The 72,089-nt window shown below is 38.7% G+C and overlaps 2 protein-coding genes and 1 long non-coding RNA gene across 3 annotated transcripts; 2 read left to right on the top strand and 1 right to left on the bottom strand.

Moving 5' to 3' along the window:
* Positions 1 to 19,241: 19,241 nt before the first annotated feature.
* Positions 19,242 to 32,322, bottom strand: LOC110617999 (probable E3 ubiquitin-protein ligase XBOS32). The gene is made up of 10 exons (XM_021760989.2): positions 31,238 to 32,322; positions 31,079 to 31,138; positions 30,816 to 30,887; positions 30,554 to 30,729; positions 30,297 to 30,457; positions 29,579 to 29,637; positions 29,430 to 29,476; positions 23,259 to 23,399; positions 21,395 to 21,486; positions 19,242 to 20,031 (listed from the first exon to the last, which is right to left on the bottom strand). The coding sequence occupies exons 1-10, from the start codon at positions 31,430 to 31,432 to the stop codon at positions 19,571 to 19,573; spliced, it is 1,464 nt and encodes a 487-aa protein (XP_021616681.1). The 5' UTR covers positions 31,433 to 32,322; the 3' UTR covers positions 19,242 to 19,570.
* Positions 32,323 to 42,758: 10,436 nt separating this feature from the next.
* LOC110617205 lies at positions 42,759 to 45,454 on the top strand. The gene is made up of 2 exons (XR_002488327.2): positions 42,759 to 43,214; positions 45,101 to 45,454. It is a non-coding gene; the product is annotated as an uncharacterized LOC110617205 (long non-coding RNA).
* Positions 45,455 to 55,462: 10,008 nt separating this feature from the next.
* LOC122723819 lies at positions 55,463 to 56,356 on the top strand. Its single transcript, XM_043957477.1, has 2 exons — positions 55,463 to 55,919; positions 56,016 to 56,356. The coding sequence occupies exons 1-2, from the start codon at positions 55,463 to 55,465 to the stop codon at positions 56,354 to 56,356; spliced, it is 798 nt and encodes a 265-aa protein (XP_043813412.1).
* The last annotated feature ends 15,733 nt before the right edge of the window (positions 56,357 to 72,089 follow it).

Genomic DNA, 72,089 nt, shown 5'->3' with positions numbered 1-72,089 from the left:
AAATTATTTTTTTTTTTTGAAATATGGGTTGGGGGAGTCGAACCTTAGACCTCTCCGGTCTATCAGGATGCACTTTCCACCAGACTAAGTTTCGGAGTGCAAAATTATTAAAATTATTAAAATTATTAAAAAATATATACATAAAATTAATTTTTGACTATAATTTTAATTTAATTATAGTACCATTTTGATAAACAATTAAAACTAAATAGCTAAAATGTTTAAGAAAAGATACTCAACTCAAATTTAAAAAGTCTTATAATATAAATTGAAGTTACATTAAACACAGTAATACAATAAGTTTAGAATAAATTAGGGAAGGGTAGCTCGACTAGTAAGATATCTCAAAAATCGAAACTCGAAACCAAATCTGGAGCATGTCCCCTTTCTCTGAGGCTCCTTGCCCCGAACCTGTTTTTCTATGAACTGTATCTTCTACCCCTTCTTAATCCTTTTATTCTTCTTTTTTCTACTTCCACTCTCCATATCTATTTTTTCAACATATTCTTAATCATCACCATGTCTGAAATTGAACCCTTTGTCTATGACCTTATCAACAAAACCCAAAATTGACGATGCACTGAGTTTATATTGGAGCTGGAATCAACTCCTTCGCAAGGACAGAAATGCAAACTGTCTCTTAGTGGGAAGACTCATCTCAACCAAATCCTTTACTCCAAATACAATTAAAGCAGTGCTTGTTAAATCATAGAGAACACAAGAAAGCTTCTTAGTTTCTGTGGAACGGCACAATACTTATCTTTTCACTTTCAGCAATGCCCAAAATATGGATTATGTTATGCAACATAGACCATGGTCTATTCATAACCAACTTGTGATAGTGCGAGAATGGCCTTCTGTTTTGGCTTTTGATGAACTAACTTTTAACATTAGCCGTTTTTGGACGCAAGTGCATGGGCTACCTCCCGATAGATAGACCGCAAAGAATGATACAACTATTGGTAACTTTCTTGGAGGCTTTCTTCAAGTTGATGATATTCCTAATGACCAAACAAGTTTCTTCTCTTTCCTTCATTCAAGAGCGAAAATCAATATCATCAAACCTTTGTAATGTTACTGAAATCAAATTGATGAGGTGGCAGGAATGGAGCAGTGCTGTGATTGACTAATCCTGCAAGACAGAGAAAGTGAGGTGGTGGGTGCCCATGGTAGCCATCCCGACACTCAAGTTAGTAAACTGGAGAAAATTGTGACTGAAAAACTTGAGAGTATTTGTGTGGGAGAATAGCGTACATTTGCCTCAGTGATCGTTTCCCATTTATACTGTAAGAAAGTAGGAATAAATATAGTATTTCCTGATAATAAGGCAATGATGTGGCTGGTTTATTAGTAAGGGATCCCCACCGACTTATTGGTAAGGGATCTTCATCGGCTAATTGGTTGGGAATTCCGCGATTGTAGGCATAAAGGGAATCTGCTGGATTGTAGCTGTTAAGGGTAACTTCCTTATGGAGCATCATCCTAAAGTTGAAAGGGCGAGTCTATCCAACCTGAGGCCGACTTGAAGCGTCTGAGTCTTCGTTTTTATGGGTGGGACCATTTATTGATTTATCAGATCCTTGCCACGTGGCCTTGTCTTATGGTGATAGCTCACTGCCTACTTTGTACAAGTCCCATGTAGCATCAGAGGTCCCCTAGCTAGTTTTTGATTCTTTAGATACGAAGGTGACAACTGTCTTCATGATCTAGGTCATATGGCTTGTTTGTCCGGACTAAGCGCACGATGTCCTTGCTTTCTTCTTACTTGCCCTATCGACCAGTCAAGTCCAAGATCTTGCCTGGCAAAAATTGATCCGAGTGATATAGTAATGCATTGACGAGTTTCTGAGCTCTCTCTAGCACCAACCAGCCCTAGGGATCATCTAGGCATCTTTTAGCCCTTACGAGCTGGTCGGCCTGACGTATGCCCGCCTTGCGGCCTGACATTAAATTTCTTAGAAACTTCTTGTGAAATGGGACTGACACCCAGTTGGTCAGCCTGGCGTATACCTGCCCTACAGCCTAGCATTAAATGCCTTGGATATTTCTCGTGAAATGAGACTGACATCCGGTTGGTCGGTCTAGCGTATTCCTACCTTGAGGCCTATTATGAAATGCTTTAAAAATACTTTGTGAAGCGGGGCTAACACCCGATCTTCTGGTCTGACGGGTTCCCGACTTATGGCCTTTGTTTTAGTGGGACTAACACTCAGTCTTTTGGCCTAACAAATTATGGGCTCTCTCTAGCACCAACCAGCCCTAAGGATCATCTGGGCATCTTTTAGCCCTTACGAGCTGATTGGCTTGATGTATATCCGCCTTGTGGCCTAGCATTAAATGTCTTAGAAATTTCTCGTGAAACAGGACTAACACTAGGTTGGTCGGCCTGACATATATCTGCCATGTAGCCTAGCATTAAATGCCTTAGAAATTTCTCGTGAAATGGGACTGATACCCGGTCGGTCAGTTTGGCATATTCTCACCTTGAGGCCTATCATGAAATGCTTTAGAAACACCTTGTGAAGCGAGGCTAGCACTCGATCTTTTGGCTTAACGGGCCCTCGACTTATGGCCTTTGTTTTAGTGGGACTAATACTCAATTTTCTGGCCTGACGGATTCTCGACTTATGGCCTTATTTTAGTGGGACTAACATTCGGTCTTTTAGCTTGACGGATTCCCAACTTATGGCCTTATTTTAGTGGGACTAACACCCTATCTTTTGGTCTGATAGATCTTCGACTTATGACCTTATTTTAGTGGGACTAAAATCTAGTCTTCTAACCTGACGGATTTCTGACTTATGGCCTGGCATGAGATGTCTCGTTATGTGGCCCGGATGGCCTGGCGAATTCTCGCCTTGTGGCCTTTGTTCTTGTCTCCACATTTTCATCCATCCAACGTTTCTGACTTTCCTATAAAAAAAGAAGTTTGAAGAATGCATCCTAGTTTTATAACATTTTCATAAATCACAAATTTTTTTCTAAGGATAAAATAAAAGACTCGATCGTCTAACTTGACTATTTTCAAAACTCGGAGTCCAATCCAGGAGCTGAACATCTGTAGCATTCTCCTTATTGCCATCCCTATTAACACTCAGTCCTCCTGCACTGCTATGAATAATCCCCACAGGTTTACTGTCAGTGGTAGTTTCTGAAATTGTTACCTCGAGCTCAGGCCTCTTATCTTTTCTACTCTTTCTGATTAACTTCCAAAGTGTGTCATTTCTTATTAACCTCTTGATCTCGTCTTTTAGCTGCCGGCACTCCTCCGTTGTATGTTTGTGATCTTCATGAAAATAACAGTACTTGGTCTTATCTCGCCTCCCAGCTTTCTTAGGGTTGAGTTTAGGAGGCCATCTAACTTCCTTGTCATTTTTCCTTATCCACACTAAAATATGTATATGAGAGTCATTCAGGGGAGTATAATTCTTATACTTACCTTGGTCATTCCTTCTTCGAGAGACTAGGTAACTTTTGGGTTCTCCCTCTTCTCCTTGCTTCTCTAGCTTCTGGTCTTGCTTTTGGCTCATCCTTTTGCCATCTTCCTAGTACCTTTGGGCAGTCCGTATTGGCTTACAGTCGACGTTTTTTGGAGCATCGTCTGAGGATTCTCCTTCCTTGAACTTGTCTTTTCCTATGGACTCCATTTGGATTGCCCCTGTCTAGGGCCTTGAGGTATCAACAGAGGCTTCCTCCCTTCCCCTAAGAGCCATGAGCGACGCCTCCTCCTGAGCTTTATTAACCTGTGACCTTCTGATGTACTAGAGCATTTGCTCAATGCTCAGATTATTGAAATCTACTTTATTGACCATCGAGAGTGTGTTTTGTCCACTACTAGAGATGGAAGAAATAATAGCATCCTCATTGGTAACAACCTTAGCAGCAACCTGAGAATTTCCAGCCATGTCGATAGAGAAATGTGAGATTTCTTTTTAAGAGAAATGGAATAAGAGACCGATCTTAATCCAAATGAATGGAGAGAATTCAATGAATTTCTTGGCTACAAAATGAAATGATATTGCTGAAATCAAAGTGATGAGGTGGTCGAGATGAAGCAGTGCTGTGATTAGCTAATCCTACAAGATAGAGAAAGTGAGGTGGTGGGTGCCCACAACAGCCACTCCAACGCTCAAGTCAATAAACTGAAAAAAATAGTAAATGAAGAACTCGAGAGTATTTGAGAGGTAGAATAGCATACCTTTGCCTTTATGATCGTTCCCCATTTATACTATAAGAAGGTGAGAATAAATATAGCATTTCCTGATAATCCGGCAATGATGTGGCCGGCTTATTGGTAAGGGACCTTCACCGACTTGTTGGTAAGGGATCTTCACCGGCTAATTGGTTAGGAATTTCGTGATTACAGGCGTAAAGAAAATCTATTGGATTGTAGCTGTTAATGGTAACTTCCTTATGGAATCTCGCCCTAAAGTTGAGAGGGCGAGTCTGTCTGACCTAACGCCGATCTGAAGTGCCAGGATCTTCTTTTTTATGAGTGAGACCGCGTATTGATTTATCAGATTCTTTCCATGTGGCCTTGTCTTATGGTGACACCTCACTGTCTACTTTGGGCGAGTCTCATATAGCATCACTTTGATTACCGGTTTCCATAAGAAGTGGATGGATAGCAACATTACATGGATTAATATCAAATATGAAAAACTTCCTGATCTTTGCTTTAACTGTGGCGTTATTGGCCATTTGAATAGAGATTGCCTTTCCCCTTTGAAGAAAGTGGAACATCACAAGAAAGGTTATGGCCCTTGGCTCAAGGTCTCTTCCCCAAAACACCAAAAACCTCTCTTGCAATCTGTTTCTGATTCCTCCATTTTGAATCTTAAAATGCTCTTGAAAAGTCTCAACATCTTGTGTGTGTCTCTCAAAATTGCCTAAACCTTTGTTGATCCATGATAATACTTTCCCTCCTCCTATTCACCCAATTCTTGCTACTAAGACCACCACAAACACATTCTTAATTCCAACATCAACTTTTTAGAAACCAAAACCAACCCCTAGAAACCACTTCTCTAGATCCAGAACCACTTTTCTATCTACAAAAACCACTTACCAGTTTGGTGAAACCTCGAACGTTGTACCTAACAAACATCCATCATCACCTGCCAACCTTTTTCCCTTAGAGACCATCACTTAGCTTTTTATCCAATATCTCTGGAATTCAGGCCTAAAAGACTGCAATGCTGAAAATTTCTTCCATACCTTTCCCTATATGATCAATCTTTTCCAAACGGCTGCATTTAATGCACTCATTTACCCTAATCATTTTGGTGTTGATAGCATGGACAGCGATCCCCCCTCTTACTCTTTATATTAGAAAAAAAAAAAAAGAATACCAGCAATTTGGGGCCCCTTTTTCATCCAGCCTAACCCATTTTGAATGAGGACCCATTCCTCTTCTCTCCAAGCCCATGAACATCCCTTCAGAGGCCCTTAAAACTTATAACCTGTTCAACCAGACCGAAGAGCCCACCCCCCCTCTCAGTCAAAAGGTTGTTTCTTGTGAACCTTCTTCTTATCTACAAGGAAAAGCATCCCCATGGCTCTCTCTGAAAAAATTCTTTCAAGAAAAATGCCAACCTCTTCAAATCCCTGAAAAGAATACAAACATTTAGTATTCACTTCCTTTTGATGATTTGGTACATATGGCAGTTACTCTCTTTTCTTCCTCAGCAAACAAACCAAAACTATCTCTTTATCAGCCTTTGATACCCAAGGAACAACAAATGACAACTAGACACTAGAAAAGACTTGCTCATTCTATGGGAAATGTTAACTCTGGTATTGTCATACGGGAGGTGTCAAATGACCTATCTATTGGAGAAGAACTTCAGACAGCTCTAGCTCAGAGAAAAAGAAAAACTTCAAATAAGAAGGTAAGAGATGGAAACCTGGAACTGAGTAAGAAGTCATGCTTTGATGGTTCTCATACTTCTCTTAGTGGAAATACTACTACTACCCAACAAGACTTTATTCTCTCTTCAAAGGAGGAGAAAGCCAGCCTTAATTGGCCCCACCAAGAATCATGAGACTCCTCAGTTGGAACTGTCAGGGTGTGGAACTCCCTGACAGTTCATCATCTTAAAGGACTCTACCAATTTCAATCCCTAGACCTTTTGTTCATGATGGAAACAAAGAATATGAATGTTAAAATTAGAAGGGTGCTTAACAAATGTGGTTTGTTGATTTTGTTTCTATTGATCCTAGAGGTTCTTCAGAGGGCCTTGCTCTTGCTTAGAAAACATATTGTACTATAAATATTATCAAAATGGCACCCTTCTTTATTCATGTAAATGGCTTTTATAACATCTTGCAATTATCCTAGAATCTTTTGTTCATATATACAAGCTGTGATGATATAATCAGACTTGATCAATTCAATTTTCTTTTGGGTTATAGGCAATCTGTCAATGCTAATTTTATTTTTATTGGTGATTTCAGTGTCATCCTAAACTCTAGTGAGAAAAGAGGTGGAGACATTTCTTTGGACAGTAAATCACTTTCTTTCAGAAACTTCATTAACTCCATGAATACTCTTAATATTGGCTTTTTTGGAGACTTAATGACATGTAATAATAGAAGATCTGGTTCTTTTTGCATTCAAGAGTGACTTGATCACTGCCTTTTTTCAATGGGTTGGTTCCTGAATTATCCTGGTACTAATCTTATTCATGTAGAAGATATGGATTCGAATCACCGCCCTCTACTCTTGCAAACAACCACTTATTATGAGAAATTGAAGAGACATTTCTATTTTGGTTGGCAGTGGAATGGAAATCTACAGGCTCTACAGATTATTCCAAAGGCATGGGCCACCAATCATAGTGGTTCTTCTTGTAACGACCCAAAAATCGGACCGCTACCGGCGCTAGGATCCAGATCGGCTTAAGGCCACCGGCACCCGTAGCAAGCCTGACATATAACCTGTAAACCTGTTTAATCCCATACATGATCAACAACATTCATAAAAATTAAAACTTTTCTTTCATACATTCTATCATACACCAAACTCAACCTGTGCAGGCACTGAACATAGTCATAATCGTAAACTTGACCCCTCTGTGGGATCTCATCAATGCTCCCAATGGGTGGCATAACATGTGTTGAGTTGGTTTACATCTACATCATAAAACATCTAAGATCATGTAATAAAATGGATCACAATATCCATAGGGTCAAGCACAACTTCTAATCCTTAATATCATTATACATAACATGACTATTCAAACTTTACATCATCTTACAATTTATCATGTCCACTTTCTATCCATTACAAACACATGACTTTACTCTTCTTGACTTCTCTGTCTAGCCCGTACCTGCAATCCTGGGGGATTAGGGAAAAGGGGTGAGCTACTAGAGCCCAGTGAGCAGAATAATAGAAAACAACATTTAAAAATCTCATGCCATCATGTAATGCAACACATCACAACAAATCACATCTCGGATGGTATTGTCACCAATAGTCCTCTACATTTCCAAAGTGCCGGGACGTAGAATGGGTACAACCGGTCTTTCTCTTAACATAACATATCATAACATTCCAATGTGCCAGGGACGTAGAATGGGTACAACCTGGACTTTCTCTTACATAGTGTCAGGGACGTAGAATGGGTACAACCTGGACTTCCATACCATATCATGCCGTAACATCATCATACCATATGAGGACTAAGGGATCATCCAATAACCAATCCACATAAACATCATAAATTCAATGCAACATATTCGTGAATTCTAATCCAAACAACCTAATTCATCACATGGCATTCATGATGCATGAACATGCTCAAAACTTTATAATTTATTTGCTTTAAATCGTAAAGGTTTATTCTACTCACCTCTTGGCTAGCTCCGACAAAGACTGATGCAGCTAACTCACTGCTGGGGTCCTCGGTTCCTCGGGTCCGAACCTACACAGGTGGACTCAAATGAGGGACCAATTAACTAGAATATAATTCTAAAAACATCCTTCAAAAACCCTCTAAAACACCTCAAAACAATCATGCAAAAACATGCAAAGGAAGGCTAAACAGGGCAGGTTCGGCGGCACCTTCGGCGGCCGAAAGTCCCAAACAGAGACGAAAGTCTCTTTTCGGGGGCAGGCTTCGGCAGCCGAAAGGCTTGCCTCCCCAGCCATGTTCGGAGGCCGAAAGTCCTTCGGCTGCCGAACCTGGTTTCTGCCAAAGGGCAGAAACTTGGCTTCTCTTGCCTCCAATGCCTCCCAAACCTTATAAACATGCATAATCCTATTCTACAACACACATACTCAAGCATACAAGTTCCTAGGGGCTTCAAACCAACTAAAACCCCATCTACAACACATCAAACAACACAAATCTAACATACAGTTCCCATAATCCAACAAAAACCCAAAAACTCATAAAACCCTACACATGCATTTCTACTTCAAGAATCAACTTAAAACTTGTTAAAAACATATAGTGAGCTCAAGATCGGCCCTTACCTCTTGAAGATCGAGAGGAAAACGACCCTAGCTCGAAGATGGAAGAGATTTGAGTTCTTGAACCTCAAAGCTCCAAAACTTGCTTTAAACTCGAAAATCTTCAAAACAAGGTGAAAACTCATAAGAAAAACATGAAAACTCAAAGGGAGAAGCTCAAAACAGAGGAGGGGCGGTGGAGAACTCACCTTGGCCGAAAACGGGAAGAAAAGCTTGCCCGTTTCGGCCATGGGGTCCTTTTATAGGGCTGTCCTTACCACCTTTCGGCGGCCTAACGTGCCCCCACAGCGCATGCAAGTTCGGCAGCCGAACATGAGGTTCGGCGGCCAAACCTTGGCTGATTCAAACAAGGCTTTCGGAGGCCTAAAGCGCTCCCAAAACCTCCTCACGTTCGGCGGCCGAACATGACTTTCGGCGGCTGAACCTGGCAAAGTCTCCAAGGCCCTCTCCACTCAAAACTTGGATTTATTTTCATTAAAAACCATAAATTACATCAAAAAATTTTAATAAAACATGGTTTTACCCTTCTAGAGGTCTCCGACATCCGAGATTCCACCGGACGGTAGAAATTCCGATACTGGAGTCTAGCCGGGTATTACATTCTCCCCCCTTAAGAACATTCATCCTCGAATGTTCCTCAACTAGCACATAGCATGGCATACACATATCATACATACAAAGCACATAAAACTCACAAGGAAAAAACCTCAGAAAAGATAAGGGTATTGCTGGAGCATGGACTCCCGTGTCTCCCAAGTGCATTCTTCCATATTGTGGTGGTTCCACAGGACTTTCACCATCGGGATTTCCTTGTTTCTCAGCTTTCTGATCTGGATGTCTATGATCCGCACTGGCTACTCAACATAGGTGAGATCTTCTTGGATCTCCACATCAGGCTCACTAAGAACCTTGCCCGGATCTGACACGAACTTCCTCAACATGGAAACATGGAAAACCGAATGGATTCTTTCCATTGAAGCAGGCAAATCTAGCTTGTACGACACATTCCCAATCTTCTGCAAGATTTCAAAGGGTCCAGTGTATCGTGGGGCTAGTTTACCTTTCTCCCCAAAGCGAACCACTCCTTTCATAGGAGACACTTTGAGCAATACCAGATCCCCCTCCTGAAACTCTACTTGTCGTCTGCGGATGTCTGCATAACTCTTCTGTCTGCTTACAGCAGTCTTGATCCCTTCTCTGATTATGGGTACCACCCTGCTGGTAATCTCTACTAGCTCAGGCCCTGCCAAGGCCTTTTCTCCAACTTCTTCCCAGCAAACAGGTGACCTGCACTTCCTTCCATATAAAGCTTCATATGGAGCCATCCCGATGCTAGCATGATGGCTGTTATTGTAGGCAAACTCCACCAAAGGTAGATTCTGCCTCCAAGAACCGCCAAAGTCCAGCACACACATTCTGAGCATATCCTCGATAGTCTGGATGGTCCTTTCGGACTGTCCGTCCGTCTGGGGGTGGAAGGCAGTACTGAAATCCAACCTGGTACCCATGGCATTCTGCAGACTCCGCCAAAACCTGGAGGTGAACTGGGGCCCTCTATCAGACACTATTGAAACAGGAACCCCATGCAGCCTGACGATCTCATCTACATACACCTGCGCCAACTTGTCCACAGAATAGCCACTCCTGACAGGGATGAAGTGAGCAGATTTGGTGAGTCTGTCCACAACCACCCATATGGAGTCCAATCTGTTGGACGTCGCCGGTAACCCCACTACGAAGTCCATAGTTATATTCTCCCATTTCCATTCTGGAATAGGTAGCGGGTTAAGCATTCCAGCCGGCTTCTGATGTTCCAGCTTCACCCTCTGACACACTTCGCAGGCTGACACAAATTGTGCCGCTTCTTTCTTCATTGCTGGCCACCAATAAACTTTCCTCAGATCTTGATACATCTTGGTGGCTCCGGGGTGAACGCTGTATCTTGCATTATGAGCCTCCCTCATAATGTCTCCTTTTAGCCCTATGTCATCTGGTACACACAATCGACTCCCATAGCGGAGGATCCCCTTACTGTCAAATCTGAACTCACTGTCCTTGCCTGACTGAATAGTCCTGGCAATCTTCACTAACTCTGGGTCCTCATGCTGTTTCTGAGCCACTTGCTCCAGAAACACAGGTGTCACTCTCATCTGGGCCACTAAAGCACCTGTACCAGACAACTCCAACTGTAGACCTTCATCAATGAGCTTGTAAAACTCCTTCACCACTGGTCTCCTCTCTGCCGTAATGTGGGATAGACTGCCTAGTGACTTCCAGCTTAGGGCGTCTGCCACGACATTCGCCTTACCCGGATGATACTGAATCTTGCAATTATAGTCACTCAGCAGCTCTACCCACCTTCTTTGTCTCAAGTTCAAATCTCTTTGACTCAGGATTTACTGCAGGCTCTTATGATCTGTAAAGATCTCACATTTTACCCCATAGAGGTAGTGCCTCCACATCTTGAGTGCAAAGATTACTGCTGCCATCTCAAGGTCATGTGTGGGGTAATTCAACTCATGCTTCTTCAGCTGCCTAGAAGTATAAGCAATCACCCTCTCATTCTGCATCAGTACACAACCCAGTCCCATACGGGACGCATCACAAAAGACTGTAAAGTCCTCATCACTAGATGGCAGAGTTAACACTAGTGCTGAAGTCAACCTCTGCTTAAGCTCTTCAAAACTCTCTTCGCATTGGTCGGTCCACACAAACTTCTGATTCTTCCTGGTTAGTCTGGTTAGAGGGGCTGCAATTTTCGAGAAGTCCTGAACGAACCTCCTGTAGTAATCTGCCAAACCCAAGAAACTCCTGATCTCTGTCACTGAAGTGGGTCTAGGCCAGTTAGCCACAGCTTCTACCTTCTTGGGGTCCACCTCAATCCCATTCTCTGACACTACATGCCCCAAGAATGAGATGCTCCTCAGCCAGAACTCACACTTAGAGAACTTGGCATACAAGCCATGTTCCCTCAAGGTCTGCAGAACTAACCTCAGATGATGGGCATGCTCCTCTGCATTCCTGGAATACACTAAGATATCATCTATGAAGACAATAACAAAGTGATCCAAGTATTGGCTAAACACTCTGTTCATGAGATCCATGAATGCTGCAGGGGCGTTGGTTAACCCGAACGGCATTACAAGGAACTCAAAATGCTCATATCTGGTCCTGAAAGCTGTCTTTGGCACATATTCTTCTCTGATCCTCAGCTGATGATACCCAGATCTCAGATCTATTTTGGAGAAACAACCCGCTCCTGCTAGCTGGTAGAATAGATCGTCGATCATTGGCAATGGGTATTTATTCTTGGTAGTGACTTTGTTCAACTGCCTGTAGTCGATACAAAGCCTAAGGGATCCATCCTTCTTTTTCACAAACAAAACTGGTGCACCCCAAGGTGAGGTGCTCGGTCGGATGAAACCCTTTTCTACCAGCTCTTGCAACTATTCTTTCAATTCTTTCAACTCGGCTGGAGCCATCCTGTAGGGAGGGATAGAGATCGGTCGGGTTCCAGGCATCAATTCTATCTCGAACTCTATCTCCCTAGCAGGTGGTAAACCTGGCAGCTCGTCTGGGAAGACGTCTAGAAACTCTCTAACCACTGGCACCGAGGCGGGCTCTCTAACCTGACTGCTAAGCTCTCTCACATGAGCCAAATACCCCTGACATCCCTTCCTAAGCAACCTACGAGCCTGAAGAGCTGATATCAGACCTCTAGGTGTACCCCTCCTGTCTCCCCTGAAGACAACCTCTGACCCATCCTGACCTCTAAGCCTGACTACCTTGTCCCTGCAGTCCAAGGTAGCACCATGGGTAGATAACCAGTCCATCCCTAGAATGACGTCAAAATCTGTCAAGTCTAGAACCACAAGGTCGGCGGAAAGGCATCTTCCCTCAACAAAGACTGGACTGCACTGGCAGACTGACTCTGCCACTGATGGATCACACTTGGGTCCACTGACCCAGAGAGGACACTCTAACTCAGAGATCATCAACCCCAACCTCTGGACGGCTCTCGGAGCAATAAAAGAATGAGATGCACCAGGGTCCATCAAGGCATACACATTTGAACAACCAATGACTAAGTTACCTGCCACCACGGTGTTAGATGCATCTGCCTCCTGTTGAGTCATTGTGAAGATCCGTGCTGGAGCTGATGGACCTTCACCTCTGAAACCCGCTGAAGAAGAGGCTGCCCCTCTCCCTCTGCCTCTGCCACTGGCCTGAGTCACGGCTGGAGCTGCTGGCTGAGCCACACTACCAGAAGCTGTCTGCTGAGACTGTGCTCCAAAAGCTGCCCTAGGACACTCCCGAGCCATGTGTCCCTCTTGCCCGCATCTGAAACAGGCTGCTGTCCCAGCCCGGCAAACTCCCCTGTGTGGCCTACTACACTTTGCACAAACTGCATTATCCGCACCAGAGCTCGAGCCACTCCCTAGTCCCAGACTGGACTTGACCTTGTTCCAAAACTTGTTCTTCTTGGGCTTCCTAGTGGTGTTACTCCACTTTTTGCTACCTGAAGCTGCTGCACTCAGAGAAGAAGAGCCTGGGGTCTTGAAACCAGAAGGCTGTGCCACAGACTGTCTGACTGTTCCCTGAACGATGGCACTGGCCTCCATTTTCCGGGCCATATCCACTATGGCATGGAAGCTCTCCCTAACTGCTGACTGGATCAAAGAGGAATATCTGGAGTGGAGTTTCATGATATACCTCCTTGACCTTTTCTGGTCTGAGTCAAGGTTTTGCCCTGCAAATGGCAACAGCTCCAAGAATCTATCTGTGAATTCCTCTACACCCATCCTGCAAACTCGTTTGCAAACTCCTCCCAAGACATGCTATCCACTTTCGGGTTGACATAATTCTTGAACCACTCTCGTGCCTTCTTGCACTTAAGAGTGAACCCAGCCATCTGAATGGCTCTACTGTCATCAGCCCCAATCTCATCTGTGATCACCTTAACCCTTTCAAGATACACAAATGGGTCATCCCCTTTTTCATACTGAGGAGCACCCAATTTCATGTAGTCGGTCATCTTGACCTTATTCCCACTGGCTGAGCTAGGTCTAGAAGGTTGAGTAACTGGGGCTGCTGGTTCTGTAGGTGGTGGAGGTGGTGCAACATTTTCTGAGGTAGGGTTTGCTGGATTTGGATAGTAAGGTGGGGGTGGATACATTGGGTATTGTGAATATGGTGGGTAGTAGGGTGGATATGGCATCTGTGTGGGATAAGGGGTGAAGCTAGGGTAATCCGATGTACCTCCCATCGAATACCCGGGATTTTGTAAGAAGTGTGGGTAGTAGGGTGGCTGAACAAATCCCGAGGCCTGAGTGTCCCATTCCCTCTTCTGACATGCTAACTCCCAGACTGCCATCCCTTCTCTGCTCTACATCCATATCATCCCCCATGTCTTCTGACATTCCTCCCTGAACTGTTCCCCTCACTAATCTGCTCCTACCCAGATCCAGAGACCTTCTAGGGTCTCTTGCTGCTCTTTCTCTGTTAGACCTACTAGACATTGCCCTACGCAATGTAGGAGGACGGGCGCTCATGCCCTCATCCTCAGGTGGCACTCCAGTCAATCGTGCAGATCGACGAGTTCCTCTCATCCTGTTTTCTGAAAGGCAGCACATAACAAGCAAACATTAGCATCATATGGTTCATGTGGGCACACATGAACCCTCATCACATACATCACATATCATTAATGCACATGCATATAATCATGGCATTTCACAACATCATGCAAGACAGGACTCTACATCCTATCCTAGTGGACATGATCTTCCTATTGTGCTTGACCTTCTATAACATCTATGAGCCCGTCACTCTAGGTCCGACCATATGAACCTAGGCCTCTGATACCATTCTGTAACGACCCGAAAATCGGACCGCTACCGGCGCTAGGATCCAGATCGGCTTAAGGCCGCCGGGACCCGTAGCAAGCCTAACATATAACCTGTAAACCTGTTTAATCCCATACATGATCAACAACATTCATAAAAATTAAAACTTTTCTTTCATACATTCTATCATACACTAAACTCAACCTGTGCATGCACTGAACATAGTCATAATCGTAAACTTAACCCCTCTGTGGGATCTCATCAATGCCCCCAATGGGTGGCATAACATGTGTTGAGTTGGTTTACATCTACATCATAAAACATCTAAGATCATGTAATAAAAGGGATCACAATATCCATAGGGTCAAGCACAACTTCTAATCCTTAATATCATTATACATAACATGACTATTCAAACTTTACATCATCTTACAATTTATCATGTCCACTTTCTATCTATTACAAACACATAATTTTACTCTTCTTGACTTCTCTGTCTAGCCCGTACCTGCAATCCTGGGGGATTAGGGAAAAGGGGTGAGCTACTAGAGCCCAGTGAGCAGAATAATAGAAAACAACATTTAAAAATCTCATGCCATCATGTAATGCAACACATCACAACAAATCACATCTCGGATGGTATTGTCACCAATAGTCCTCTACATTTCCAAAGTGCCGGAACGTAGAATGGGTACAACCGGTCTTTCTCTTAACATAACACATCATAACATTCCAATGTGCCAGGGACGTAGAATGGGTACAACCTGGACTTTCTCTTACATAGTGCCAGGGACGTAGAATGGGTACAACCTGGACTTCCATACCATATCATGCCGTAACATCATCATACCATATGAGGACTAAGGGATCATCCAATAACCAATCCACATCAACATCATAAATGCAATGCAACATATTCGTGAATTCTAATGCAAACAACCTAATTCATCACATGGCATTCATGATGCATGAACATGCTCAAAACTTTATAATTTATTTGCTTTAAATCGTAAAGGTTTATTGTACTCACCTCTTGGCTAGCTCCGACAAAGACTGATGCAGCTAACTCACTGCTGGGGTCATCGGTTCCTCGGGTCCGAACCTACACAGGTGGACTCAAATGAGGGACCAACCAACTAGAACATAATTCTAAAAACATCCCCCAAAAACCCTCTAAAACACCTCAAAACAATCATGCAAAAACATGCAAAGGAAGGCTGAACAGGGCAGGTTCGGCGGCACCTTCGGCGGCCGAAAGTCCCTCCAGAGCCGAAACCCAGGCAGGTTCGGCGGCACCTTCGGCGGCCGAAAGTCCCTCCAGAGCCGAAACCCAGGCAGGTTCGGCGGCACCTTCGGCGGCCGAAAGTCTCAGACAGAGACGAAAGTCTCTTTTCGGGGGCAGGCTTCAGCAGCCGAAAGGCTTGCCTCCCCAGCCATGTTTGGCGGCCGAAAGTCCTTCGGCTGCCGAACCTGGTTTCTGCCAAAGGGCAGAAACTTGGCTCCTCTTGCCTCCAATGCCTCCCAAACCTTATAAATATGCATAATCCTATTCTACAACACACATACTCAAGCATACAAGTTCCTAGGGGCTTCAAACCAACTAAAACCCCATCTACAACACATCAAACAACACAAATCCAACATACATTTCCCATAATCCAATAAAAACCCAAAAACTTATAAAACCCTACACATGCATTTCTACTTCAAGAATCAACTTAAAACTTGTTAAAAACATATAGTGAGCTCAAGATCGGCCCTTACCTCTTGAAGATCGAGAGGAAAACGACCCTAGCTCGAAGATGGGAGAGATTTGAGTTCTTGAACCTCAAAGCTCCAAAACTTACTTTAAACTTGAAAATCTTCAAAACAAGGTGAAAACTCATAAGAAAAACATGAAAACTCGAAGGGAGAAGCTCAAAACAGAGGAGGGGCGGTGGAGAACTCACATTGGCCGAAAACGGGAAGAAAAGCTTGCCCGTTTCGGCCATGGGGTCCTTTTATAGGGCTGTCCTTACCACCTTTCGGCGGCCTAACGTGCCCCCACAGCGCATGCAAGTTCGGCGGCCGAACATGAGGTTCGGCGGCCGAACCTTGGCTGATTCAAACAAGGCTTTCGGAGGCCTAAAGCGCTCCCAAAACCTCCTCATGTTCGGCGGCCGAACATGACTTTCGGCGGCCGAACCTGGCAAAGTCTCCAAGGCCCTCTCCACTCAAAACTTGGATTTATTTTCATTAAAAACCATAAATTACATCAAAACATTTTAAGAAAACATGGTTTTACCCTTCTAGAGGTCTTCGACATCCGAGGTTCCACCGGACGGTAGAAATTCCGATACCAGAGTCTAGCCGAGTATTACACTTCTCTCTATAATGTTTTCCATAAGATGAAAGCCTATTGTCATGCGCTGATGCAATGGAACAGAAAAGCTAATAGCAACTCAGCTAAGCGTATTGCTCATCTCCAAAATGTTCTTCATGAAAAAAAAGAAAACATATGAGTAATTGAGATACTGAGAAAATTAGGAACATTAAAAGGGACCTAACCTGTGAAATTTTAAAACAAGAATCTTTCTGGGCACAAAAATCATGGGTTTAATGGTTAAAATTGGGCGATCGAAATACCTCCTTTTTTCATGCCAAAACAATCCAATGGAGGAGAAGGAATAGAATCCAGGGCCTTTTTAACAATTCTGGCAGATGGCATTCATCCTTACCTGCAATTCAAAGTATTGCCTCAGACTATTTTCATGGTATTTATGCTTCTATGACTCCTACTAATTTCCACAATGTCACTGCACAATTACTTCCTCGTGTTACAAGGGAGATGAATGTCTCTCTAATAAATAATATTTCTAACCAAGAAATTAGGAGTGTAGTTTTTGCAATTAACCCCAGTAAAGCACCCGAGGAAGATAGCATGACCAGTCACTTCTTTCAGAAGTAGTAGAGTATAACTGAAATTGATGTTTGTGCAGCAATTACAAATTTCTTCACCACAGGAAGAATGCTCAGAAATATAAACCACACAGTCATCACTCTGATTCCCAAAGTTAAAAAAGTACAGTACATGAAGGACCTACGTCTTATTGGCTTATGCAACATTGTGTATAAGATCATTGTAAAGATTATGATGAATAGGTTGCAGCCCTTCATGAACTCTATTTTTGGAATTGAACAAAGTGCCTTCATTAAGGGTCGTCTCATTTCGGACAATATTCTCATTAATCATGAGCTTATGCATCATCTGAAGAATAGAAAGAAAGGAAAACATATTGATGTGGTAATAAAACTCAACATCAGCAAGGCCTATGATTGTGTTGAATGGCCTTTTCTCTATCATATGCTCTAAAAGCTAGGTTTTCATTCAAAATGGATAGATTGGGTTATACAATGTGTATGTACAATCTTGTACTCTATCCAAATTAATGGGCATATAAATGGTTTTATCCAGCCATCACAGAGCCTCCGCCAAGGTGATCCACTATCACCCTATCTTTTCTTGATGTGCATAGAGGGTTTTTCACATGCCATCAAACACTCTAAGTTACATGGTATATCAATCTCTAGAGTTGGCCCTTCAATATCTCACTTTTTGGTGATGATGCCATCGTTTTTTCTCATGCTTTCTTGGCAAATGTTAATTTCTGTAAATCAGCTATATACTTTAGCCCCAACACTCCTCATGACTTAAAGACATGAATTGCCACACATCTCCAAATAAATAATATCGATGTGAATGATAAGTTCTTAAGCTTACCAAAGGAAATTCCCATATTAAAACAACAAGTGTTCACTTTTATTAAAGACAAGCTTAGTAATCGCACTGCAGGGTGGAAGGAAAGTCTTTTATCAAAGGGAGGTCGTGAAGTTCTTATCAAAGCGGTCCTATCTTCCCTCATTGTACTCAACTAAAAGAAAATCATGATGAGAATATTATTTGGATATCCTAATTATTAGACCTTTTACTCGAACTTGGAATAGGAGGGTCTTACAGCAAAACTTTGTGGATGAGGATATCCAGCATATTTTATCCATTCCTTATAATCTCTTTAATAGGTAAGATCTTCTGGTTTGGCACTATGGAAGATATGGAGAATACACGGTGAAATCAGGGTATATGATAGCTTCTCATCTCAAGATGGCCACCACCGTTTCAAAACATGGTGACTCGGGCCCTTCCACTACCCAGAATGCTTGTACTTTTTGGAACGAATTTTTGAATTTAAAATTACTTAGGAAGGTTTCTTTCTTCTTGTGGTCTTTGTTCAAGAATAAACTTCCAACCAGCTTTGATCTTCACCGTCGGATACCAACTCACAGCCCTGATTGCAATTTTTATGGTGATAATGAACATAGCAAACACCTTTTCTTTGAATGCCCACCGGCCATCTGGATAAATTCACCTATTCGTTTAAGATCATCTACGCTTAGCCATCCCAATGCACTGGATTGTTGGAAAGATATTGTGACAGCCTTCAAAGGTCATGGAGATGAACAGTATTTTATCCTTTTGACTGCCATAATTCTCTAGTTTATATGAAAGAGTCGAAATCAAGCAGTCTTCAATAATTTTTTTCAATCTCCACATGTAAACTTTGCTTCAAGTTCACTTACTGATTGTTAAAATCCAGGAAGCTAATCTGTAGCCGCCGCGTGGATACCTCCACCTCCAGGTGTTCTAAAGTTAAATTTTGATGTTGCAATCTATAGACAAGGGAATTATGGAGCAGTAGCTGTTGTTGCAAGAGATTCTTCTGGTTCAATTATTGATTGGTCTTGCAAATTACGAAGTTCAATACATAAAGATTTCTTAATTCTTACATGCACTTTTATGTATATAACCAAATGTATACACTCAATCGGCGTAAAAAAAAAAGACATTAGCTAAAATCATGATAGATTCCTCAACTGAGTTTAAAATAATAAAATCCTATTGGATGGAAAAGGTAAATCCAGAGATTTATTCTATATATATGATTGCAGATACTTTTCATATGTACAACCAAGATTGCAAGCTTGAATTATTAACAAGAACAAATGGAAACAACCAATAGTTTAGCTCAGTTCTACTAGTGTCCGCTCCAGAACTGAGATCTCAAATTCAAATAACCAATTGTATCAAACAAAAAGATTGGTGAAAATAGAAAACAAAACAATATTCAATAAATCTCACCTTCCAGATCCTATTGTTGCATGCTTACTCACTGCAGCTAGCCATGACCTCCTGCGCACTGCGGCATAGTTAGAAGTAGATTGTCCAACTTGGCCTTGGACATCTCACCAATTGTTTGCGTAGATTCTGATCAATCGTGCAAGGAACCAAAGAAGGACATGTCTCTGGATTTCCCATGCAACCCCTGGCATTGAATATCACAGATGGGAACTTCTGGCAACTTAAAGAGCGGAAAGAAGAAGAAAGAGGGGAAATTCTGGTGCATCCAATATCTGGCTTCCAGACTGCACTTATCATGGAAGACGGCTCAGACTCCTCACCAGAACATGTACAGAAGGACAGCGACAAACTTGCTCTGGAAATTGGCTTCACCGCTGGCCTAGTTCCTGGGAGCTTCCTAAATGAAACTATGCCATGCCGGCAGAGAGGACAGGCGACTGATCCAGGAGGACCTTGAGAAACTACTGAGGTGGAGCAAAAAGTAGAACAGAGATACAAAGCACACCATGTGCAGAATTCATGACCACAACCTGCATCATTAAACATCACATCCTTTTATTCTGGTGGTCCTTGGAATTATGCATACTAGGAATATTCAACAATAACAGACAAGATAACCAATCAAAGGTTCAATGACTATTCTGAAAATAGAGTTTTGGGAGGATTTATAGAAATTAACGTATCAGTGGAAAGCAAAATATAAGCTCTTTTGAGTTCACAAATGCTTATGAAAGAATGTGCACATGTTCCCTAAACCAAGACTCTTTTCCATCAGCTCAAGGAACAAACAAACGTTTGATTAGTCGGAGAAAGAATTATTTAAAAAGAAAAAATTTACATTTTATGAAAACAAAAAATATGATCATTCTTATAATTGTCTTTTCCTATTCTCATATGCCACAAAATCCATATATTTATGAAATGTATCTTTTTATTGCATTTTCTAAAACAAAATAAAAATTCATATAAATAATTTATTAAAAACAAAAAGCATTAGGTTAAACCAAACAAAATTACTATAATCACACACTGGCCTGTACAATTGTTTTACTTGCAGCTCTCATTAATGGACAACTTATATAAATCAGTTTTATAATGTCAGATATCGAATAATCTTAGATATGAAAATATGATTTCCCTTCCTCGTACTTTCAGTCACCCACTAAATTTTTATGTGCACCAAATTTTTCTGCTCTTTAAGCTGCCCTGGGCTAACCTTGTACTCTAAAGCCACTTTGGTGATTTAAGTACATTACCAGCTCAATTAAAAAGAAAAAGGACAAAGTAAATAACAAATTTATGTTACTTCAGTATAGAGTTGCCACTTTGGCAAATGCCACTGTTTCGTGGCTTTAGAGCTTAGGAGGGACTACTTCCAATCAACAACTTGTGCATATTTGCCTTCCATCCCAACAAACTTTGGAATGTGCACACACTCTAGAGTCTAGACACATAATACACAAATGATACAAAATCAGCAACTAATAAACCAAATTTGATAAAAAAAGAGAAAAGGGAAACATTATGAGAAGGTGAAAAGGCTCACAAAAACTTATGACATATTAGATTATTAGCCCAAATAAAATAGATGCAGACCAAAATATACAACAAAAATCACATGAAAGAAAATCCCTGAGAACTGATCCCAAGAATCTCCTACTCTTCAGCACTTTTTGAATTAAGTGGCTACTATTAAGGCACAAACAAACCTACAACCTAATTTTTGCAATCTCAGGATGTTCAATAGAGCAGTAGACAATGACCATGATAAAATATAGATCTCAAGTTGTGTGTTAAAATAACGTCTCTTCTCATAAATTATGCAGTCTAATGATATTATTCTTAGAATCATAATGGAATGTTGGACAGTATTAGCTATTAAAAGTAACTTGCCTTCTGCAGCAACTGTGCATTTCCTTTCCAAACAAACGACACAAGGATCCTGACATTTGGGTAGAAAAGCCTCATCCCTCCATCCACATTCCCTGGAAACAGTCCAAAAAAAAAAAAAAATCACTTGTCATCAAAGAGCATATAGGCGTAGAATGATACTATACTCTCCTTTAAATGATCTCTTCATGAATTAGTGCTAACCAAAGTGCAAAAGCTTTTACTTGCCTCTCAGCTTTTTGACTCACATTTCACTTGGGCCATAAGAGAAAAAGTTCATAAAGGCACTAAGTGTGCACTTGGTGCAAGATATATGACAATATGGAATAAATATATATATATATATAAGACAGATTGCCTTGTGTTTGGTATATTTTATGGAGAAGACAAATTAGTTATATAAAATCATTTTTGATATTTTGAAATATATAAGTATTATATTAATTAAATAAATACATTCAACACAATAAATTAATGATATATAAATAATATTAAATACGAGTATTTCAATGTATAAGTGATAAAAAATAAGAATATTTCAGAAAAAAAAAAAATCTATGCATTAATGATGTTCAAGATATTTAATAGTTTTTATATTGTTATCTTATCAAGTTTTTAAAAATATTAGATTTTTTATATTAAGGTACTGCACGAAAAGTGAATGGACAGAAAACCAAGGACTGGAAAGGACAAGCATCAACTCTTTGTTTGACTAATTGGTGCATAAAAAATGGGCTATTACATTGTCCTGTCCTATGGTGATTTTTAAATATCAGCCGTTGTGTTTAGCTTACCGTTACCATTACCACTTTTATTTAAAAGGGATTTTTAGTAACGGCTATTACAGACCATTATTTAAAGGCATAACAGCCATTCTTTTCCCAGCTCATAATCTATCTTTTTTTAACATTGTTTATACCGAAGGCAGCAAAGAGCACCTTTTTTGGGCAGAAAACTGACTTATTCATTTTAGCTCTTCATTTTCTTTCTAGGCAACTAAGCCATTTTCTCTCAACTCTCTCAATTCCTTCCACAATCAACTTAAGTGAAATCCTTAAATCACTGCAAATTTTTTTGAGTTCAATAGCATACATCATCAAATAGACAAGACGGTTTTGAAGCAAAGAAGAGTAAAGTGATTTATTGTTTTCTTTTCCTAATTTGTAGCTATTTTTTCAATCATTTTTAGGTAAATTCATCCAAAAAATATATATATATCAAAGAAAGTTTTAGGCTTTAATAATATTTGATAAGTATAAATTTAAGTTTCAGCAAGTTAAAGTTTAGGAAAAATACATAATAAACTCTTGAGACTAATTATCCCAAATTAAATAGTAAGTTTGAAACCTAGTTTTCAATCAAATGCTTAGGTTATTAACCTAGTTATTTAATTTTCAGGAATAAATAGGTAATTTTTTACTATCTACATAGTTTCTTTGGTTTTAGATTGATCATTTTGATCTTTATTTTTTATATTTATGCTTATTATTAAGCTAGATATCTTAATTTTAATTAAATCTTTTGAGTATTTATTCATGTCACGAATTTTGTAAATTTAGAAAAAAAATGCATAGCAACAGGCATTTACTGTTACATTACAGCCATTACATGCTGTTTCCATTATCTGTTACTGCAATTGTGACCGTAAAAGCAGCTGCAACTGCAATTTAGAACCATGGTCCTATACTGACCAATTCACTAAATAAAATGCATGCTAGGATGTAAAATACTAGTAAGGGAAGTGTTCGAAACTCTAAGAGTTCAAGTTGAGGATAAAAAATTCAATGTTCATATGGCAAGTTATATGACATAGCATTGCTTGATGCAGTATAAAACCAAAGCAATATGACAGTCAAACCATACTCACTTGGCAATTTTGAAAATGCTCATTAGTGGAAGACATAGATATGGTGAAGGACACATTTGGGGTTGGCGTTCTGGCTGCATGCTAAGTATTTCCTCAAGTTCATTTCTATGCCACAAATGCGCAATCATCAAAGGAGTACGGCTTGAACCGGAAAAAAGAAAAAGCACCAAAGAGAAAAATAAGTCAACCACTTTCAATTAATAAAGATAAAAAGCGCACAAACAATATGCTTACTCCCATAAAAATTAAGATACAACTCAATGGTCTGCATGAATTGGACCCAAAATATGAAGTGATAACTGGGTTTCATTCCCAGCTTCCAGGACACATATCTGTCCCCAAGAATATGACGTCAAAATGAAATGATCTTCTGAACACCTGAACTAGCACCTAAAAGGCCAATTATGTTGCCGATGTAATTATTTTTTCCTTCAATGGTTTGCATGTTAATCAAACAAATACACCTTATATATAAAGTATCCTTAATTTTTCAATTTAGCCTCCATTTATTTAATGATGAAAATATTCTACATTTCTAACATTTGGGATACTAGCAAAATTAGTCATCCGAAAATATTTTCCTGGACAAAAGGAAAATTGAGACTTTTAAGGAAAATAATTTTCCCTTTTCAAAAGGAGTAATTTTTCCAGAGTTTGAGAATCTTCTTAACACTATTATATATAAATTTATTACTATCATTTATTTTTTATATTATAATCAAATAATGGAAAATAAGTTACTTTTTTAGAAAATATTTTTCACATAGAAGTTATTTTTCACAAACAAATAGAGTCTTAATTAAAATACCCATTTTTTTAACAAAAAAGTTTCCAACCAGACTGGAACATAGGTTCCGACACGAGTTAAGCCAATGAACCAATCAATAGTTCCAGTTCAAAGTTTGACAAGCTAGTTTGGGATAAGTAACATACAACATATATGCGACTTCCCCTACTTATGAAAAAATAGTAAATCCAGATGTAATCAAGTGTAATCAAAATTATTATTTAACTTACTAATATAAAACCATGGGCTTTGGGTAAGAGGATGCGATAGAGAGCAAGCAGTGCACCTAGAACAAGAATAATAGCAACAAGGGAGATCCTAAGCCTCTGAAGGTGTACTACAGCAAGAATTTCAGAAAGAAGGGAGCAGGTGGCAAGAAAGAAAGAGAATATTCTACAATGGGAAGCTGGAAGAATATGAGAAGGAACTCATAGCGTTAGAGTAAATTATGGGAGCTGACCAAATCGGAAATGAGTGGTCCTTACATTGTACATAATAAACAGATTTTAGCTGGAAAAGCTATAGTTTTCTGTACTATCGGCTACTGCCGGGCTAGCTTGAGGTGATCCAGGAGATTTTCCTAGTTATCTCTTCTTTCTCCTTATTTTAGAATTACAGTTTAGAGTGCGAAGAGATATTGTAAAGGCTGGCCGTTTATTTGATTAATACAAGCTCGCCTGTTACTCTGTTTTTTTTTTTCTCTGCAGCCAGCTTTGTATTAACATGCAAAAGGGTCATGTGTGAATTATTGATAACATGCAAAGTGTCCAATATAATGTGCTGATGCTTATTAATGCATTTTCAAATTTCATGTGGTTTCAATATTTTGCATGAAACAAATATTCAATATAATTTTTTAAAATTAAATATATAGTTATTCATAATAAATTTATAAAATTCATTTAAAAATAATCTGAAATTATGTTATTGTTAAACATTTAGAAAATGTAAAATTTTAATACACTAGAAAATTAAAATTATCATTTTGATATTATATTTAATTAAAAATGAAAGTAGTATAATGTATTTTAATAATAATTTTCACTCATACAAGGTACTTTAATTGATAATGTTAGTAGTGCAATAAAATTAAAAAAAAAAAAAAACAAGTAATGAAATAGTAGATTATGTATATTTTTATATGTAACTAATATTATATTAACTAAATTTATAGTGTGTATATAACTTATTTTTGTGAATTTTTTTGGTGCCTCACTTTGCTCAGGTGTGTGCCTATGCTTTGGACCTAGGCTCCAAGACCCCTTGGTGCACATTGAGCCTTTAATAACTATGTCCCAAAACAGCCTTCCCCACCCACCATGGCCATTATGAATTCATTTGCCATTCAGATTGACTAATGCACCATCAACTTTCCAAGCTACAACCACCAATATGTTAAAACCACATTTGCAGCATTTCATTTTGGTTTTTTTTTTTCAATGATATTCTGGTTTACAGTTGAAGTTGGCAGGATCATTTGAAGCATTTAAAAGTTGTGTTGCAACTATTGTCTCAACATTGCTTTAGGGTTAGCCAAAAGGAAAGCACCTCTAGTAAAACCATGGGGTAGAGATGGATCCTTCAAAAGTCTCAATTGTTATGAATTGGCCTCAACCAAAGTCGTTGAAAGGAGTTTTAGGATTCCTTGAGTTGGCAGGTTATTACCACCAGTGTATCAAAGGCTATCGTCAGTGGCACCGCCCTTAACCCCACTATTGAAGAAGGAGAATCAGAGGAAAATCAGTTGGACGCCTCAAGCCCAGCAAGCATCTGTGACTTTGAAGCAGACTGGACTATTGATTTGGCGATGCGGATATATGCCTTTACCTGCCACATTGGAATTGATAACCAAATGTGTCTTTGTTCCAACCATTATGTAAGCCCCATACAGAGGACATGCTGCTTCGCTTGAAGACAATCTTTGATCTCTTCCCTAACCTGATTTCTCAAAGAAATTCATAATCAAATGTGATGCTTCTAGTTTTCTAGGCTAGGAATTGTATTGATGCAAGAGTATAGGCCCATTGCCTACTTCAGTAAAGCTTTATCTCCTTTGAATATTATCAGTTCGCTAGTGAAAAAAAGCCGATGGCTTTGGTACTAACAACTTTACCTGCTGGGCCGGAAGTTTACTGTGCAGACAAATCACAAAAGTATGAGGCATCTATTGCAGCAACAAATAGCAACCCCAGCTCAGCAACAGTGGGTGCAAAATTATTGGGCTACGATTTTGTAATCATGTATAAACCTGGAAAGACCAGTTCTCGGGCAAAATTATTGGGCTATGATTTAGACATGATGGAGATTTTGAAATTGTTGTTATTAGTTCCTCCTATTGGTTAGATTGGGATCTCATTGAAAAGGAAATCCAAGCTGATTGTCATCTTCAACAAATAATTCAAGACATTCAATTGAACCCAGCCTCACATCCAAATTATTCATTGGTTCATAAAGGTTGTTCTTCAAAGGGAGGGTGGTCCTACCAGACATCTTAGTGCACCCAAAGTTATTAGCAGAAATTTCACTCTTCTCCCTCCATAAGACATTTGAGAGCTTTTCGAACATATAAATCCCACGCTTCTAATCTCTATTGTCATGGTAAGATTAAGAGATTCAGCACTTTGTCTCTAAATGTTTGATCAGTCAAAAAAGCAAAAATGATGATATGAAGCTATCTACCAGCAGGTTTGATCCAACCTCTTCCAATTACAAACGTAATTTGGAAAGAGATTTCGTTGGACTTTATTAGAGGTCTGTTACATAGAAGCCTAACTCAGAATTTTGTGAGAATAGAGAACAGAAAAGAGAGATAGAAGAATAGGAGTAGAGAGGAGATAAAGAAGATGAGAGAGAGAGAGAGAGAGAGAAAGAGAACAAGGGAGGGGAGAATTATTAATGATTCTTCAAGAATTCTCAATGAATCTATACATAGTTCCAGCTCTTTTATACAAGATTTCCCTCCTAAAATAACTGCTCTAACTACTTCAGTAGTTATAACTATCTCTAACAACTTTTCCCTCCAATTACAGTGCTTACCCAGCCCTATTCTTATATCTTTCCTTCGATACGTAACAAGGTCTCCTCGATCCAATGACATGGATGCTATATTGGTTATAGTTGATTGTTTGTCAAAACATGACCACTTCCTTTCTATCAAGCATCCATATACAACAAAGAAAATAGTAGAGGTGTTTGCTACGGAGATAATTAGGCTCCATGGAATGCCAAGAACAATTGTAAGTGACCGAGATCCTTAATTTATCTGTCGTTTTTTGTCAGAATTATTCACAGTACAGGAGACTCAACTGAAGATGAGTATTGCATATCACCTGGAAACAAATGGCCAAACTGAAGTTCTGAACAGCGCATTTGAGACTTATTTGCATAGCTCTACTTCTAAACTGTCCAAGCATTGGTGTTGCTGGCTTCCTAGGGTAGGATATTGGCAGAATACAAGTTATCATACAGCAGCGGAATGACACCTTTTGAGGCGTGTATGGGAGATCCCTCCGACTTTACACCAATATATGCTGGGTGAAACAAAGGTGGAGACCATGGCACAAGATCTAGCTACTCGAGATGAATTGCATCGCCAATTGCAGCTCAATTTACCAAGGCACAACAAAGCATGATTAAAGCAGCACATAAAACAGGTGAGATGTTCATTTTAATGTTGGTGATTTTGTTTTCCTTAAATTGAGACCACATCAACAGTCTACTTTTAAGCAATTTATCCATTCCAAGCTGGCAGCAAGATATTTTGGTCCTTTTGCAATTGTTTAAAGGATAGGGCCTGTTCTTACTGCTTGCAATTACCTGATGGGTTTAAAATTCACCCCATATTTCATTCATCTCAGCTCAACAAATGATAAGGAACCATACTATTACTCAGGAATTATTAGTGGGAACAGAAGTGAAAAAGGAATTAATTGAACCTGGATCAGTATTGCAAACACGATATCAATTGAAGAATGCAAATGGGTTACTGAAGTTCTGATCAAATGGAAAGGTAAAACAGTTGAAGAAGGCTCAGAGCTACATGAATGCCTTGTATTGATGTTATAAATTAATTTCCTTATATCAGCCTTGAGGAGAAGGATGCTTTTGAAGAACAGGGCAATGATAGCAAAAAGGGAGATCCTAAGCCTCTGAAAGGTGCACTACAGACGGAATTTCAGAAAGAAGGGAGCAGGTGGCAAGGAAGGAGAAGAATATTCTAGAATGGGATAACTAGAAGAATATGAGTAGGAAGTTATACTGTTAGAATCAATATTAGGAGCTGACCACATGGGAAATGAGTGATCCTTACGATGTCTGTAAATAAAGAAATTAAAAAAAAAAAAAAAAAAAAAAAAAGCTAGAAAAGCTATGGTTTTCTGTATTTAATTTATCAGCTATTGCTGGGGCTAGCTTGAGCTGGTTCAGGGGATTTCTCCTGGTCATTTCTTCTTTCTCCTTATTGCTAGAATAACTGTTTAGAGTGTGAACAGTATGGTAAAGGCTCAATGTTATTTGATTAATACAAATTACAAGCTCCGATTTCGGCCTTCTTATTTCTTGCCATGTATTTTTGTTCCTAAATCTATCAAAGAAGCTAGGACCGTAAAACATGTAAACTCACCAACTTTCACTAGTAGAGACGTTGGTATTGAAGCACTATGATCCATGTGCCTAAGGCAAATCTTAACAACATTGTGATGCTCTTTTCAAGAATCTACGTGGTCAACTTTTCCCCAGACCCTTTATCTTGAGAGGTGCCTGTACCATCTAGTGCTAAGGATTTTGTGGATTAATGGACACCATCTGGCACTCTACCTACTTCAGCCTAACATAAGTTCAACAGTAGATATTTAAACTTGAGGTTGCAGGGGGAGAAAGGATAGTCTAATGTATTTTTAAGCAATTAATTTCTGATTGTGTCAACTACAAAGCTTGGATAAAGTATACATGCTGATTAAAGATATCATGGAGAAAAGTGAAGATATAAAGACATAAAGATCAAACAGGAAGCACAGAAAAAGAAATTCATATGCCTTATGTTAGGCTCCACCCAGAGTAAGCATCATTCTGCTGGAGGAAACTAAATCATTGTTTTCCCAGCAAATCTCCAACATGCCCACAATCCAGATGTCCAACATGTTAGATTTATTGAAGGGGATATCCATTTTTTATTTAACCTAAATCATTATTTCATCCTCAAAAGAAAAATCTCCATAAAATAAAATCACTAATAGTTCCCCCCCTTCCGCTCAAAACTCTCTCAGCAAATACAGTATTAGGTTTCTCTACAGCATAGTTGCATAACAAAAGGAGATTACTTCTACAGCAAGAGGATACCAAATGCAGATTTGAACATGGGAGTAGTAAACATACTAGATGCATACCCATTTGCATTTTCAGCAGTCAGATTGGCACCCCTGGCAATCAAAATCTGACAAAAATAGATGTGAAGATGGTAAAGCTTCATGATAATGATTATAACTGCAACATCATAGTGGATTTCAGATTTATTCTTCTTTAATAATTAACATACTCGACAACACTGTGCATTTCCACCACATGCAGCATAATGGAGAGGTGTGCTTCCAGCACCTGAAAAGTAACAAAAGGCGTACAACTTTACAAAATATTTTAACTGCAAAGCTAAAAGAGTCAATCCAGAATAATAGTAGCCTAGAGGTATTTACTTGTATTCATCTTTAACAACAGTAAAGAGGTAGCTGTCCAATAGTTAAACATGTGTTGGCCAGACCTAAAAAGTCATATATGTGTTTATCAAGTAGCATATTCTACTACAATGTCACATTAATAATTAGTTATGTATTTAACAATTAGATATTATGCAACCATGTTTGCGATTTCGCTTTCTATATATGGCAAGAAAAAAACATGTCTAATTGGTCATCCTACATATTACCCACCATTTTACTTTTCAACTAAGATAACCCTAAAATTGATTCCTTGCAATGATGACTTGAAATGTATTAGAAAATCCATTCCATGTAACAAGCCTCTGACTACTATTCAAACAAGGAAAGGAAATTCTTTAACACTAAGGTTAGGTTGTGAAGCTTTTAATCTCGTACCTAAGTCAGAAAGGTATAACTTCAAAGTAATATCCAACAAAAAAATAATAATGACAACTAAAACATCGCCTCTGTTACCGTTAAATCCTGAAAATTTACTGAATAACTAAGAAATTCATTATAAATAGAAAAAAAAATTATCAATGTGAAAGATAAGGATAATACCTATGAGATCAATTGTAGTTCCATCATCCACAGTGACCTCAGAAACGGAAGCTCCCAAGTCTAACAGTAATTGAACAGTATCAAGATGCCCATTTAGTGCTGCCATATGCAGAGCAGTGATGCCTGCATCAGCAGATCTATTGATTACCTCATGGAGAGCACTGATGCAAGCAAAATAGCACAAAATGGCAAATTAACACAGCATAAAATGGGAAAATGCAGATAGCGAAAGTCAAAGAACTGAGAGTCGAAAGTACCCTTCATCAAACTCTGAGGTTGATCCATTGTCATTTGATTTTTCCTTCAATATATTCCAACAAGCACCAATACTAGGTACATAATCTGCAAGAAGGATGCGTATGCAACGAGAGTGACCGTTCAAAGAAGCCAAGTGGAGTGCAGTGCCCCCATTAAGATAATCTGATCTGTGAATCTATATACCAGCACTTATAGTCAAAATCCTTTAAACTATTCACGCTCAACATGATAAGGATAAAAAACTGAGAATAAAATGCATACATTGGCTTTGTAAAGCATCAAAATCAGAACAACCTCCCAGTGACCATGTTGACAAGCTTGCATCAAAGCAGTCTGTTTACCCAAATGAAAAATAGAGTGCTTCATTATTTATAGAAACGGTAAAGTTATTTCAAATTTTCTTCAACTAACGGAAAGTGAAATGAATGTGGAGAAAACTGAAGTAACAGCCAATAAAAAAAGTGGTGCAAATAATGATAATAGTAATAATAGTACAAACATTAGTGAGGCAATGACAATATTACCTGACCCCGATAATTCCGTAGGTCAATATCAACTCCAGACTCAATCAAGAGGGATACTATCTAAAAAATGCAAGAACACAGTTAAATTTACTCAACATATAAAAATTACTCTCAACCTCAATACAAGAGATTTGCCAAGTCAATGTAAAATGTTAATACCTCATGATGACCTTGAGCTGCAGAGTAATGTAGAGGAGAATTTCGAACGCCAATTGTGGAGTACCTCGCAAGCCTTGGATTACATTCCAACAAGGCCTTGGCTTCAAGAAGGTCTCCATCTCTTGCTGCAGAAACTAAACGCTCCCCGGATGCAGAACAACCGAAAGAATTACCCATCATGCTTAGAAATTTCATGATTTTTAGCTCTACAGGAAAGTCTTTCGATCAAATGGAACAATAAAAGGGTCTTCGATCCTCAAGCCTTAAACCATTTAAAGCTTGACAATGGAAGAAGTGGAAAATGGAAAAAAGGAAAAGCAGGCCACTAGTATCAGGTCACATAAATCCCTTGGCATTTACCAAACTAACGACCGCCCAAAGCTCACTTAGTTATCAAAGAATTGGTTGCAACACTCAGAATTTCACTGACTACTGATGATTCCTAAGGCAAATTCTGACAGAGAGACTCCAATTCACATCCAAACGAAAGAATAAAAGAAGGGACTCTCTTCACCTGATCAGTGATTAAACCCCAAAAAAAAAAAAAAAAGTAAATTGCAATCTGAATACGACCCCTTTCAAGGTTAGTTAAGCATATCACGTCAACTTCAAGAAGCCCAACAAACAGTAGAAACAACAATGAAGCCACAATCAATTTTCTATGCTGCCCATTCTCTCACCAAATTAAGCACAACGAATACTTTCCTCTTAGAAACAATTTACTAATTAACTTGAATTCTATTTAATTTTTAAAATCTCACTTACTAATCCTATGATGATCTCTACTATAATCTTCCATGTAACACTTCCATGCATTTCTTAAATAATCAGAATCCCAATCCCCATTTACTGATTTTCTTCAAAGAATCAAAATCTCCAATACCAAGTCCCAAATTTTACCTCCTACAACATGCAAACTTACAATGAAGAATCAAAATCTCCCATCTTCATCTCCAAATATGCAAGACCCATAAAAACCCAGATCAAGCAACTCCAGCCCGGAAATTCAGATAACGATCGAAAAAAAATTGACCAAAAGGGTGCCCAACAGAAATCCGAAAAATAAGATACAGCAACAAACAATTGTGTTCAGTGAAATGGTAAAGATTACTTGCTTATACACGTGGCAAAGATAAAATTTTATTTTTTGGCAAATCCTTAGTCAGCTGTAAAAGCAAATAATCTCACTCTCACTTTTTTTTTTTCTGACCAATCAAATAATCTCACTTAGTTTTAAAGTCTAACACAAATAGGACACGTGTATAATTTTAATTTAATATTATTAATACTCTCTCCTTGTTATAATTTTTATTTACCTCGTGTCAATCATTTTAAAATTTTTTTTTTAATTACAGTAATATAATTATATTTAATTTTATATTATTTTTAAAAATCTTTCAAAATATCTATTGATATTTAATAAAATATTATATATTTAAAATAAATATAATGAAAAAATTAATAAAAAAATTATATTTTTTAATATATATAAAAATAAAATAAATAAAAATTATAAAACAAATAAAATATAAAATTATTATTAAAATATACGTCACCTTTTTATTCAAGGAAATATTAGAATATTTATAGTATAGGATAAATTATATTTTAATTTTTAAATTTTAATATAATTTTCTAGTTTTTATATTTTTAAAATTAAATATTTAAATATTTTTATAATTAAATCATCTAAATAAGATATCATTTCATCTATTTTTTTTATTGTGTTTATTATTTTTTTTTAAATAAATAAACTATACAGTAATTTTTAAATTTTAATATAATTAATAAATTAATTACTATATTTTTAAATCGAATACTTAAATGTCTTTTAATATATTTTACTCTTGAATTTCCATTTATTAAAATAACTTAATATTGGATAATTTCAAAATTTTCAAAAAAATATTTATAATTTCAATCATTTAAAAATGATATCAAATAATTTTTAAAAAATTATTTTAAAAAGAAATTATATTTTTAAAAGTTTGACCACCATTATGTTTAAATTAATATTTATAATAAATAAAATAATTATAATTTTGAATAGATTAAATATAAAAATATTTAAAAATTTAATTTTAAAAACATAAAAACTATTTGTTAATTATGTTAAAAGTCAAGAATTAAAATATAATTTATATAATATAAAATATTTCACCTATATTAACAATAATTTTAGTGTTTATGTGAATATTTTAGGTATTTAAAATATTTATTCTCTCTAATTTGTTGACCGATAGAAGTATAGATGAAAAGATCTCCTTTTTATTGAGAAATTTAATTATTTGATTTTAAAAATATTGGACTTTTATGAAATATCATTGTAAAAATTGATAAATTATATAAAAAAATTAAATTTTTTGCAATCCCTTAAAATTTCTCTATAAAATTTTGAAATTTTAATTGAAATTATGTGATTTAAACTTTTTTTTTAGTATTTATAATATAAATATATTTTTAATTTACTAAAAAATGTTAATTTTTGTTAAGTTTCTAAATTTATTATAATTTAATATTTTACGAAAAATAATAGAACTTTACAAAATATCATTGTATGAGTTGTTAAAATTAAGTTAAACGATTAATTTTTCTACAATCCTTTAAAATATTCTATAAAATTTATAAATTTAATTTAATATTTTATGATTTAAGCACGTGAAATATTATATTTTGTATTTACTTAGTTTAATATTTTTTTCCTAATATTTATAATGTTTTTTAATTTATGTAAATATATATTATTTTCCGTCAAATTTGTAAATTTTTTTATAATTTACTAATTTTCAGAAAATAGTAGCTTATTACGAATGTTTTCGTAAGAGTTACCGACTAGATTCAAATTAAAAAAATTAAAAAAATTGAATTAATTTAAAATTTTAATTAGATTTTTTATTCATTTCGGTTCGATTTGATTTTTAATTTTAAAAATTTTAATTATTTTAATTCAGTTCGATTTTAATTAAAAAAATTTAAAAAAAAATCAAACTGAATTGATTAGTAATAATAATATATTATTTTTAGAAGAGATTAGATCATATTAAGATTAAAATATTTTAATTAAATTTTAAAATAAAAAATAAAAAATTTATTAAAAATTCAAACTGATTAAACCGAACTAAATCAAATTGAATCAGCCGATTCGGTTCAATTCAGTTTCTGATTAAAATCAATTCAATTTGATTTTTATAAATACTAAAATTTTAATTTTTGATTTATTAGTTCAATTTAATTTTGAACCAAACCGACCGAATACTCACCCTAATCAACGTTTTTTTCAACAATGAAAATTTCTATAAGATTTTTAAATTTGGGTTAAGATTATATAATTTAAGCATATAATGGTGATAACAATATTTTATTTTGCATTTACTTAATTTAATATATTTTATTAGATTTTTAACAAAATTATATATATATATATATATATATATTTAAAATTTATGCAAAGAGACATTGTTTTTCTATTTTGTTTGTAAGTCTTTTGTAATTTACTTTTACAGAAAATAGTAAATTTTTATAAAATATCATTGTAGGAGTTGTTAAATTATGTTAAGAGATTAAGTTTTCTACAATTAATTAAAATGTCCCATAAAATTTGGAAATTTTATGATTCAAATATAAGTTGTTACATGATAATATTTTATTTCTCATTAATTTTATTTAATTTTTTTAGTATTTTAATAAAACCATGTATTTTTTTAATTTCCTTGAATATATATTTTTTCTATTTAGTATTTAAATTTTTTTATAATTTACTAATTTTCAAAAATTGTAAAATTTTACAAAATTTTATAAAAAATAAATCCAAATAAGTCTATTTACTTTTGTTCAAGGCTAAATAAGCTCAATTCAATTTTATTAGCTAATTAACCTTTATAGTTAAAAAATCAAATAAATCCTAACTTCATATAATATTTCTTTTTAAAAAAATAGAAAAAAAATTATTTTTTTAATTTAAAATATCAAAATTTTAGTATTTTAATTGACATTAAAATTTTTTAAAAAAATACATCGAAATAATAAATAATTTTTAAAATTATAAAAAAAATTATTATTAAAATATAATATTTTTATTATGAAAAATAGTCTTTTATTATTAAAAAATAACATGAGAACTTATTTTGCCATTAGCAAAAATATAGGAATTTAATTGACCCCAAAATAAAAGTATAGAAATTTAATTAGATTTATTTTTAAATTTTATTGTAATAGTTAGATATATTATATTAACCGAGTATTTTTACGATATCTTAAAATTTTTTAAAATATTATAAATTTTATTTAATACTTTAGAATTTAACTATAAACTGTTAGGTGATAATATTTCATGTTACATAATAATTGTTCAAAAAAGGTCATGAGCTATCACCACGAAAGACTACGTGATAAATATTTAATAAGTGGACAATGCAGTACCATCTGAGGAAAGGAAGATCCGGACACCTTAATACTCGGTTCACCATTACCCCTTAGATAAGATGAGTCTCCGCATAAAGTTACCGTTATTAGACACAGTCTAATATAACTCCATTATACCTGTAATTGCGGGATCACCGATTTATTAGTTCGCAAAATCTCTTATCAAGCAAAAGACATTATGTCAGTGGAACAAGAACTATGGGCTAAGCAGGAGGTAAGGTTTGACCCTGTAGACAAAGCGATTAGATTTTTTTCAAAACGACCAGCTGGTCATCAAGATCCTCTTGAACAGATACGAAATAAGGTGAGTATTGGTGGATACAAATAGTTCTGTTAACCTTCTCACCTTAAATATTTTTAACAAGTTAGGCTTGGATAAAAATGGCCTTGTTAGAGTTTTCTATCTGCTAGTAGGATTAGGAGATAAGACTGTGGTAGTGCTGGGCACCATTAACCTTTCCTAGTGCTAGGTGACGAAAAATATAGGCGAGAATTGTATACAGAGTTTGTGTTGATAGATATCCCATTTGCGTATAATGTGATACTTGGCCGCCCAATCCTAAACTGCCACGGTATTGTTATTAACATGGTTGCTATGCGTTTTAAGCTACCAGCTCCAAGGGAAATAGCTGTGGTTCGAGGCAATCCAAGGTTGGCTAAAGAAGGTTACGGACACCCAGAAAAAAAGCCTCGAAAAAGCTACAATACCCATCAACTTGCTGGAGAAGCTGTAATCTCACTTAAATCCAGAGCTAGCAAACTCAGTAGAGGAGGTCCAGCTAGGTAAGGAACAAAAGGTATGATTCAGTATTATATTAACCGGTGAAATAATGACTCATCTAATAAAGTTGCTAAAGAGCTGAGTAACTACTTTCGCTTGATCTCCAAAAGATGTAGCAGGTGTGGACCCGGCTCTCATCACCCATAAGCTATCTATTGACAAAATCATCAAATCCATCCAATAAAAGAAAAGAAAGTTTGCACCAGAGAGGCAACAAGTGATCAAAGAAGAGGTTGATAAGCTTTTGAGTGCAGGGTTGATAAAGGAAATCCCGTATCCCATATGGCTTACCAATGTAGTCCTGGTTAAGAACGCTAATGGGAAATAAAGAATATAAATGTATTTTACTGATTTGAATAAAGCATATCCAAAAGATCATTACCAGGTGTCGTCTATCGAAGTAGACTCGACCTCAAGTCATGCAGTAGTTTCCTTCCTTGATATCATTTCAGGTTACCACCAAATCATGATGGACACCAAGGATGCAAAGAAGACTGTGTTCATAACAGATGAAGGAGTTTACTACTACAAGGTAATACCTTTCGGATTAAAAAATGCGAGGGCAACTTACCAAAGGCTGGTGTCAGGAATCTTTAAAGACATGGTAGAGTCAACAATCGAAGTGTACATGGATGACATGGTAGTAAAGGGTCGATCCTTGGAAGACCATCCAAAAGATATTCGAAAAGTCTTCAACATACTGGATAAGACGAGTATGAAGCTGAATCCTAAAAAGTGTACTTTCAGGGTAAAAGTTGGGAAGTTTCTAAGGTATATAATCTCAAAGAGAGGTATAAAGGTCAACCCTTAGAAGATCAGCTCCATCCAAAATATGTGGGCACCCAAAACCATTAATGAAGTACAAAGGTTGAATGGGCGAGTCACTACCCTGGATCGTTTCTGTAATACCCGGCTAGACTCTGGCACCGGAATTCCTACCGTCCGGCTGAATCCTGGATGTTGGAACTCTCTAGAAGGGTAAAGCATGTGTTTTCTAAAATGTTTTCACTTGATTTTATGATTTTAATGGAAGAGAAATTGAGTTTTGAAAGAATAGGCCAAGGAGGAAGGACCCAGGTTCGGCCGCCGAACCTCAAGTTTGGCCGCCGAACATGGCATAGTTTAGGAGGCACGTTAGGCTGCCGAAGGTGGTGGAGCTATGGAGACAGCTTAGGCCGCCGAAGGTGGTTGATCGGCCACCTATAAAAGGCCCTCAGACCGAAAATAGGCGAGTTTTCTCCCCATTCTCGAGCTCAGTTTTAAAGCTTAAATCAAGTTTTGGGAGCTTGGAGACCCAAGGAGTTTGTCTCCTCCCATCTCCAAGTTAGGGATCGCACCAACCCTCGATCTTCAAGAGGATCAGACCCGAGGGACCGAGGAGGCCAGCAGTGTTAGCTATTGCAGAGTCAGTCCAGTGTCTGCCAGAGGTGAGTAGAACTGAACTATGTTTAAATAATGAAGTTTTTAGCAGGCTTCCATGCATCATGAATGCCATGTATATATTAGGTTGTGTTGCATTAGAATTCACGAATACGATGCTTTGCATAATTTGCTGTTGATGTGGATGGAGTTGGATGAACCATTAGCCCTCAATATGTCTGATGTTTGATGAAAGTCCAAGGCTGCCCATGTCCACGCGTCCTGGCATCTATTTATGTATGCTGATTAATGAAAGTCCAGGGCTGCCCATGTCCACGCGTCTTGGCATTGTGTGATGATTATAGAAGTCCTGCGGAGCTCTGTCGAGGGCCGGGCACATTAGATTGAGAGGGATCTTGGTGACAAGTCCATCCTTGATGTGGATTGTATGTGTTATGACGCATTCCATGATAGCATATGATTTATTACATTGTTTATGGTTCTGCTCACTGGGCTTTTTAGCTCACCCCATTCCCTTAACCCCCAGATTTGCAGGTCAGAGGTAGTCCAGAAAGACGTCAAGGGTAATGTTATGCTTATGTAATAGATTAGTGTTTTAGAGTAGACATGTAATGTAAATTGATATAATATATTGCAAGATAATGTAATGGAATGTAACGTAAAGTAGAGTTATGCTTATGGATTAGTGTTGTGGTTGGCCCTAAGGCTTGGTTAGTCCCTTTTTAGCACATGATGTATGTTATGTTTTAGTGTTGAGTTGAGTGTGAACCAAACTTATGGCATGTAATGTTTACCACGCTAGAGTATTTGATGAGGACTCTAGTGGAGGTCTTATGTTTATGGTTTCGATGCATGCACAGGTTAGGTTTTGGTTCATCGGATGTGATCCAAGCTTGATGTATGTAATGTTGACCCAGCTAAAGCATTTGATGAGGGCTCTAGTATGGGGTTCTTTTATATTTACAGTTATGTATCATACAGGTCAAGCTCGGTGTATACATCAGATGTTTAAGTTATTATGTTTATGTTTGATCATGTATGAGATTTTACCAGGCAACAGGATGTATGTTAGGCTTACTACGGGTCCCGGCGGCCTTAAGCCGATCTGGATCCTAGCGCCGGTAGCGGTCTGGCTTTCAGGTCGTTACAGTTTCATATCATGCTCGATCAGAAGGTGTCTCTCGTTCTTTAAAGCCTTAAAAGATAAAGGCAAGTTTGAATGGGGGAAAGAATGTGCAGAGGCATTTGAAAGTCTGAAAAACTTTTTTATCATCTCCTCCGTTGCTAAACCCACCTGTTGAAGGTGAAGTTTTGTTTGTATACTTATCTGTGACACAGATAACAATTTGCTCGGTATTCATTCGTGAAAACAATGGGGAGCAAAACCTAGTATATTATGCTAACCAAGTTTTGAAGGGCGCAGAACTGAATTATCCTCCTCTTGAAAATTTGGCATTTACAGTCCAAATGTTAGCTACAAAGCTACGACCATACTTTGAGTCACACACCATAGAAGTCAGAACAAATTATCTCCTATGAAAGGTTTTATACAGGCTGGAGTTATCAGGGCGATTATCCACCTAGGTGGTAATATTATCAGCCTATGATATCAGGTATGTTCCATGAAAGGCCATGAAAGCCCAGGTGCCAGCCGATTTTATCATACAAATGACTCCACCGTTAGAGCCTTTGGAGTCCCCTGAATCAATCATAGAGTAGTGAAAGGTTTGGGCAGATGGAGCTTGTAGGGTCGAGGGTTTCGAAATCGAGATCCTATTGCAGTCTCAAACCTGTATAAAGCTTCGGTATGCGGAAAGCTCGCCTTCAATGCCACCAATAATATAACCGAGTACAAGGCTATAATAATGGCCCTGAGAATCATCAAGGAATTAGGTATATGAAAATTCACTATTTTCAGTGACTCATAATTTATTATTAATCAGTACCAGGGACAATTTAAAGTCTGAGATTGAATCTTATCAAATACAAGAAAAAGGTTCGGTCATTGATGGAGAGATTCAAAGATGGCAAGGCAGCTGCAAGCTTTACTACATGGCAAGAGGCAACAATGAAGAGGCAGATATTCTAGCCAAGATAGCGGCAGCCAGTGAACAGCACCTGACTCAACCAGTTTAGTTTAAGGAACTGCATACTCCAGCGATAGACATGGAAGATTCTTTTCCTATAGAGGAGGAGGAATCATGGATGATACCTGTATACAAATTTTTGACACAAGATGATCTTTCAGCCAATGAGTTATTAACCAAACAAGTAATAAGAAAGTCCTCTAAATATGCACTAATCGATGGTTGATTGTACAAGAGGTCCTTAACACAGCCATGGCTGCATTGTGTTATAGAAGAGGAAGGTCAGAAAATCTTAAAGGATATCCATAAAGGTGATTGCGGGAGCCATGAAGGAGCTTGGACAATCGCTCAGAAAGCATTCAGACAAGGGTATTACTGGCCGATGATGATGCAAGATGCAAAGCGGCTTATCAAGAAGTGTCGAAGATGTCAAGTACATGCAAAAATCCCAAGGACCCCGGGAGAAATGCAAGCAGCAATTGGAAACCCCTGGCCCGTTCCCTAAGGCATCTGGATCAAGAAAGTTTGTAATTATGGTAGTAAATCATTTTAGCAAATGGACCGAGGCTGAGGCAGTACAGTCCATCACTACCCAACAAGCGATCTCCTTCGTCAGCAAAAAACATCCTCACTCGATTTGAAATTCCAAAGATAGTAATCACTGATAATGGAATTCAGTGTGCAAGCTCTAGGTTTAAAGACTTATGTAAAAAATGGGAAATTGACTTAAATTTCAGCTCAGCCTATCACCCCCATGTCAATGGAATGACCGAGGTGACAAACAAGACCATCCTAAATGGGCTAAAGAAAAGGCTTGACCAAGCCAAGGGCAACTGGCACGAGGAGTTACCTCACATATTATGGGCATATAGAACTACCCTCAGGACAGCTACAGGAGAAACGCCATTTTCTCTTGTATATAGGACCAAGACAGACATCCCTGTGGAAATCCAAGTAAGTAGCTTTAGGACACAACAACCTGAGATTTCAGAAAATCCCAAAGAAATGCACTTCATTTTGGATGGATCCAAATTCCTGCGAGAAAAGGGCGCAATTAGAATGGTGGTTTATAGAAATAAAATGTCCAGAATGTTTAATACGAAGGTCTGGCTACATGCTTTTAATATGGGGGACCTAGTTCTTAAAAGAACAGATGTAACGAGTGGCAGTGCAGGATCTGCTTGCTGAGAATCTTATGAGCTTAATATCAGATTGGTTCAGCAAAAAACAAAACAATTTTAAGCCATAAGAACAACTAAGAGTCAATGCATGCAATAATGGCATTAAAGGTGTAAGAGTTACCTTCGCTGAATTATTTGCAAGACTAGACCAAAATGAAACGAATCAAAATCACCTTTTTGATCTCCCTCTCTAATAGCAAAATGTGACCAAGGGACTACCCAATAGCGATTTCCCTCTATGATTTCACACGCTGAAATTCTCGGCCAAAGGAAAGTGTGCTAGCACCTTGAATGTTTGTCTATTCCTTTCAGTTTTGTGAATTCGGCTTAGGTAGAGGATTGGAGATATGATCTCTATCAATCCTTGATGTGTTTAGTGCCAAAAACTTTAAAGTAAGTAGGAGAAAAATCTCTTCTTTTTCTTTTAGAAGTTTGGCTAAAGAGAGGAGGTGGAAGAGTTCCAGTTTCTTTCTCATTTTTCTCCCTTATATGTAGCCGAAAATTGAGAGTCCTATTAGGGTTTTATTTTTCCCTATTTTAGTTACTCTTATTCGGACAAAAGAATTAGAAAATTAGGAGAGAAAGTTTGATTTAATTTGAATTCAAATCCAATTAGATATTGGTATTTATTTTAAGATAAACTTCCTTAAAATAAGCCATAATCCTATTAGGACTCTCTCTCTCTCTTCTAACTAATTAATTAAACCTTTTTATTAACTAACTATATCAAACCTTAAGTCCATTAAGTGGGCGAATATGTGCTGAAATTCACATGAGCCCATTGATAATGTTTAAACAAAACACTTATTAATAGTTCGATAAAGAAAAGACCAAAGTACCATTTGTTCAAATTTCATCGTGTGCGATCTAGTAGGACTATTCAATGTTAGCAATGAATTTTTAAAGTTCATAAATTATAATTAGTCTCTAGCAAGACATTATAATTATCCAAATTGAATAGTTATGAATTTACTCAGAAAATCACCCTATTAGTGAACTAATATAATTTTTTATCATAAGATATCATGATTTGCATAAGGCATGAGACAAGTCATCCTTACTCATTGTTAAATCATTTTTCTTAACTTATTAGTGATACTGATCAATTAAATTAATGATAACTCTTATCATACAACTTGGGCGTGGCCACATTCTTTTCAGTTTCACTAGCCAAGTGGAAATAAATGGTGAGAAGATACCAACTATGAAATTAGAGATAATATTATGAGGTTTTCCTGGCGAAAAGATGATGTCATAATTTTCAATTATTTTGAGACTAAGTTGCATCAACTGTTACTGAACAAGTAGCGACCAACTATTGGTGGCCAAAGCATTTTTTAAACCTTGTATAAATAAGTGAAAGGACATTGTTTGGTACCAACCAAATAGCAAATGTTGTGATCAACTGTTAGCGACCAACATGTTGTCACTAAAGCGTTTTTCAACTCTATATAAATAACTAAAACTACACGGTGTTGATTAGCAACCAATATTGTGGTCGCTAAACAAAAGAGGGAAATTGTAACCGTAGATTACTAAATTTTATTTTTAATTAAATTTTAATATTTATAAATAACCAAAACTATGTCGTTTTCTAATTTGGGAGATATCCGGACCTAAGCTAAATCCCAAATCCCTTCCTGTTGTTTTTCTTCCCAAGTCAAGTCCCTTCCTCTTTGAGAAAAAAAAAAAAAAAAGTTTTGATTCTGCCCTCACCTGAGAAGAAGCAAAGCTAGGTCGTGTTGTTGCCGTCGCCTAAGAAGAAGCAATCTGTCGATACTACTTCGCTAGTTCACTGCTGATTTGCTGTTGATGGAGGTATTGCGATGTTCAGGATTCAGGTAATAGAAAACTTTTTTTGCTCTATTACACAAGATTAATTTTTAAACTTAGATCCTTTTGAGATTTTGCTTTACATGCTCGGAGATATTTTCCTTCTGATTTTGAAAATCTTGAACCATTAATACACGAGATTGGAAATCTAAGCTGAAAGTTTTCCTTCTTTATGGAACTTTTTACTGATATGACTGAGGAGCCTCAACCCGAAGCTTAAACAGCTCATAGATTGCAACTCCGTAGCCCTAATCTCGTCGCCTCTTCACATCCATACCCCAAGATTCACTTAGGTATTATTCTTCTCTTCTTATCTGGATTGTGTGTTTTTTATGTAGAACTCGCAACTGAAGTTATACTTCCAGTTTTGCTTATATATTTTAGGAATTAAATTTAGGCGTAAAATTTTTTTTCTTATGGATTATGTGGTTCTGATTCATTTGATGCTGTTTAGAATTGTTTGTTTTGGTGATTACCTCATTTACGCCCCATTCTTAAAGTGTTCTGAGTTTTGAGGCCTTCTAGATGTCCAAAGCTTAATGTGCTTATATTTTGAATAAGCAATATAATTGTCGGGCCATGAACAGTATTCATTTACTACTAAGAAATAAATGAAGAAGTCTTCCATTGTCAATTGTCCCATGAACAATGTATGTTTCCAATTTGATTGCATTGAGTACCCTAAAGTGAAATTTAGAAATCATTAGAACCTAAATCTTATGTACAATATTTAAACACAAACCTTTATATCTCTCCACATTCACAGGCACAAATCCAGAATGTTCTTGAGCAATCATCGACATAATATCTGAGAATTCTTCAGGAGAAAACTGATAATCTGAGTAGAAATGAGGGATAGAAGCCATTACGATCAATTGAGGAGAGAAAGAGAGAGTTGTAGAAGGTAGTTTAAGGATGAAGGCTCTATATCGGCCCTGACTACTTTGCCATTTAATTTATCTTTGAGACTTGGCTATGTATATAAATAGGAACATGAATGCAAGAATGCAGTAGCTTTAGGCATGCAAGTTGTTCTACCTGAAAACTGACCCAGCAACAAAAAGAGGCATTGATAAAGACATAAATAGCCAATGTACCTGTTCATGTTTACACTGTGTTTTTAGATGTATTATCTTATCAAAGCTGTGACACTGTTTTATTAGCTAGTGTCCCTCATTCACACATAAGCTAGGGGAAGGACGATTTTAAGGTGTCTACAAAGGAAATCTGCCACATGGTCGTTCTGTTACAGAAAATGTCCTAAATAAATCTACAGGTGATAGAGAATAATTTATCAATGAAGTTGCAAGTATTAGTAGAACTTCCCATGTAAACATAGTTTCTCTTTTGGGGTTCTGCTATGAAATGACCAAAAGTGCTTTGATCTATGAATACATACCAAATGGATCACTAGATAAGTTCATATGTGATCAATCTTTTGAGCATAAAAAATTGTCAACTCGGGTGAAAAATATTATATGACATTGCAATTGGCATTGCTAGAGGCCTAGAATACTTGCATCATAGTTGTAATACCAGGATTGTGCATTTTGATATAAAACCTCAAAATGTTCTTCTAGATGAAGATTTGAGATTTTTGGACTTGCAAAGCTATGCAAAAAGAAGCAAAGTATACTTTCAATACTGGGTGCTAGAGGGACTCCTGGATATCTCCAGAAGTATTCATGACAAACTTTGGCAGGGTTTCATACAAGTCGAATGTGTATAGCTATGGAATGATGATTCTTGAAATGTCAATAGCTAAAGTTGAATTAGCACCCAATTCAAAACAGTAACTGGTAATTAATCTGCAACTACAGAATTTGAGATAAGAAACAGGGATTTATCTAGTCTGTCAGAGCCTAAATAAGATAACTGTTATCTTCCAACTGCATTATTGTAGTCGTATTTGTTTTTTTGCACTTATGTTGCTGTTGAATTCAAATTGTATAAAATCTTTTTACATTGTGAGATTATTTTAATTTATTTAAATATGGTTACAAGGGTTACATGATTAATACTATAGGTTAAGTCCACATAGTTGCAGTTTCTATTGTAAAAAATTATTGCAACTTTTAGCTTTTGTAATATAATAATAGTCCTTCCTGGAAAATGTTAGTTCTCTTTACGCAAGGTTTTCACTTATTTATATATAAAAAAATATTTATTTTGATAACAGGCTCTATCTGGAGGTCCCTTGGTACAAGCTCGCAACTTCACCGTCATGACTGATGTCAATACTGGCATATCTTGTGTCCTGAAAAGATTGGGAGGCAAGAAGGATGTTCAATCCAAGTCAGGGTTTTATTATCATTTTCCTTCATCTATTCAATTAATTTTATTATTCTTTTTCATGACCAATCTCTGATAAGTATCATTACTTAAAAGATAGTTGTATAGGACCAAAATGTGTGAACATGTAAAATTTCTTCTTAATATGACATTCTAAGATGTTTATTTTGGTGGCATTTTACAACATTCTAAGATGTTTCACTACATCTAATTGATATTCTAAGTGGTTTTTCTCATTCAACGAGAAGATACTAATATTATTATTGTCATTAGTGCAATTTTCTGGGTTTATTATGTACTTCTTAATGAGATATATAACACATTGTTATAACTTGATCATTTCTTTTTATAGAACCTAGATTCAATTTGTGATATGTTGTATCCTTTTCAAACCTTTGAATTTTCTTTAATTAAGTTATTTTATATCAACTGCAAGGTTGGAATTTTAAATTAAAAAGGGTAGATAAAAATTTCTGTTGCAGGGCAAACGCTTGGGTGTGTCAAGAGCAGCCAAAGTCTTAACCTTATTCAAACGCCATAACAACATATAAGATATAATAATATTTTCATAAAGAAACTGGACTAGAGTTGAGTGCACCAATATTTTTACAAGCAGTTTAGGTTGCATAAAGCTTATATGTGTTTGCTTATCAAGTTCTACAAATAAGTTTAAACAAAGATTTTAAGCGTTCCTAATTCCATTACATCAGTGAAGACCAAAATCGTATGTTAGTGATTTCTTATTCATTCAACATGTAGAAGAAGGCGCCAAGGAAGCCTAGCCTGACACTAGTCATGAATTTATTATTAAACCTCTCGAATCTATTATATATTTATACTTTCAATATTGAACTATAATAGTGTTTTCATATTTTGGATAGAAGAATTATGGATTGAAATAAATGATGGTAAGATTATGAATTATTAGAAAAAAATAGTGATAAATTACAAATTTTGACTCAAATAATAAATATTTAGCCTAATCTAAGTATCAATTAGCAATTAAATGATAACCACTTAATAATCATATAGTGTGTATTTTAATTAGCGATCATTCAGCAATCATAAAAATTTTTAAAAGAAAAATAAAAAGAGATATTTAGCTTTTATATAGCGATTGAATAGTGACTAATTTGGTGACTTATTTGGGACAAAATAGCAACTAAAGTATTAATCGATCATAATTTATGGCAAACTTGTTGTGGCATCCGATTAGTGACCATTTATTAGTCGTCGCTAAATCAACAATCAAAAGTCAATAAGTTGCTATTCTTTTAGCTGCCGGCTAAATGCAAACTTATTTTATTTGGTCGTTATTTTCAAATAGTGACCAATTCCTTCAATTAGAGACTAAATTTTTTAGAGTTATTTCACTACTTGATGAATTGTAAAATTCACAATTTTTTCCTCATTTAATTACTTGATTTTACTGTAATTTTGATATAAATATTTAATTTTAATTTGAATTTAATTTTGTACAGGTTTGTGAGCAAAAGTTGAAAAAAGGGACGGAAAAAAGTAGAATTAAAGGATTTTTGCACTAGAGGTTACAACCTTGACCAAACCTGTAACCCAAGGCGATAAAGAGATAAGATAGATTTTGTCACCTAAGCAAGGATAAAATCAGCTTCAAGTAGGTCAAATTGAAGCAAACTCAATCAAATTAAGATAGAGATAAGATTAGGATAGAGATAATATAGAAATAGTAGATTTTATTTTAAATTATTAAATTTTATCTTTTTATGTTTATATAAAGGCTCATAGTATTAAATCTAGAAAAATCATATTCTAGCTCTCACTCTCATTTCCTCTCTTGTTGCCCCTCACCTTCTTCTCCATCTTTTTTTCTTTTTCTTCTTCTTTTGCTTAGTTGTTATAATTTTATTATGGTCATGAAAGGCTAAACAATTATTTTCAGTTAAAAGTTAAATTAAATTGAGATTTGTTCAAGTTGTGAGGTTATGCACTTCAATTCTTTTCATCTTATTTCTATTTTTTGTCAATTTCTAATTTCGAGAAACACGACCTCCGTTGTTGTTTTTTTGAGAATTCAAGAGGCCTATTGAATATATTGGGAAAATAACCTATAGCTAATTAATCTAATTAAATCCATAATTATTTAATTGAGTTAATAACAAGTAGCAATTAACATATTAGTTTATGTTAAGAAATTGACAGATTTGATTTAAATAAAATGCGTGTTTTTATTGATCAAGTTTAGGTTCTTTTCTCTTAATGCAGTTGACTAATTAAATCTGCACTCGTGTTGTTAGTTAAGTAGGAATTAATTTAAGCGCGAAGCGAATTAATTTATTTATAAGGAAGAATTGGTGGGATTCGCGTGTTTGACTATTATAACCAAATAATAGATGATAATATGAATTATTTTTTCTAACCAATGATTATCTGCAAAACACCTCAATTTGATTACCTTTAGCTGAAAGTTTTAACTATTTATTTGTTTCTCAAGTTTCAACTGCATTGTTTATTATTATTATTTTCTTTTAATTTTATTTTTATTGGCTTGTCCAAGGCACAATAACTTGTATAAAAAAATTATTGTCTTCTCACTTACAGAATTGAGGTCTCTGTGGGATCGATACTCACTCACCCTATCTATAAGTTCTTACCAATTGAGAAAAGAGAAGTAAATTTTAAATTGACAGATTCGACACCCGTCAAATTTTGGCGTCATTGCCGGGGACCTTTAACAATTTATTTTTATTTTTATGACTAGATTTGAGAATAGCAGGATTCAGTTTGATCCAGAAATCGAGAAGACTGCAAAAAGGTTGAGAAAAGCAATCAAGTTGCAAAAACAGGCCAAATCTGGAGCCTCTCAACCATCTGCCCGATCTCCTTTGTGCACCGAAGAGACCTCATCTTCAATACCAACCGAGCCTCCAATTGACACAAACCAAAGAGACAATATGGCCGCAGCTACTGCCGCTGAAGAGCAACCCCTTTGCATCACATACCCAGTATTGAATGCACCCTTGGAATTACGAACAGGTATGATTCATATGTTACCAAAATTTCAAGCTTTGGAGAATGAAGACCCCATCGTCATCGAAAAGAGTTTTATGTGGTTTGTTCAAGTATGAGATCACAAGATATAACTGACGAACAAATAAGGCTGGTAGCTTTTCCTTTCACTTTAATTGAATCTGCTAAGGATTAGATCTACTATTTGCCCCCAAGTTCAATCACCACTTGAGTGCAAATTAGAGACTTATTCTTAGAAAGATTTTTTCCAGCGACTAAAGCATCATCAATAAAAAAGGAAATAAGTGGATTAAATAAAGAAAAAAATGAAACTTTACATGAATATTGGGAAAGGTATAAGAAATTAATTGCAAGTTGTCCAAAACATGGAATCACTCCAAAACAGTTTAACTTTCACTTCTATGAAGGACTTTTGCCATTAGAACGAAGGATAATTGATGCTGCTAGTGGAGGTGCCATTTCAGAAATGGAACCTAAAGAAGGTAAAACCATAATCTCAAAAATGGCCGCCAATTCTAGACAGTATGGCCAAGAGGAGGACATTCCAAGAAATGCCAATGAAGTAAGTATTGCATCTTTAGATTCTAAAATTTCACAACTAACAGTTGCAATTCAACAATTGGCTGCAGGGAATAATGCACGAACTTGTGGCATTTGCAAACAAGCAGATCACCATAGATATGTGTCCTATCCTTCAAGAAGGAGAGCAACAGATAGACGCCATTGGAGGGTTCAATAGACAACAATTCAATGGATAAAAATTCAATGAACAACAAAGGAAGTATGACACATTTTCAAGTACCTACAATCTAGCGTGGAGAGATCATCCAAACCTTAGCTATGGGAACAGATAATAGAACTTCCAGCCTAGAGCAAACTATCAAGCTACAAAATCATATATGTCTCTAGAAGACCTTGTTCAATCCCTTGCTAATAGCACCCTTGCTTTCTAACAGGAAACGAAATCGAGCATACAGAACTTGGAGAATCAAATGAGCCAACTTGCTACATTAGTGAGTAAGCTGGTGTAATACCCGGCTAGACTTCGGTATCGGAATTCCTATCGTCCGGTGGAATTTCGGATGTCGGAAACCTCTAGTAGGGTAAAACCATGTTTTTATGAAATGTTTTAATGTGTTTTATGTTTTAAGCATGAAAGAAAATGAGTTTTTGCATGAAAATAGCATTGGAGGAAAACTCAGGTTCGGCCGCCGAACCTCAAGTTCGGCTGCCGAACATGCATGCGTTGCGGGTGTGCTTTAGGCCCTCGAAAGCATAAGTGAGGGAAGTCCAGGTTCGGCCGCCGAACCCAAGTTCGGCCGCCGAACATGACATGCATGCAGAGGCACATTCGGCCCCCGAACGTGGTTTGGTCAGCCACTATAAAAGGGTCCCTTAGCCGAAAACGGGCGAGCTTTTTTCCCCATTTTCGGCCAAGGTGAGTCTCCGCCGTCCCTCACCCATCTTTGACGCCTTTCCTCTAGATCTTTCAAGATTTTCATTTGTTTTAACTTTGTGTTGAAGATTTGAGCTTTTGAGCAAAGTTTTGGAGCTTGGAGGTTCAAGAACCCAATCTCTCCCAACTTCGAGTTTAGGTCGTCTCTCTCTCGATCTTCAAGAGGTAAGAGCCGATCTTAAGCTCATTGCATGTTTTAAGTAAGTTTTAAGTAGATCTATGGGATAGAATGCATGTTTAGGTTATGGTTATGTTTTTGGAGTTTATGGGTATAAATGTATGTTCATGAACAATGTGAGTTTCTTGATGTGTTGTAGATGGGGTTTATGTTGGTTTGAGGCCCCTAGGAACATGTATGCTTATGTTTGTGTGTTGTAGAATAGGTTTGATGCATGTTGAAAAGGTTTGGAGGCGAAATGTGCAAAGGGAGCCAAGTTTCTGCCCTTTGGCAGAAACCAGGTTCGGCAGCCGAAGGACTTTCGGCCGCCGAACATGGCTGGGAAGGCAGCCTTTCGGCTGCCAAAGCTTGCCCCCGAAAGGGAGACTTTCGTCTCTGTCTGGCAGTTTCGGCCGCCGAAAGTGCCGCCGAACATGCATGAGTTTCGTCTCTGTCTGGGAGTTTCGGCCGCCGAAGGTGCCGCCGAACCTGCCTGACTTTCGGCTCTGGAGGGACTTTCGGCCGCCGAACCTGCCGCCGAAAGTGCCCTGTCTAGGCCTTCCTTGCATGTTTTTCTATGGTTGTTTCATGATGTTTTAGAGGGTTTTTGGGGAGTAGTTTATAGTTATGTTCAGGTATGTTTGGTCCCTCATTTGAGTCCACCTGTGTAGGTTCGGACCCGAGGAACCGAGGACCCCAGCAGTGAGTTCAGCTGCTTCGGTGTTGTCAGAGTCAGCCAGAGGTGAGTGGAACTAAACTTAATCTTTTAAATTAAATGTTTTATCATGTTTCATGCATCATGATTATGCAATAGGATGATTGCATTAGTTTCACGAATATGCCGCATTGCATCGATTGTTGTTGATGTGGGTGAATATTGGATGACCCAATTAGTCCATGACAGGAAGACCAGGACCCCATTCTACGGCCTGGCACAGAGTAAGGAAAGACCAGGACCCCATTCTACGGCCTGGCACGGTTATGGGACTCGAAGACCAGGAGCCCAGAGGAGGCCCTGGGGTGATGGTAAGTAATGTATGTTATGACAGGAAGACCAGGACCCCATGCTACGGCCTGACACAGAGTTAGCTTGGACTAATTGGTGACAAGTTCACCCAACCCTTATGTGAATTGTCTGTGTTATGATGCATTTCATTGGAGCATAGTGTTAATATGTTTTATAGTTCTGCTCAATGGGCTTTTAGCTCACCCCTCTCCCTTTTACCCCCAGGCTTGCAGGTACAGGATAGAAGAGGAGGTCGGTTAGAGTAAAGCTTGTTTATGTAATAGATAGAATGTGGACATGATAAATCGTAGAACGCTGTAATGTAATAGTACAGTATAGTTATGTAATGATGTTTATGGATTATTAGAGGTGTGCTTGACCCTAGAATGTTGTTATCCCTTTTAATACATGATCGTAGAGATTTTTATGATGTTTATGTAAACCAACTCAGCATATGTTATGTCACCCATTGGGGGCACTGATGAGATCCCACTGAGGGATCAATGTTATGATTATGTTATAGTGCATGCACAGGTTGAGTTGGCATATGAATGGAAAGAAAAGTTTTAATTTTTATGTATGTTGTTGATCATGTATGGGATTAAGCAGGTTCACAGGATGCATGTTAGGCTTGCTACGGGTCCCGGCGGCCTTAAGTCGACCCGGATCCTAGCGCCGGTAGCGGTCCGATTTTCGGGTCGTTACAGAATGGTATCAGAGCCCTAGGTTCATATGGTCGGACCTAGAGTGTCGGGCTCATAGATGTTATAGAAGGTCAAGCACAATAGGAAAGATCATGTCCATTAGGATAGGATATGGAGTCCTGTCTTGATTAATGATGTGAAATGCCATGATGATATGCTATGATATGTGATGTGTGATGCGGGTTCATGTGTGCCCACATGAACCATATGGTGCTAATGTTTGTGCTATGTGTGCTGTTTTCAGAAAACAGGATGAGAGGAACTCGTCGATCTGCACGATTGACTGGAGTACCACCTGAGGATGAGGGCACGAGCGCCCGTCCTCCAGCATTGCCGAGGGCAATGTCTAGTAGGTCTAGCAGAGAAAGAGCAGCAAGAGACCCTAGGAGGTCTTTGGATCTGGGTAGGAGCAGATCAGTTAGAGGAACAGTTCAGGGCGGAATGTCAGAGGAAGTGGGGGACCAGATGGATATAGAGCAGAGGAGGGATGGCAGTTTGGGAGTTAGCATGTCGGAAGAAGGTATGGGAGAGTCCCAAGGAGACACTCAGGCCTCGGGATTTATTCAGCCACCCCACTACCCACACTTCTCACAACATCCCGGGTATTCGATGGGAGGTACATCGGATTACCCTAGCTTCACCCCTTATCCCACACAGATGCCATACCCACCATACTACGCACCATATTCGCAATACCCAATGTATCCACCCCCACCTTACTATCCAAATCCAGCAAACCCTACCTCAGAAAATGTTGCACCACCTCCACCACCTACAGAACCAACAGCCCCAGTTGCTCAACCTTCTAGACCTAGCTCAGCCAGTGGGAGCAAGGTCAAGATGACTGAATACATGAAGCTGGGTGCTCCCCAGTTTGAGTTTGGTGATGACCCGTTTGTGTATCTTGAGAGGGTCAAGACTATTACAGAGGAGTTAGGGGCTGATGACAGTAGAGCCATTCAGATGGCTGGGTTCACGCTTAAGTGCAAGAAGGCACGAGAGTGGTTCAAGAATTATGTGAACCCGAGAGTGGACAGCATGTCCTGGGAAGAGTTTGCAAACGAGTTTGCAAGTTGGGCTTTTCTCGATAGTTCAAGGGAGCTGAAAATGATAGAGTTTGAACAGTTGAGGCAGACAGAGGATATGAGTGTAGAGGAGTACACCGACAGATTCTTGGAGCTGTTGCCTTTTGCTGGGCAGAGTCTGGATACAGATTCGAAGAAGTCAAGGAGGTATGTCATGAAACTTCATTCCAGGTATTCCTCCTTGATTCAATCCGTGGACAGGGAGAGCTTCCATGCCATAGTAGATATGGCTAGGAAAATGGAGGCCAGTGCCATCATTCAGGGGACAGTTAAGCAGGCAGTGGCACAGCCTTCGGGTTCTAAAACTCCGGGTGGGGGAAGATTAGATCCTTCTACCCTGAGTGCAGCAGCTTCAGGCAGTAAGAGATGGGGTAAGTCCAAGGGTAAGAAGAATAAGTTCTGGAATAAAGTCAAGTCCAGTCTGGGATTTGGGAGTGGCTCAAGCTCTGGTGCGGATAATGCAGTTTGTGCGAAGTGTGGTAAGCCACACAGGGGAGTATGTCGGTTTGGGACGAACGCCTGTTTCAGATGTGGTCAGGAGGGGCATATGGCTCGAGAATGTCCAAGAACAGTCCCGATGGCTCAGTCCCAGCAGACAGCCTCAGGCAGTGTAGCGCAGCCAGCAGCTCCAGCCATGACTCAGGCCAGTGGCAGAGGCAGAGGGAGAGGAGCAGCCTCTTCTTCAGCGGGTTTCAGAGGTGAAGGTCCATCAGCTCCAGCACGGATCTTCACAATGACACAGCAGGAGGCAGATGCATCTAACACTGTGGTGGCAGGTAACTTAATCATTGGTTGTTCAAATGTGTATGCCTTGATGGACCCTGGTGCATCTCATTCTTTTATTGCTCCGAGAGCCGTGGGGAGGTTAGGTCTGATGACTTCTAGGTTAGAGTGTCCTCTCTGGGTCAGTGGACCCAAGTGTGATCCATCTGTGGCAGAGTCAGTCTGCCAGTGTAGTCCTGTGTTTGTTGAGGGAAGATGCTTGTCCGCCGACCTAGTGGTTCTAGATTTGATAGATTTTGACGTCATTCTAGGGATGGATTGGTTATCTACCCATGGTGCTATCTTGGACTGCAGGGACAAGGTAGTCAGGTTCAGAGGTCAGGATGGGTCTGAGGTTGTCTTCAGAGGAGACAGGAGAGGTACACCTAGAGGTCTGATATCAGCTCTTCAGGCTCGTAGGTTGCTCAGGAGGGGATGTCAGGGGTATTTGGCTCATGTGAGAGAGCTTAGCGGTCAGGTCAGAGAGCCCGCCTCAGTGCCAGTGGTTAGAGAGTTCTTAGATGTGTTCCCAGACGAGCTGCCAGGTTTACCACCTGCTGAATAGGTTTGATGCATGTTGGAAAGGTTTGGAGGCGAAATGTGCAAAGGGAGCCAAGTTTCTGCCCTTTGGCAGAAACCAGGTTCGGCAGCCGAAGGACTTTCGGCCGCCGAACATGGCTGGGAAGGCAGCCTTTCGGCTGCCGAAGCTTGCCCCCGAAAGGGAGACTTTCGTCTCTGTCTGGCAGTTCCGGCCGCCGAAAGTGCCGCCGAACATGCATGAGTTTCGTCTCTGTCTGGGAGTTTCGGCCGCCGAACCTGCCTGACTTTCGGCTCTGGAGGGACTTTCGGCCGCCGAACCTGCCGCCAAAAGTGCCCTGTCCAGGCCTTCCTTGCATGTTTTTCTATGGTTGTTTTATGATGTTTTAGGGGGTTTTTGGGGAGTAGTTTATAGTTATGTTCAGGTATGTTTGGTCCCTCATTTGAGTCCACCTGTGTAGGTTCGGACCCGAGGAACCGAGGACCCCAGCAGTGAGTTCAGCTGCTTCGGTGTTGTCAGAGTCAGCCAGAGGTGAGTGGAACTAAACTTAATCTTTTAAATTAAATGTTTTATCATGTTTCATGCATCATGATTATGCAATAGGATGATTGCATTAGTTTCACGAATATGTCGCATTGCATTGATTGTTGTTGATGTGGGTGAATGTTGGATGACCCAATTAGTCCATGACAGGAAGACCAGGACCCCATTCTACGGCTTGGCACAGAGTAAGGAAAGACCAGGACCCCATTCTACGGCCTGGCACGGTTATGGGACTCGAAGACCAGGAGCCCAGAGGAGGCCCTGGGGTGATGGTAAGTAATGTATGTTATGACAGGAAGACCAGGACCCCATGCTACGGCCTGGCACAGAGTTAGCTTGGACTAATTGGTGACAAGTTCACCCAACCCTTATGTGAATTGTCTGTGTTATGATGCATTTCATTGGAGCATAGTGTTAATATGTTTTATAGTTCTGCTCACTGGGCTTTTAGCTCACCCCTCTCCCTTTTACCCCCAGGCTTGCAGGTACATGATAGAAGAGGAGGTCGGTTAGAGTAAAGCTTGTTTATGTAATAGATAGAATGTGGACATGATAAATCGTAGAACGCTGTAATGTAATAGTACAGTATAGTTATGTAATGATGTTTATGGATTATTAGAGGTGTGCTTGACCCTAGAATGTTGTTATCCCTTTTAATACATGATCGTAGAGATTTTTATAATGTTTATGTAAACCAACTCAGCATATGTTATGTCACCCATTGGGGGCACTGATGAGATCCCACTGAGGGATCAATGTTATGATTATGTTATAGTGCATGCACAGGTTGAGTTGGCATATGAATGGAAAGAAAAGTTTTAATTTTTATGTATGTTGTTGATCATGTATGGGATTAAGCAGGTTCACAGGATGCATGTTAGGCTTGCTACGGGTCTCGGCGGCCTTAAGTCGACCTGGATCCTAGCGCCGGTAGTGGTCCGATTTTCGGGTCGTTACAGCTGGAATCTCAAAGGAAACTGCCCTCCCAAACCATGCCAAATCCAAAACAGAACGTAAGTGTAATTATACTGCGAAGTGAGAAGGAGTTAGAATATGCCAGTCCGAAGAGGCTTGCCCAAGGCAGTACGACAAACCTGAAGGCAGAAGCAGAAATAGAAATTCCAGCAGAGAATCAGCCTCAAAAATCAGAGGTAGAACAATCCCCAATACAGGTAATACGTCCACCTTTTTCTGAAAGATTTGCTCAATCAAAAAGAGAAAAGGAAGAGAAACAGATCTTGGAGATTTTTCGCAAAGTCCAGATAAACATACCCCTTCTTGAAATCATAAAGCAAATACCCAGGTACGCGAAATTTTTAAAAGACCTTTGCACTGATAAAAGAAAATCGTATGGGCATGAAAAGATTAAAGTAGGGGAGAATGTGTCAACTGTACTCCAAAGAAAAATTGCACAAAAATGTAAAGACAAATGCATATTTGCAATATCATGTAAAGTTTGAAACCTTGAAATCAAGAAGGCAATGTGTGATTTAGGAGCTTCTATAAATGTTATGCCTCTGTCAGTTTATTTGTCTTTGAATACAGGTCCTTTGAAACAAACAGGAGTCACACTCCAATTCGCCGATAGATCAATAGTTTATCCTAAGGGCGTGTTAAAAGATGTTTTGGTCCAAGTGGAAAAATTAATCTTTCCAGCAGACTTCTTTGTCTTCGATATGGAAGATGACAATTCATCTAACTCTACAGATTTATTGCTAAAAAGACCATTCCTCAACATAGCTAGAACGAATATCGACGTGCACGAAGGCATGCTTTCAATGGAGTTTGATGGAAAAGAGGTAAAGTTTAATGTCTATGATGCAACGAAGTATTCTGATGATAAATTTTCTCTTTGCAGCATAGATGTAGTTGACCCTCTCGCTTAAGAAGCCTTTGAACTAAGCAAGGAAAACAAGTTGGAAGTAGTTCCAACTGAAAACTTGATATTGGACTGCCTTGACAATAGTACATTTAAACTCAATGAAGAAATTGAAAAAATATTATGCTCATTGGGCACTTCAAGCCATAAGGCACTGAAAATTGAGTTGCAAACACTTCCTGCGTATTTGAAATATGTATTCCTAAGAAATAAGAACACACTTCCATTCATAATCTTCTCCAAGTTGAATCCTTTAAAAGCAATGAAGTTAATTTAAGTGTTGAATGAATATGAAGAGGGAAGTAGATGAAACATAACATGCCACTGTCCAGCCTAGGACAATAAATAAGAGTGCTGCTTGAGAGGCAACCCAAGGTTATAAGCTTGCCCAAGCCTGTAGAGTTACAAGTAAGTTTCCTGTTAATTTTTCAGTTTTAATTAATTTATTAGATTATTTTTGGTGCAGATTAGACCTTTTGGACAATTCAAGAATTTAAAGAATTTTCTTTTTAGAGGTAAGTCATTATTTTTGTTGCTCCATAAAAAAGGTAATTTTTGTTTTACTTCATCTTATTTTCTACTAAAAAAATAAAAAATAATAATAAAATAAAATAAAATAAACCTAATTCTTGCTCTCTCCTATCATCTTCATCTTCTTCTTCTTTTCTTTTCTTTTCTTCACTGCAGATGGCCACCTCCCGCGCCACATCCCTCCCTGCCGACCTTCCTCACCAGTCGCGCATCTCTCCTCACCGATTGCAAGTTTGTCTGCGCCCTTTACCGATCGTGACATCTTCACTGCCGCTTGTCAGCCCAGCCGCTCCTTCCTCACCGGTCGTTAGCTTCTTCCACACCGACACTACCGCTCCGCCGCCGTCAACCTCTTTGCCGGTTGCAGCCACGCACTAGCGTTTGCATATGAGATGAGTTATGATGATGAGGAGGTGAAACTTGAGATCATGAAGCAACTCCAAGACCGAAAATTGCATCCAACCACCACCATTTTGGGTTTTATGCGACTTACTCCTCAAGGAAGTTTACTTTGACTTATTTTTATTTTATTGTAACGCCCCGGAAAACCGGACCGCTACCGGCGCTAGGATCCGGGTCGACTTAAGGCCGCCGGGACCCGTAGCAAGCCTGACATATAACCTGTAAACCTGTATAATCCCATACATGATCAACAACATGCATAAAAATTAAAACTTTTCCTCATACATACTGTCATCAACTAACTCAACCTGTGCATACTCTGAACATATACATAACATAGTCCCTCTATGGGATCTCATCAAGCCTCAAAGGCAAAACATTCTGTGTTGAGTTAGTTTACATAAACATTATAACATAAGATCATGTACATACAAAAGGGATTAACAATACATTATGGTCAAGCACAACTCTATCCTCAATAACCTCATTACATACATACTGAAATCTTTTACATATCATCATAATACAATTGTCATGTCCACAAGCTAACTATTACATACATATGACTTTATTTCTTCTTGCCTTCTCTACCTATCCCGTACCTGCAAACCTGGGGGTTAGGGGAGAGGGGTGAGCTAGATGCCCAGTGAGTAGAACAGTAAAAGAAATATTAAAACATGCTATCATGAAATGCGTCACTGCACAAATAAATCACACCACGGATGGACTGATTCAAAAATCCCTCAACTCCATGCCCGGCCCTATTATGGGCACCACAGGACTTCGTATTGCCCGGCCCTATTATGGGCACCACAGGACTTCGTACTCGGAGTTATTGCCCGGCCCTATTATGGGCACCACAGGTCTTCGTATTGCCCGGCCCTATTATGGGCACCACAGGACTTCGTATATAGAAGGCTAATGAATCATCCTAATGTCCATCCACTATCATCTATCACAACAATATAATGCGGCATAGTCGTGAATTCTAATGCAAACAATCCTATAATATGATCATGATGCATGAAGCATGATAAAAGCATTTCATTTCTTAATTTAAAAAGTTAAGCTTAGTTCCACTCACCTCTGGCTGACTCTGACAAACTCTGCAGCAGCTGGCTCACTGCTGGGGTCCTTGGTTCCTCGGGTCCGAACCTACACAGGTGGACTCCAATGAGGGACCAAACTTACATAAACATAACTCTAATATATCCCCCAAAAACCCCCTAAAACATCCTGAAAATATCATAGAAAATATGCATGAAATGGCTGAACAGGGCACTTTCGGCGGCACCTTCGGCGGCCGAAAGTCCTGGACAGAGACGAAACTCAGCTAGGTTCGGCGGCACCTTCGGCGGCCGAAAGTCCCAGACAGAGACGAAAGTCTCTTTTCGGGGGCACCTTCGGCAGCCGAATGCTGCCTCCACAAGAGGGGTTCGGCGGCCGAAACTTCCTTCGGCTGCCGAACCTGGTTTCTGCCAAACGGGCAGAAACTTGGTTCACATGAACCTCCTGCCTCCCAAACCCACAAATCATGCATATACTTCAACCAAAACATGCATACAAGTTCCTAGGGGCCTCAAACATACATATACCCCAACTACAACACTTCAAGCATACTCAAACATGCCACATTGCTCAAAAATCACATAAAACCTAACATTTTCTTGAAAACTCTTACAACCCTATACATGCCATTCTACCCCATAAAATCACTTAAAACTTACTTAAAACACATGAGGAGCTTAAGATCGGCTCTTACCTCTTGAAGATCGAGGGTTGAGGAGATCTAAACTTGGAGATGGGAGAAGTTCCAACTTTTGGTCTCCAAGCTCCAAAACTCGTTCTAAGCTCAAAGATCTTCAAAACCAAAGTTATAAACTTGTAAAGATCATGGAAAAAGGAAGGAAAACTCAAGATTGGGGAAGGATGGCGGAATGCTCACCTTGGCCGAAATGGGGAGAAAAAGCTCGCCCATTTTCGGCTAAGGGACCCTTTTATAGGTGGCTGGCCAGGCCACGTTCGGGGGCCGAATGTGCCTCCGCATCCATGCAAATGTTCGGCGGCCGAACTTGACTTTCGGCGGCCGAACCTGAACTTCCCTAACTCATGCTTTCGGGGGCCTAACGTGCCTCCAAAACGCATGCATGTTCGGCGGCCGAACTGGACTTTCGGCGGCCGAACCTGGGTTTTCCTCCAAAGACTTTTCATGCAAAAACTCATTTAGTTTCATACTTTAAAACTATTAAAATCATGAAAACATTTTATAAAACATGATTCTACCCCTTCTAGAGGTCTCCGACATCCGAGATTCCACCGGACGGTAGGAATTCCGATACCGGAGTCTAGCCGGGTATTACATTCTCCCCCCCTTAAGAACATTCGTCCCCGAATGTTCCTCAACTAGTACATGCATAGCATACATCATAACATACATATAACACAAAGAGATCTAACCTTAAAAGAGATGGGGATATTGCTGGAACATGGACTCCCGTGTCTCCCAAGTGCATTCTTCCAAGTTGTGGTGGTTCCACAGGACTTTCACCATCGGGATTTCCTTGTTTCTTAACTTTCTGATCTGGGTGTCGATGATCCGCACTGGCTGTACAACATAGGTGAGATCCTCTTGGACCTCTACATCAGGCTCACTAAGAACCTTGCTCGGATCTGACACAAACTTCCTCAACATTGAAACATGGAAAACCGGATGGATTCTCTCCATCGAAACAGGTAAATCTAGCTTGTACGACACATTCCCAATCTTTTGCAAGATTTCAAAGGGTCCGATGTATCGTGGGGCTAGTTTACCCTTCTTCCCGAAGCGAACCACTCCCTTCATTGGAGACACCTTAAGCAATACCAGATCCCCCTCCTGAAACTCTAACTGTCTCCTGCGGACGTCTGCATAGCTCTTCTGTCTGCTTGCAGCAGTCTTGATTCTCTCTCTGATTATGGGTACTACCCTGCTGGTAATCTCTACTAGCTCAAGCCCTGCCAAGGCCTTTTCTCCAACTTCTTCCCAGCAAACAGGTGATCTGCACTTCCTTCCATACAAAGCTTCATATGGAGCCATCCCGATGCTAGCATGATGGCTGTTGTTGTAGGCAAACTCCACCAAAGGTAGATGCTGCCTCCAAGAACCGCCAAAGTCCAGCACACACATTCTCAGCATATCTTTTATGGTCTGGATGGTCCTCTCTGACTGTCCGTCTGTCTGTGGATGGAAGGCAGTGCTAAAATCCAATCTAGTACCCATGGCATTCTGCAGACTCCGCCAAAACCTGGAGGTGAACTGGGGCCCTCTATCTGACACTATCGACACAGGAACCCCATGCAACCTGACGATCTCATCCACGTATACCTGCGCCAACTTGTCCACAGAGTAGCCACTCCTGACAGGAATGAAGTGAGCAGATTTGGTGAGTCTGTCCACAATCACCCATATGGAGTCCACTCTGTTGGACGCCGCCGGTAACCCCACTACAAAGTCCATAGCTATATTTTCCCATTTCCATTCTGGAATAGGTAGCGGGTTAAGCATTCCAGCCGGCTTCTGATGTTCCAGCTTCACCCTCTGACATACTTCGCAGGCGGACACAAACTGTGCCACTTCTTTCTTCATCGCTGGCCACCAATAAACTTTCTTTAGATCCTGATACATCTTGGTGGCTCCGGGGTGAACGCTGTATCTTGCATTATGAGCCTCTCTCATAATGTCTCCTTTTAGCCCAATGTCATCTGGTACACATAGTCTGCTCCCATAGCGGAGGATCCCCTTACTGTCGAATCTGAACTCGCTATCATTGCATGACTGAACAGTCCTGGCAATCTTCACTAACTCTGGGTCCTCATGCTGTTTCTGAGCCACCTGCTCCAGAAACACGGGTGCCACTCTCATCTGGGCCACCAAGGCACCTGTACCAGACAACTCTATCTGTAGACCTTCCTCAATTAGCTTGTAGAACTCCTTCACCACTAGTCTCCTCTCTGCCGTGATGTGGGATAGACTGCCTAGTGACTTCCGGCTTAGGGCGTCTACCACGACATTCGCCTTACCCGGATGATACTGGATCTTACAATCATAGTCACTCAGCAACTCTACCCATCTCCTCTGTCTCAAATTCAGATCCCTCTGACTCAAGATGTACTGCAGGCTCTTATGATCTGTGAAGATCTCACATTTTACCCCATAGAGGTAATGCCTCCACATCTTGAGTGCAAAGATTACTGCTGCCATCTCAAGGTCATGTGTGGGGTAATTCAACTCATGCTTCTTTAGCTGCCTAGAAGCATAAGCAATTACCTTCTCATTCTGCATAAGCACACAACCCAGTCCCACACGGGACGCATCACAAAAGACTGTAAAGTCCTCTCCACTAGATGGCAGAGCTAACACTGGTGCTGAAGTCAACCTCTTCTTGAGCTCTTCAAAACTCTCTTCACACTGGTCGGTCCACAGAAACTTCTGATTCTTCCTGGTCAGTCTGGTCAGAGGAGCTGCTATCTTCGAGAAGTCCTGAACGAACCTCCTGTAGTAACCTGCCAAACCCAAGAAACTTCTAATCTCTGTCACTGAAGTGGGTCTAGGCCAGTTAGCCACAGTTTCTGTCTTCTTGGGATCTACCTCAATACCATTCTCTGACACTACATGCCCCAAGAACGAAATGCTCCTCAGCCAGAACTCACATTTAGAGAACTTGGCATACAAGCCGTGTTCCCTCAAAGTCTGCAAGACCAACCGCAGATGATGGGCATGCTCCTCTGCATTCCTGGAATACACTAAGATATCATCTATGAAGACAATAACAAAGTGATCCAGGTACTGGCTAAACACTCTGTTCATGAGATCCATGAATGCTGCAGGGGCGTTAGTTAGCCCGAATGGCATCACAAGGAACTCAAAATGCCCATATCTGGTCCTGAAAGCCGTCTTTGGCACATCCTCATCCCTTATCCTTAGCTGATGGTACCCCGATCTTAGATCTATTTTGGAGAAACAACCCGCTCCGGCTAGCTGATCGAATAGATCATCGATCCTAGGCAATGGGTACCTATTTTTGGTAGTGACTTTGTTCAACTGTCTGTAGTCGATACAAAGTCTAAGGGATCCATCCTTCTTCCTCACAAACAAGACCGGAGCACCCCAAGGTGAGGTACTCTGTCGGATGAAACCCCTTTCTACCAGCTCTTGCAACTGTTCTTTCAACTCCTTTAACTCAGCTGGAGCCATCCTGTAGGGAGGGATAGAGATCGGTCTAGCTCCAGGCACCAACTCTATCTCGAACTCTATCTCCCTAGCAGGTGGTAAACCTGGAAGCTCATCTGGGAAGACATCCTGAAACTCTCTGACAACTGGCACCGAGGCCGGCTCCCTGACCTGACTGTCTAGCTCTCTCACATGAGCTAAGTACCCCTGACATCCCTTCCTAAGCAACCTACGAGCCTGAAGAGCTGATATCAGACCTCTAGGTGTGCCCCTCTTGTCTCCTCTGAAGACGACCTCTGACCCGTTCTGATCTCTGAACTTGACTACCTTGTCCCTGCAGTCCAAGGTAGCACCATGGGTAGATAGCCAATCCATCCCTAGAATGACGTCAAAGTCTGTCAAATCTAGAACCACAAGGTCGGCGGAGAGGCATCTTCCCTCAATAAAAACTGGACTGTACTGGCAGACTGACACTGCCACTGACGGGTCACACTTGGGTCCACTGACCCATAGGGGACACTCTAACCCAGAGACTATCAGACCCAACCTCTCAACGGCTCTCGGAGCAATAAATGAATGAGATGCACCCGGGTCCATTAATGCATACACATCAGAACACCCAATGACGAGATTACCTGACACCACGGTGTTGGATGTGTTAGCCTCCTGCTGAGTCATGGTGAAGATCCTGGCTGGAGCTGATGGACCTTCACCTCGGGAACCAGAAGAAGAGGCTGCCCCTCTCCCTCTACCTCTGCCACTGCCCTGAGTTGTGGCTGGAACTGCTGGCTGTGCCACACTACCAGAAGCTGTCTGCTGGGGTTGGCCCATAAAAGGCGCTCTAGGACAATCACGAGCTATGTGCCCCTCCTGTCCACATCTGAAACATGCATTAGTCCCAGCTCGACACACTCCCCTGTGCGGTCTTCCACATCTCTGGCATTCTATACCATCTGAGCCTGAGCTCGAGCCACCGCCAAATCCCAGACCGGATTTCAACTTGTTCCAAAACTTATTCTTCTTCGGCTTCTTGGTGGTGCTATCCCGCCTCTTCTTTCCTGAGCTCTGAGAAGAGAAACCTGGTCCTCCTCTGTTTGGGGTCTTAACCCCTGAAGACTGGGTCACTGACTGCCTCACTGACCCCTCAACTATAGCACTTGCCTCCATTCTTCGAGCCATATCCACCACAGTGTGGAAACTTTCTCTCTCAGCTGACTGAACCAACGAGGAGTACCTGGAATGCAGCTTCATAACATATTTCTTGGCTTTCTTCGTATCTGAATCTAGAGCTTGCCCTGAAAAAGGCAATAGCTCCAAGAATTTATCTGTGAACTCCTCTACACTCATGTGCTCTGACTGCCTCAGTTGCTCAAACTCAATCATCTTCAGTTCTCTGGAACTGTCTGGAAAAGCCCATCCAGCGAACTCATTCGCAAATTCTTCCCATGTCATACCGTCTAGTCTCGGGTCCACATAACACTTGAACCATTCCCGTGCCTTCTTGCACTTTAAAGTGAACCCTGCCATCTGAATGGCCCTGCTGTCACTTGCCCCTAGCTCATCAGTTATAGTCTTTACTACTCTCAGATACTCAAAAGGGTCATCCCCTGACTTGTATTTGGGAGCATCTAGCTTCAGGTAGTCTGTCATCTTTACCTTGCTCCCATCGACTGAGCTAGGTCTAGGAGGTTGAGTAACTGGGGCTGCTGGTTCTGTAGGTGTGGAGGTGGAGGTGCAGCATTCCCCGAGGTGGGGTTTGCCGGGTTTGGATAGAAGGGTGAGGGTGGATAAGCTGGGTACTGTGTGTAAGGTGGATAGAAAGGTGGATAAGGCATGTAGGTAGGGTAGGGGTTAAAGCTGGAATAATCCGATGTACCTCCCATCGGATACCCTGAACCCTGTGGGAAGGGTGGATAATGGGGTGGAAAACCATACCCCGAGGCCTGAACGCCTCCCTGTGACTCCCCTGTCCCTTCTTCCTGCATGCTCACATCCAGGTTCCCATCCCTCCTCTGATCCTCTTCCATGACCTCCCTCACATCTGAAGAACTTCCACCTCTATCAGTCCCCCTTCTGCTAGCATCAAAAGACCTTCTAGGGTCCCTTGACACTCTCTCTCTGTTGGCTCTACAAGACATTGCCCTAGGCAATGTAGGAGGACGGGCGCTCGTGCCCTCATCCTCAGGTGGCACTCCAGTCAATCGTGCAGATCGACGAGTTCCTCTCATCCTGTTTTCTGAAAAACAGTGCACATCAAGAAAGCATTAGCATCATACGGTTCATGTGGGCACACATGAACCCTCATCACATAAGCATATCATAGCATATCATATCATTAATGCACATGTATATAATCATGGCATTTCACATCATCATGCAAGACAGGACTCAACATCCTATCCTAGTGGACATGACCTTCCTATTGTGCTTGACCTTCTATAACGTCTATGAGCCCAACACTCTAGGTCCGACCATATGAACCTAGGGCTCTGATACCATTCTGTAACGCCCCGGAAAACCGGACCGCTACCGGCGCTAGGATCCGGGTCGACTTAAGGCCGTCGGGACCCGTAGCAAGCCTGACATATAACCTGTAAACCTGTATAATCCCATACATGATCAACAACATGCATAAAAATTAAAACTTTTCCTCATACATACTGTCATCAACTAACTCAACCTGTGCATACTCTGAACATATACATAACATAGTCCCTCTATGGGATCTCATCAAGCCTCAAAGGCAAAACATTCTGTGTTGAGTTAGTTTACATAAACATTATAACATAAGATCATGTACATACAAAAGGGATTAACAATACATTATGGTCAAGCACAACTCTATCCTCAATAACCTCATTACATACATACTGAAATCTTTTACATATCATCATAATACAATTGTCATGTCCACAAGCTAACTATTACATACATATGACTTTATTTCTTCTTGCCTTCTCTACCTATCCCGTACCTGCAAACCTGGGGGTTAGGGGAGAGGGGTGAGCTAGATGCCCAGTGAGTAGAACAGTAAAAGAAATATTAAAACATGCTATCATGAAATGCGTCACTGCACAAATAAATCACACCACGGATGGACTGATTCAAAAATCCCTCAACTCCATGCCCGGCCCTATTATGGGCACCACAGGACTTCGTATTGCCCGGCCCTATTATGGGCACCACAGGACTTCGTACTCGGAGTTATTGCCCGGCCCTATTATGGGCACCACAGGTCTTCGTATTGACCGGCCCTATTATGGGCACCACAGGACTTCGTATATAGAAGGCTAATGAATCATCCTAATGTCCATCCACTATCATCTATCACAACAATATAATGCGGCATAGTCGTGAATTCTAATGCAAACAATCCTATAATATGATCATGATGCATGAAGCATGATAAAAGCATTTCATTTCTTAATTTAAAAAGTTAAGCTTAGTTCCACTCACCTCTGGCTGACTCTGACAAACTCTGCAGCAGCTGGCTCACTGCTGGGGTCCTTGGTTCCTCGGGTCCGAACCTACACAGGTGGACTCCAATGAGGGACCAAACTTACATAAACATAACTCTAATATATCCCCCAAAAACCCCCTAAAACATCCTGAAAATATCATAGAAAATATGCATGAAATGGCTGAACAGGGCACTTTCGGCGGCACCTTCGGCGGCCGAAAGTCCTGGACAGAGACGAAACTCAGCTAGGTTCGGCGGCACCTTCGGCGGCCGAAAGTCCCAGACAGAGACGAAAGTCTCTTTTCGGGGGCACCTTCGGCAGCCGAATGCTGCCTCCACAAGAGGGGTTCGGCGGCCGAAACTTCCTTCGGCTGCCGAACCTGGTTTCTGCCAAACGGGCAGAAACTTGGTTCACATGAACCTCCTGCCTCCCAAACCCACAAATCATGCATATACTTCAACCAAAACATGCATACAAGTTCCTAGGGGCCTCAAACATACATATACCCCAACTACAACACTTCAAGCATACTCAAACATGCCACATTGCTCAAAAATCACATAAAACCTAACATTTTCTTGAAAACTCTTACAACCCTATACATGCCATTCTACCCCATAAAATCACTTAAAACTTACTTAAAACACATGAGGAGCTTAAGATCGGCTCTTACCTCTTGAAGATCGAGGGTTGAGGAGATCTAAACTTGGAGATGGGAGAAGTTCCAACTTTTGGTCTCCAAGCTCCAAAACTCGTTCTAAGCTCAAAGATCTTCAAAACCAAAGTTATAAACTTGTAAAGATCATGGAAAAAGGAAGGAAAACTCAAGATTGGGGAAGGATGGCGGAATGCTCACCTTGGCCGAAATGGGGAGAAAAAGCTCGCCCATTTTCGGCTAAGGGACCCTTTTATAGGTGGCTGGCCAGGCCACGTTCGGGGGCCGAATGTGCCTCCGCATCCATGCAAATGTTCGGCGGCCGAACTTGACTTTCGGCGGCCGAACCTGAACTTCCCTAACTCATGCTTTCGGGGGCCTAACGTGCCTCCAAAACGCATGCATGTTCGGCGGCCGAACTGGACTTTCGGCGGCCGAACCTGGGTTTTCCTCCAAAGACTTTTCATGCAAAAACTCATTTAGTTTCATACTTTAAAACTATTAAAATCATGAAAACATTTTATAAAACATGATTCTACCCCTTCTAGAGGTCTCCGACATCCGAGATTCCACCGGACGGTAGGAATTCCGATACCGGAGTTTAGCCGGATATTACAATTTAAACTCAATGAAGAAATTGAAAAAATATTATGCTCATTGGGCACTTCAAGCCATAAGGCACTGAAAATTGAGTTGCAAACACTTCCTGCGTATTTGAAATATGTATTCCTAAGAAATAAGAACACACTTCCATTCATAATCTTCTCCAAGTTGAATCCTTTAAAAGCAATGAAGTTAATTTAAGTGTTGAATGAATATGAAGAGGGAAGTAGATGAAACATAACATGCCACTGTCCAGCCTAGGACAATAAATAAGAGTGCTGCTTGAGAGGCAACCCAAGGTTATAAGCTTGCCCAAGCCTGTAGAGTTACAAGTAAGTTTCCTTTTAATTTTTCAGTTTTAATTAATTTATTAGATTATTTTTGGTGCAGATTAGACCTTTTGGACAATTCAAGAATTTAAAGAATTTTCTTTTTAGAGGTAAGTCATTATTTTTGTTGCTCCATAAAAAAGGTAATTTTTGTTTTACTTCATCTTATTTTCTACTAAAAAATTAAAAAATAATAATAAAATAAAATAAAATAAACCTAATTCTTGCTCTCTCCTATCATCTTCATCTTCTTCTTCTTTTCTTTTCTTTTCTTCACTGCAGATGGCCACCTCCCGCGCCACATCCCTCCCTGCCGACCTTCCTCACCAGTCGCGCATCTCTCCTCACCGATTGCAAGTTTGTCTGCGCCCTTTACCGATCGTGACATCTTCACTGCCGCTTGCCAGCCCAGCCGCTCCTTCCTCACCGGTCGTTAGCTTCTTCCACACCGACACTGCCGCTCCGCCGCCGTCAACCTCTTTGCCGGTTGCAGCCACGCACTAGCGTTTGCATATGAGATGAGTTATGATGATGAGGAGGTGAAACTTGAGATCATGAAGCAACTCCAAGACCGAAAATTGCATCCAACCACCACCATTTTGGGTTTTATGCGACTTACTCCTCAAGGAAGTTTACTTTGACTTATTTTTATTTTATTTTGTGAACTTTCCCATTTGATTGAATTTTTTTCCACATTAAGGACAATGTGAGGAGTAAGTGTGGGGGGAGATGTGGTATGGAAATTGAAGTGTTTTTTTTGTGATTGATGATTGATGAACATATATATCTGCTTTATTCTGAAAATTTTGAAAATTTTTTCTTTTTTTGCCATTTTTCTTTGAGTTTTTAGTGTTTGAGCTAAAGGTTTGCCCAAGCCTATAAACATTTGATCTGTTTTTATGATTCTCAGCAATTTCTCAATACTTGCACTTGCTAAATTGTTTCTCAGATTTAATTTTTTATGATTTCCAATATTAGCATCATTTTATTCAAAAAAACAAAAAATAAAAAATAAAAAATAAATAAATAAATAAATAAATTTTTTTTTATAGCTCCTTACTTGTCATAAGAAATTGGTATGTCCTTTATCATAGAATACAAGTTCTTATGCCATTTGTATGCTAGCTTAAATATAATAAATCCGTCATTGTTCATTTTGTTAGTCTTGTTTTGAAAGCTCATGAAGTATGGTCCTTATTTAAATAGTTGGGTAATGAATGCATGTTCATCAAAGAAAAAATAAAAATAAAAATTTAGAAATAAATGCACTCCTATGGCCCACTCCTCTAGTTGCTTGATCAATTGGCTACCAATCCAATGGCCCAAGTAGTGCGTTACTTGGTGTCCCCTTAAGGTGATTCCGTATAGAGAAATCGGTGTTTGGAAAAGTATCACCCCTTTTGGGCCGTTTAAAAAACTCGCTTATACATTTTTATTAGGTAACCATGAATGGAGCTAATAGCCACTTAAGCTGAATAACCTGGGGCAAGTGGCTCAGTAACCATTTGTTTCATGTTTACTTTATCGGTTTTAGACAAGATATAGTAGGAAGTGTAAATAATAAATAATAAATTTCCAAGTTTTTAAATTTTATTGGTCTAGTCAAGAGTTCCTAATATTCCATTCTTTCAAAAGGGCAGTTTAATATTATGTGACATTCTAATATTTTATGTGCTTGAAATTGAATTGAGGACCAACTTTATGTCTTGAGAAACACGCTTTAAATATGAAACTTGTTGAAGTGAACTTTGGTGAAATTAAGTTATTTCTGCTATCATCCTATTACATGACAATTTGATTCTTTGTTTTGGACAAATTAAATTTCAAATTGGTTGAGGACAGGGCTGTGTTTTATTGTTACATTTTAATTTCTGTGCTTGAGGACAAGCAAAGGTGCAAGTGTGGGGAATCTGATGAGTTGCAAAACTTTTGTGAGCAGAAGTTGAAAAAAGGGACGAAAAAAAGTTGAACTAAAGGATTTTTGCACTTGAGGTTACAACCTTGACCAAACCTGTAACCCAAGGCGATAGAGAGATAAGATATATTTTGCCACCTAAGCAAGGATAAGATCAGCTTCAAGTGGGTCAAATTCAATTATATTAGGATAGAGATAAAGATTATGATAGAAATAAGATATGAATAGTAGATTTTATTTTAAATTATTAAATTTTATCTTTTTGTGCTTATATAAAGGCTTCTAGTATTAAACTTCGAAAAATCATATGCTACCTCTCACTCTCATTTCCTCTCTTACTGCCCCCCACCTTCTTCCCCCACCTTCTTCTCCATCTTCTTTTCTTCTTTTTTTTTTCTTTTACTTAGTTGTTATAATTTTATTATGGCCATGAGAGGCTAAATAATTATTTTCAGTTGAAAATTAAATTAAATTGAGATTTGTTCAAGTTGTGAGGTTATGCACTTCAATTCTCTTTGTCTTATTTCTATTTTTTGTCAATTTCTGATTTCGAGGACACCACCTTCATTGTTGTTTTCTTGAGAATTCAAGAGGCCTATTGATTGTCTTGGGAAAATAACCTATAGCTAATTAATCTAAGGAAGAATTGGTGGAATTCGCGTGTTTGACCATTGTAACCAAACAATAGATGATAATATGAATTATTTTTTCTAACTAATTATCATTTGTAAAACACCTCAATTTGATTACTTTCGGCTGAAAGTTTTAACCATTTATTTATTTTTTAAGTTTTAACTGCATTGTTTATTATTATTATTTTCTTTTAATTTTATTTTTATTGGCTTGCCCAAGGCACAATCACTTTTATAAAAAATTCTTGTCTTTTCATTTTTCGTATCAAACTATTTTTCTATTTCAAATTAGTCATTTAAATGAAACAGAATTGAGGTTTTTGTGGGATCGATACTCACTCACTCTATCTAAAAGCTCTTACCAATTGAGAAAAAGAAAGTAAATTTTAAATTGATGGATTCGACACCCGTTACTACTTAATGTAATAAGGTAAAACTTATGTCAAATTAACCTAAGAAATAAATCTAAAACTTTATAGAAAATACCTAAACTTGAATTTAGATGCAAGTATATGTAATGGATGTGTTTTTTTTATACTTAAAACAAGTATCAATTCTAGACTGATTAGCACCTGATTGGGCAGCTTACAAAGAAAAATTCAGAATCTAACTTAGAAATGTTAGAATTAGATTTGCCAACTTTATTGGAAAGCTAAGACATAGACACACAACTTTCATGAAGAAACAACCCAAATCTAAACTGTGATATAAAATCATAACGTAGTGTAATTCTATCTCTAAGATACCTAAAAATGTGATATAAAATCAAGTAGAAATAATCCAAATCTAAAATTGATCAAAAGAAATTGGCATGCTAATTTTACAATCAAAATTATACACGTGCTTGTTTGACTGTTTGCATTATACACATGCTAGCTTAATGAACTAAAAATTTACACATGTTTTATTAATGAATTGGTAATACACTTATAACTGAATATGATCCATTATATACACGTGTATACTTCTAAAATTAATTTTATTAATATGCTTGCTTACGATCATTTTATTCGATATGCTAGCTTATTTGAATATGTTAAGCTTATACATGAACACTTTGGTTTAAATGAACATTTAATATATACATATGTAATCTTAACCTTAGTAAATTTCAATAAGAGTCATAGATAGAATAATATTACGACACATCATATACAATTAGCAATATTGTGCTTTATTAGACTAAATAATATAATATTTTTGGAACACTATCTATTATACAGTTTTTCAGCTATACGATTATCAGCACCCAGATCATACAATTCGGCACTTTAGACTATATATATATAATTTTCTTTGTCTAGTTAGCTAATGCTACTAAGAGTCTATATAAATTAAGAATTCATTATATAACTTATTTTAAATTTATAAGCATACCACGATATGAATAAAATGAATAGAAACTTAGGATAAATTTATAATTTTAGAAAAATAATAAAAAATTTGAAACTTTACTCGTTTTTGCAATTATACCTTAAAATTTTATATTTTAACAATTTTATCTTGTTGTTAAGGAGTGATCGACAATTGTTAAGTTTTGAGAGTAACTATAAAAAAGATTATATAAATTAAATAGCTGTCTAACGATGGAGAGAAAGAAAAGTAGGTCGAAAAGAAAATAAAGAAAGAAGGTGTGAACCATTCAAATTAAGTTCACTCACACGTAATAAAATCTTATTTTCTTTTGAATATTAGATCATCAAACATATATAAATTTATTTCTTTAATAATAATAAAGAAATAAAAAATACTTTATTTATTATTTTTATTTTTGTTAATAAAAATATAAAATCTTAATTGAAAATAAAAAGATAATCCAACGCTGAGGCCAAACCAAGCCCCTTACACTTTTTACATTAGCTTTAGCAGCTTTCGTCTTCCTAGTTAATGCATATTTCCTTTTCCTTGAAAACCTAATTTTATTAATTTTATTTAGGACAAACAAAAATATAAATATATTCTTTGTTATATATTTTTCTTTTACAAATTATTTGTCCCTATCT

This window comes from Manihot esculenta, chromosome 6 (assembly GCF_001659605.2).
Source record: "Manihot esculenta cultivar AM560-2 chromosome 6, M.esculenta_v8, whole genome shotgun sequence".
Lineage (NCBI taxonomy): Eukaryota > Viridiplantae > Streptophyta > Magnoliopsida > Malpighiales > Euphorbiaceae > Manihot > Manihot esculenta.
Note: the sequence above shows the minus strand (reverse complement) of the source record. Positions and strands in the feature narration are given on the sequence as shown.

Excerpts from the sequence above, each read along its gene's own strand:
- LOC110617999 (XM_021760989.2), bottom strand. The coding sequence starts at position 31,432 with ATGAAATTTCTAAGCATGATGGGTAATTCTTTCGGTTGTTCTGCATCC. Across the intron at positions 23,400-29,429 it reads ACTGCTGAAAATGCAAATGG|CCGTACTCCTTTGATGATTG; the intron begins GTATGCATCTAG and ends TTCCGGTTCAAG. Across the intron at positions 21,487-23,258 it reads AGCATTTTCAAAATTGCCAA|GGAATGTGGATGGAGGGATG; the intron begins GTGAGTATGGTT and ends GACTGTTTCCAG.
- LOC122723819 (XM_043957477.1), top strand. The coding sequence starts at position 55,463 with ATGCCAAATCCAAAACAGAACGTAAGTGTAATTATACTGCGAAGTGAG. Across the intron at positions 55,920-56,015 it reads ATGCATATTTGCAATATCAT|GTCCTTTGAAACAAACAGGA; the intron begins GTAAAGTTTGAA and ends CTTTGAATACAG.